Source organism: Haliotis asinina, chromosome 4 (genome assembly GCF_037392515.1).
Source record: "Haliotis asinina isolate JCU_RB_2024 chromosome 4, JCU_Hal_asi_v2, whole genome shotgun sequence".
NCBI classification, from domain to species: Eukaryota; Metazoa; Mollusca; class Gastropoda; order Lepetellida; family Haliotidae; genus Haliotis; species Haliotis asinina.
In genome coordinates, this window is record NC_090283.1 from 8134495 (window position 1) to 8206583 (window position 72089).

General features: G+C 39.5%; 1 protein-coding gene across 1 annotated transcript; it reads right to left on the reverse strand.

The window, feature by feature from the left end:
- Nucleotides 1–17362: 17362 nt before the first annotated feature.
- LOC137280730 (uncharacterized) lies at nucleotides 17363–19319 on the reverse strand. Its single transcript, XM_067811951.1, has 4 exons — nucleotides 19173–19319; nucleotides 19061–19067; nucleotides 18911–19007; nucleotides 17363–17501 (listed from the first exon to the last, which is right to left on the reverse strand). The coding sequence occupies exons 1-4, from the start codon at nucleotides 19317–19319 to the stop codon at nucleotides 17363–17365; spliced, it is 390 nt and encodes a 129-aa protein (XP_067668052.1).
- Nucleotides 19320–72089: the final 52770 nt, after the last annotated feature.

Genomic DNA, 72089 nt, shown 5'->3' on the forward strand with positions numbered 1-72089 from the left:
CCGGGCAAAGCAGTTATTAGCATTGCCAAGCAGACCCCAAAGAAAAAGTCGAGAAAACGGCCACCGCCCGAGGAGAACGACATATGTGTCTGGAGAAAACGTAATCATAGATACACCAAGAGGGATGTCTTCAACATAGCCTACCTACAGTTAAAGTTATGGCGTAGTGTTGCTCATTGTTATATCATACAATGAACTGTTCGTCCCTCGGAAGGCAGGCTATAAATACATTAACAGTACAAAGCCGACATTCACAAAGCCGAGGAATAGTCCAGGCTTGACATTACCCAGTCTACCGGGTAGATATACGGTGGTGAACAGAAACTGTCCAAGTGAAACTTAGGTAAGCAGTCTTACACCATCTTTTCTGTTTCCATCTGTAACCGACGAAACTGGCAAATATATCACTTATGATACTAGTCTTCTCAAACGTCTACAATAAAACTAGCCGGTTGTGATGTTATAGGAAAAACACGTACACGAACGCGGATGTGTCCCGAAATATTGCGTAGTGCATGCCATGCTTTCAGATTATAAGAAGTTTAATATCAAAGACTATAAAACAAAAGTCAGTATCGGTCGTTTCCTAAATTCAGAGAAAGACTTCAGAATGATGTCACTTGTTTTCGCTCATTTGTTTTGGCTTGAAGGTTTCATGCACTGTGATTCATATAACAAAGTCTTGTTATCTAAACACAGTAAACTATTTGGCACAGTGGATAGTGTTCTCTTAGTGCAACATATGTCATATTTGGGATTTCACTTTCTTAGTAAAGTACACAGTTCTCTTAGTGATCTCCGTTTCAAACTAGATTAAACATTTTGCCTTGTTCAGTATCATGTGTTATACTGGTATAGGTGATTATTGGAAACTGTCTTTATGATTTGGGCGTTTTATCTACAATATTTGCATCAGAAAATTTAGTAAATATATTGTACTTTTTACCTTTACACATATGTTATGAGATTAAACAGGCATAACTCAATAATATTAACCCGGACAGCTTCCCCCCCGGGTTAATAGCCCTGGGGACAACTGCCTCACCCCTCCCTCCCCCACATAACAAAACACACAAACTAAATGTTATGATGTTATTTTTATTTATAGCACTATATTACAACACAACACATCATCTTTAGATTCAATACGAGTGTCAATTCATTTCACAGGACAGATTGTGGGATATGGCTCTTAAAAATTCCAAAATGTTCACTTGTCCGGGGTGCAGTTAGCCTAGACTCCCATTGACTGTGAAAGCACACACACATATATTAAGAATTGTTTTGGTCTTGGATTTTGTATAAACTTTCATCGAAACAACAATTATCTCTGATGATTTCCCAGAAACATTTCACGACTGACTCTTCTTTTCCTTCTAACACTGGAACTTTCTATCAAACATCTGCCCGTGTTCTCCACATCTAGAAACACATATACTTTATTTAGTCAGGATATTATCCAAAGGGCCATTTTGTGTTTACTGAAAAAAATTCCAATTTTGATTAACCAGTCGAGATTTTGCACCCTTTGAACGAAAATAATGTGAGTTGCATAGTATTTGATATATCAATGTCGTCTTCTTCTGAACAGGAATCTGTTTGAGTGTGGAGCTATGAGAAATGTCGTAGTTGCACGGATAAGATATTGGTGCAGATACTGTTTTTTATTTCTTTTGAAGAGTCAGACTCTCAAATTCTGCATAGAAGGCATATAGCAGGGTGATGTCTTTAGTCATTTCCTCTTCCAGCTCATCATACTCAAAGTAGATGACATCATCTACCCTTCGAGCTCAACAACAGGAAACCTATCCATCTCAACCAATCCTATATTATTTTGTGTAGCCCACAATAATGAGTGTATTTCATTTATTTACAGGTGATCTGCCAAAGGACATCGCTAAGACATGTGGATATATGTAACAATTGTATTTATAGGCTGTAAGTAACTTTCTTCATTGTCACCCTATCTGATGAAGACGCGATAATCCCTCACAGCACTCACAGCATAACATGTTCTGCATTAAATGTTACAGAAAACATAATGTTCGTATGTGTGCGTTAGGCTCACAAGTGTATTATCAGAAGAAAGTAACAGTCACTAATTAGCAGAATAAACTGTATGTGTATTGATGCATTTAACAAGGATTATATCATGGAAATGTCACTTTGAATCCCTAATGGGGACATTTAATGATGCTACTTCACACACAGTTATATATTGTTTCTGGCTTCGCACATGGTAGCCATATTTAGAATAGATCCTGGATATTCTGCGTGACGAGCAAACGCTTTTACCACTGGAGTACCCGTCTGTCCCTTGAGGCAATACATTTCCATATAAACTCAAATAAACACAGAGCGTTTAGTCAAGAAAGATCATATGAATATCTTCGTTTGTTTATTGTATAAACAAGTAACCTCCCAATTATTGACTATATAACCACAACCTAAGTATTTCCGGGAGATTTGAAATGTGATTTGATATTCTTTTACATCACGTACCCCTTTTGACTACAGACAAAAATGTATATTCCAGAATTAACGAAGTTTAGAAATCAACAAAAGAGTTTTCCACTGGAAGTACAAGATATTATAAACCTGAAGATATTTTTTAGAATTCAATTTGATCAATACGTAGCTTACGAAACCTTAAATGCCGGTTTGCCAGGGTGTGAGAACCTGACACCCCATCAAATCTGTCACGTGATACACTACACGGGTTGTATCAATGACCTTGACCTTTGATGGAATGCGGTCGCCAAAAGGCTGATCGCTTCGAAATTTTTGATTTGGCGTTTACAATTATGAATATACACAGAGTAATAAAACTGCTGACATAATTTCGTATTTTTTGTGTCAGTAGAAATGTATACAAAATAAAATGTTTCTGTATTTCATTTATTTAACAAAACCTTAAATTAAACAATGTTAGTCATAAACCGTTCCGGGTTACCTCCCCTTATGACCATTCAGGAAAACATATGAAGAAACGTAATGCGTCTCATTCTCATTCATTTATAATACCATTGTGCAGGTACTACATATGGCAGACATACAACCGTTACCACAGATGTGGCACCACTAACACATCTGCCGAAGAATGAATGGTGGTTTAAAGAGATACCCTAGAAAAGATATCTTCAGGGTAATAAATTCGTCACACTGTGTTTTGAATGGGTTTTCGGGACTGTGAGATCCTTGTACATTCCGTGTTTTAAGCTGTAATCTAACTAAACTTTAATGTCGTCATTCGTCTACCGGTATTATAATACTGCCGTAAAAAAAGCTTTTTGGTCATAGAAAACGTAAGATAACGATAGTGAAGCTGAAACAAATCAACCAAATCAGATCAGAGAGCTGCTCGTCAACGTAGAACTGCTTTCTCACACGCTACAATTCAGTATGGATTCTTGCAGCCTTCGTATGCCCGTGCGTGTCGTTGATATGATCGCGCATTGAAGCCATTCGTGAGACTAGTTTACACAGTATATTACATATCCAAGAAATGGCATAAGTGTCTGGAATATGTTTTCACTAACGATTGCACCCCCATATATTGTGTTAAATGAGGAGATATCATTGTACAATTTTAGCAGAACGCAGTGGTGTGCTAATCAACATATACAGAAAGTGAGTCAAGAGTAAGGGTGGGTTTAACTTGCCAGAACTACTTTTCTTATCCACCCTGTTCCAAGAGATATTAACATCAGATAAAGATGCACGTACTTGCGTCTATCCTGTCTCTCTTAACATCAAGACAAGGCTCCATTCCACGACGCTATTACAGCTCGTAGACTCTTAGACTTTGACAGACTTACGATCGCTTTATGGTACAGAGCCAAGGGTTGTAAGCCTCTTCGATCTGGATTCTCATGTTTTGAACACTGACAACTATTATCATCATTGAGTTTATTTACATAAGCACGGCGTTTATGGCATACTGCCATTATGTGAACTGTATTTGTTCTTGTCATGATATTGCAATTCCTCTGCATTAATTATTAAATGTAGTTAATCTTTATATTATCTTCTTTATTCTTAAACAGTTTATCGTTTAATGCGTGTCTTCACGCTGATTTCTTTTACTTTCTGATTTCTTGCGGAACTGTAATAACAATCATGTATGTGTCTAAAACGGTATGTTTTCTGTCCTATGATTAAAATGTCCTCACCTTCAACATGTTTAGATCTGTCTGCACAAGGTGAAGGGGAATGTGAGCCTGGAAAATATGGGGATGCTTGTAACAAAAATTGTTCTCAAAACTGTTTCCCTCTTCCAAATGGAAAAGTGCTCTGTGAGAAAGAAACCGGAAAATGCTTCGAAGGTTGCAAAGTGGGTGTGTACGGTGACCGGTGTGATGAACTGTGCAGCAAAAATTGCCTAGGAAACACCTGCGATCAGCACAGTGGACACTGCACGCTAGGATGTATAGGCAATCACATCGGCGTCTTCTGTGAGATTCCCAATAGGATTACCATCGTCCACCAAGGTTAAACAAGTTTAACATATTGAATCATTGAAACGTGAGAAAGTTGAACATATAATGTGAACGATGACAAATGTGAAATTCCATTTCCAATATCATCTTGATATACTTAATTCAAAAGCTGTACTATATGATTATAGATGTACACTGTCCAGAGTGTTATGTATAAAATGTTACTAAGATGCGTGGAACTGCTTACCCGCTATCTTTCCTTCTGTTTGTAACACAACGTTCTCATTAATGTCTTTATATATCATTGTGCAGGTACTACCTATAGCACTCATGTGGCAACGACGGGCAGTTCCCGGACCATCTATCTAGTTGTTGTAACAGTACTTCTCTCAAGCCTTGTCTTTGTGGGCTCTTTGATATTCTGCATATGGTAAGTTCTCACAAACTCTTTGTTCTTTTCATTTGCTGTTTATCGCTTGTTAGCAGTACTCTAGTTTTATGACAGTAGCCTGTAACTGACTCAACATCAGACAGATAAATGTTACTAAAAGACCTTCCTTGTATTACCATTTTTTATGAATGAGTTGGTATCAAACGAGCGAAAACGAGCTTGATAAGAAAATGTTATTTCACAGAAGCTAGTTTAGAATATATACATTCTGAATATTACTCTCACTCACTGCTGTGATAGAGACTGTCTACTCAGGTTTCCGCGAATCAAGCAAGGTCTAATATCACTGTGACAGTGGCATTAGCATTGTGACGTCATAACTGTAAACCACTATGATGTGATAAGTATAGGAATATGGCACTAGTGTAATATTGCCGTTACAGTATTACAGTTTCTCCCACAGGCGAGTAATAATAATTGACAGTCGACTAGAACATTCATATCATTGACATCGATCCACACAATAGGAACGGAGTGATAGCATCTGCCATATTTACCATCCCACCCCATTAATCGAGACAAAATGCAGACCTCAACTAAAATCATACTCCCACTTCATTTCACTCACAATAATTGATGATGTGCAGTTTCTTGTGACACACCCCAGAAGTACCCGTGAGGATCCGGGGTGGAATAGGCCTTCAGCAACCCATGCTTGCCATAAAAGGTGACTATGCTTGTTGTAAGTGGGCACAAATGGGATCAGTGGTCAGGCTCGCTGACTTGGTTGACACATGTCATCAATTCCCAACTGCAGAGATCGATGCTCATGTCATATGGACCAGTCAATCCTGTGTTTAACATCGCGATTTACGCATCTGGGATACGATGACATGTGTCAACAAAGTCAGCAAGCCTGGTCACCGGATCCCGTTAGTCGCCTGTTACGAAAAGGATTGGTTACCCAAGATCAACCCTAACCCGGATCTCCACAGAGACATCGAATGTAGTATCGTAGATGCTTTATACCAGAACGATATAATGATCAGATTATCAATATGATTCATATCACCATGTCTACAAGCTTACCACTTACAAATTACACAGCCAAAGCTGATACACATTTTTGCTGAACTAGTTTACAAAACCTAATGTGAGTCATCTGGAGGTTAAGAGGTGTTGGAAAAGAAGTGTCCTGAAAGGGTTTACACTTGCAAATGTTAATCGTTAATCTTGGTTTACGTTTTTATTTACAGGCACATAAAGAAGGCAATGAAAGGTTAGTAAATCTCTTCTTTACTCATTTAGTTGCTTTACCAATCCCGATTCCAAGAATATCTTACACATCTGTTAGCTTGTCATCGCAGCGTGTCTTTACGTCTCCGAGTAGAAACTTGAGGGATTTTCTGCTTCGAATCGGTATCACATGCTAGCGGTAAGATGCCAGTGGAATTGACAATTTCATCAGGGACGGCGCCCGGTTGGTTTACTGTGATGAGACTACGGAGAGGGATCTTGTTTGTGACCCATTTTCTCATGTGTATTCCTGTGTACTTGAATGTTGCCATGATGGTATGACCTTAATATACATTCAGTCATTCTACCAACTGATATCACAGTCGGAAAGCCAGTCCTTGATACTATATATAGATAGGACTAATTTTATGACTACATTGTTTTCGTTTATGCATCAAAGTAGTCATGACCCATAAACTCAGAACAGATAAACATGAAGATGCTGATTCAGTACACGTTACATCTCATTTCCTTTCAGAAAAACGTGGCTCTGAAGATGACCTGTGTTCCGCAGGTAGGTCAAACAGGTCTTCTAGCTCTTTTCAAAACTGTTCCATCTAGGTTATAACAAACATCATCGTTCTGGGATAAGACTGAACATCCATCGTCGCTCTAGAGCAATGCCGCCTACCACCAAATGCAGTGTAGCAAAAGCAACATCCAACATTGCACATAAACACCACCGTCAGTATTTCCAAACTCGAAAATACCTTACCATTTAACGAGGTCAGTCCCAGTTCTATCTGCTGGAATTTAGATATTTATTAATAGAATTTCGTGGCCTTACTCTTAACGGATGTGGTTGCTCACCAGTATCTGCGGAGTACATGTGAGAATGGTTTGATGGTCCATATTGCACATAACGACTGCTGTCTAAGTCCATGATCACACCTAACTGCTTCTCAAAATGTGTTCACCACAATCACAGGTCTGGTCTCAATCAATGTTTCTCCCTGCATAGTTATAGTATGGGCAGGAAATATTGAGAATGTACTATAGGAATATTTTTATTTTGATTTCTAACATAAACAACCATGACCAGCTATCAAACGTTTGGGTTCATTCAAGGGAGACAACTATGTTAATCCTTTTTCATTAGTTTGTGAAGTGTTATCTCCCTTTGTCCACTTGCTAGCAGACGACATTTTAAGTGATCCTGAGTGTGGATGATTTAGAGAAGAGGAAGTTGATTGTAGAGCATTATAACAAGGACATCAGATCAGCTAAAGTGATTTCAAGTAGAACAGGCATCCCTTTGTCCACTGTTTATCGTCTGTTGCAAATGGATAGGGCATTGAGCACCAGGGAGGCGCGGGTAGGTCCAGAAAATTGACTGTCGGTGATATTAGTCGGCTTGGTATTCTTGTAAAAGTGTGAGTTTAGAAAACCTAAGGCTGGATATGACTGATAGCGGAACTGTGGCTGTTTGTAAAGAGACAATTAGGAGTGAGGTGCATGCAAATGGAGAGGAATTTCATCACCGTTCATCAAACCTGAATTAAAGGAATGAAGTTTTAACTGTTGCTTACAGCATATAATTTTTAACCAGAACAATGTGGATTTTCTCAGATGAAAGTTCTGTGTGGCTGTTTCTGCATAGACCACGAATTTCTAACTTTTCTATCAGTAGTATGCCCCACCCCACTGAAGCCTGCATTGCAGCCCATAGTAACTGTTCACCTGTCTTTGAATCTGGACTTATTTTCTTTTGATATTCACAAATCAGTACACGAGTACTGTACGAAAAATATTAAAAAGAAACAAAAACAAAAGGAATCCAATCCGTAAATTCTTTATAATTTCTGATCATACTGTACTGTGTTTAAGGCACAGTTTGATCAGATACCGCCGCAACACAGCTGAGTTATTGCCGAGTGGTGAGCTAAACCACGTCACGTGGAGCGTGTCTTTATATTTTACTGACGCTTCTTGTAGATGTATCACGCGACAACGGTGCGAGAGTTCGACAGGTTAAACATTGTGTGAATCAGTATGGTTTTCACACTGCGCGTGGCAATATGCTAGCAATACCAGGACAATGTGAATACAAGAAATGGGATTAACACATTAAATTCGGTAATGATTTGTGCCACTGACATTATATCCAGAACACCCGATACTAGAGTACCACATAACGACTAGCCCCTATCTTACATTTATTTATAAACACCCCCATCACAATATCTTACTCTCTTTGTTGCCCAGTCATGGTGGAATTTCTGTTGGCACAAAGGGGATTTTGCTGTTTTCTGTGTGATACTACTTGTCAATGCTCTGGTCTTATATATTTGATTAGATCTTACATCCGCGACCTAATGTAGAAGAAGAGAAGTGGGACGTCCAAGCAGGTGTTAATAGATTACATTAAAAAAAACAATCTGTACTTATTTGTGTTGTCAGTCATTAAAAATACATGCAAACAATTTTTACACTCTGAGTCGAAATGAGGGGGAAGGGCGGTTTTGTTAGGGGAGCACAATTCGAATGCCATGGGACACAGTTCATCCAAACTGGGTTCATGTATTTACCCAGGATTGAAGTGGTGCCTTTAGCTACTTAGAAGCTGACCCTTCCCATGTTTCCATGACAACAAGTTTGAGTCTGTTAATAGTATGTGGCGTAAAATGTATGAAAATGGCAAAGTCAGAGGGTATACGTTGCCGACAGGTGTGCAATTAGTTTTACATTAACGGTCAAATCTACGCCCCAGGCCTGTGGGCACGAGGGGATTGGATTGTTTCTGAGGAATTGTAATGGTCTTACGCATGGAATCTGTGACAACCTTGATAAACAAGACATTTTGGCACTAATCGATACGTTGACAGACGAAATGATTCAAATTGACTTGAGTAGCCATAAACATTTTGCTCATCATTGTGGCCATGCAAATAGACGCTCTAAGCGCAATAGTTTTGTACGCTAGAGAATGTTTGGCAAAAGATATATCTGTTGTCAGAAATGGCCTTAATATACTGAGTCAAAACAGAAACTTCACAAAATGTCATTTTTTAAAAAATAATGAATAGATTTTCTGTGATGATACATCTATGTAACCGACATGGGATCCCTGTCTTTCGACTCTAGAAAAACGTTAGCAAAAAACACTCAAACCCACCCATTCGCCGTGCAAATGACGTTAGTGCCAAATCATGGTTTGCACGTGCAGTCGATTACGTGATCTTCACATAGAAGTTTTGCATTGGCCTCAAGAATTAAAAGAAAACAGTTTTAAACCACAGTTCTAAAGGTACTTTAAATACCAACGTGAACGTGCCGTTGGCATGTTGCAAGAGGGAAGATCAGTTATTGACGTCGCAAGAGCAATGGAATGCAGCCGTCGTACTGTGTATGATTTGCGAGGTCGTCTACAACAAACTGGCACCACTTCTGATCGCCCAAGGTCAGGTCGTCCACGTTTGAATTCTCGAGCAGAAGACCGTCAAATCGACCTATGGTCTAGCAGAAAATGTTTCAGGTACGGTGCTGTGTAACTTTACTTTAAAACTATAAGTGCTATCCGTTTCCAATTTGGTATGAAGCTTTATAATTCTTCTACCATTGAGGATTTTAATCGTCATAATTTATCAGTCGATAATAGGAAGGTTGTGTGTAAGAGATGTCATTATTTCAAGTCACAACAACACCTCACATGTCAAGGGTGTTGAGCTACTTACCGGAACAGCGACCCGGTCATGCATATAGGCAGATCACATGTCACATTCTTACATTATGCTCGGCAGGTCATGTCACGTGACTTAAAGCACGTGCATTTCACGAAGTGCACACACATTTACACACAGAAAAATGTCCACATCGATTTTGTCGGCTGACGCCAAAGACTTTATTAGAAAAATCTGTAATTATTTCAAACGAGAAAGTGAAAGAATTATAAAGCCTCATACCAAATTGGAAACGGATAGCACTTACAGTTTTACAGTAAAGTTACCAAACACCTTGACGACAGATGCAGTAAGCTGTAGACGGTGCATCCTTTACCACGTCCTTGACAGGAGATACAGTAAGCTTCAGGTGTTGTATCCACTGTGTATTTCCCATCCTGGACGACAGATCCAGTAAGTTGTAGGCGTTTTATCAATTCCTTGACACTCAGACGCATACAGCTGCAGGCGTTGTATACACTCAGTATTGCACGTCCTTGACGACAAATGCAGGGAGCTCCAGGTGCTGTATCCATTCACTATTGCTCGTCCTTGATGACAGATGCAGTAGACTCCTGGGGATGTATGCATTTAGTATTTTACATCCTTAACAACAGATGCAATAAGCTCCAAACTACCTTCCATGCAGTATTTTACGTCGTTGCCGACAGCTTCAGAAAGACCCAGAAACTGTGCATGTGTGACATATTTGTTTGGCCTCGACCTAACTATTAGACAGTGAGAGACCAAAGTACACCACATGAATATATTTTGACTTTTATTGACCAATCCTGTCCCACACAAAAATAGGTGAACGAAAAACACCCCAATAATACCAAAGCAAAAGAGCTAACATAATGCTCAATAAATTGAAAGCCAAACTCTATCACACAAGACGTTTATTACGTACACACGACGTTTCTGGTTTAATATACTTACCCTCCATCAAGTATATTAGTCCAGAAACATCTTCATACTTCCGAGATGTCATATCATAATAACGTCACAGCTGGCACCTTAGAGGTCGGAGTGTCGCTTGTCAGGACGTTTCCAGACTTGTAATCAGATGTGTCTGCTGTTAAGAACGAAATCTGTGGGAAAGTTTGATAAACGCCCTATTTCACAATTTAGAACAATTTAAGAAACGGGTGTGAAGTGAGCAGGGCAGATAGCGACTACAGTATGGATGGCGCAGCAGGTACCTGTTTCACACAGACACGAGGGTCAGACACATGTAAAGTCTTCTAATAATGGTGTAAATATTTGCCACAGTTGGAGACATTATGTATGTGTGGGTAATGTGTATATTACTGTACGTATTACACAATACAAGTCTGTGTAAACAGTCTGTCTGTATGGAAGTATGGATTGGACCATCACGATTCATGAAAGCACTAAATGTTGTTACTGAAGGAAAGACAGTAAAATTGGTTTCATTGCTTGAGGAACTATTGATATAAATGTTCAGTTCTAAACAACAAGCACTGTCCGTGTAAAATGTGGTCTCAAACGTTGTCACTGATGAGCTCGAGGTTACAACAAACGATTAGGTGACACATATTTTCGAAAACAAATGTCCTCAACTGACCTCATTATTTCGAAAATGCGACAGTAATGTAACAAGTGCGTAGGGACAAGGGAGAGGGGAAGCACGGACGTCAGGGACCGCCTCGAGATATGGCACAGGAGGTTGATGGAGACGTGTGTTGCAGTAGGCAGACACACACATAACTGTTTTAGAATTGTTCCATTAAATTCTAATTTTGTCTATGACCAACTTGTAAAAAACATCAGCTAGTTCTGGTGATGCATGTACACCCTCTATTTTGCTGACAGTCGTACTGCATGTTTAGATGATGTATCAAGTGTTTTACATCATCAGTGTAAGATGTGAACAATGCAGTTGTAAGATAAATATACGACTCGTGTACAGAGTTTACTTTGTGTTACAGCACCACTGACTCGCGTATAGATATAGGCAGTCCACGAACTTCATGCCGCCTGCAGGATTGTGAAACTGTCAGAGGTGAAGCGGATCCTGGAAACCGGTCAGGCTGACGCCAACTGTAGAGGTGTATATATTTTCCTGAAGTCCCTAGAGGACTTACACCTTTAAACGATTTTATTGTTTAAAACCAGCGGGACTTCATTCATGTTTTCAATACATTCTGACTCAAACTTTCTTGTACACGAGAATAAGGAAAATAAGCACATGTACTCAGTTAAGTTTGCTTCGTCATTTTTATATGTACTTTGGTGTAAATACTTGGAAATAACAGTTATAGAAAAAACAAAAAGCACAATGATGCAAACGGTAGTGCAATACGTCTGCTTGAAATCACTTGTAGCCTATGAACGTCTACGTTATTGGAGACATCATCCTTCTGTTGTCGATGTAAACAAACATTATATCTTCGTTATGTCCAATAAAATAATGACAAAGAGAAGGCAGCATACTGACGAAAAATGTAGATAGTGTCCAGGCACTGAACACTTTCAATACATTTGATATATATCACCCATTCTGCACAATGGAAGAGAAGAGGCTTGCTGGGGATGTTTTTGCCTTTATCAACGTGTGTTGATATAATTGATATCAGCAGACACGAGGGTGACATTATATTTATTCTCGGCTGGGTAAAGTCTACATATACTTTCAGTATCCGTTGGGGTCAAATACGTATAGCGATGCGAATTAGAGAGGTAATTTGTAAATTAAAGGAACTACTTTCATACTTTAACAAACATGCATCAAGGCATCCGGATAAACGACCGTGCTTACGCTACTGTCGGGGCTTTGATCCCAGAAAATCCTTGCCTAGTTATGATAGATGGAGTAGATTACAAAGCGAAGATAAATATTGATAGACGTACGAATATACCATCATCAGTTCCCCTACCGACTGTTAGTGTTAGCGAGAGAACAACACAGGAATCCACGTACACAATGTCACGCAAACATTAAAGTGTACTTGTTGTTCAAACTGTTACCTTGTGACGTAAGGTATTTTATTACCACACATAGCTCGGGCGTCACAGACAGTTTCATGATTTATGGCATTTAAAATATGAAGCCAAAATGATACTGTATGATAAGTAGGTCACCATATCGTATGTTTATGGATGGTTGATTCCCTGCAATAGGAACAAACAATGTGTATGTAGTCACGCTAAATTATACAATGAATAATAAACGTTACTTTCTTCTACTCTGACAAATAGGTACCATAGCCATAGCTATTCTGTATTAAGTCTATTGTTGTAACGCTTCCTTTTTTAATGTTCCGACCTTTGCCACAACCGTTAGGGCTATTTGATACGTAGCGTCGTTTAGTGTATTTCTCAATAACTTTGTATTGTGGTTTAGAATTGTTTATTTGATAATGTTTAACTTTACATTGTTTTGTGGCTATTGTGGATTATATAAAGTGTGTCGTACATTGCGTTATTAGCACCATGCTGTTGGTGCTGCATGAACGCCTATAAGGTTGTATGTGAGATATTTTATCTATTGTATTACGTTTTGAATACTATGCTGTTTTGTAAATGTGTACTAAGTAGATTGTATAAAGACCCTCTGTTCTGTAATAAACTCCTTGTTTATTTACTCAGGTGTTGTGTTGTGTGTGGGTTGACATAGTCATACCTCTTGCCAAGCGAGCCAATTCCCCGAACTGGCGATTTAATATATGCCTGAAAATAAGAGAAAATACTGCATTATAAAATCTAATTATTTTTCTGCTTTCATTTCAAATAGTGTTCGTTTTCACACCCAATCAGGATTTCCTGACAAGCCCCCATCTGTTATTTTGTTCTAAAGTGTCTGTGGAATAAAATGATGTGTGTCTGTGGAATAAAGTACACGTGATTTAAAAGGCATCCCATGGCCATCCTTCATGAAACCCAATTTTATAAATACTATCCGGTTAGCCAAGAGCGTGTATTGGAGGTGTATTAGCCCGTACCTCACAACCGAAAAAACAACAAAATGTACATTCACAGAAACATTAGACATAAAAGTGTTGCACAAATCATCAGTTAAATGTCTGCCTCCCATACACGGTAACAACAATGAGGGCAACCGCGGCCAGGAGAAACAACGAGCACGCAAGAGATTCATCTCAAAACGATAACCTCAGATAACTGATGGGACTGAATCTAGATCACCTGAATCGACAGTTATCACTGCTCTCGGCCATCGTTTCGCTTTGCATTGCTACCGCGTGTATGTCTGTGTGCGTGCGCGTGTGAGTGTGCGCGCGTGCGTCTATGAGTTTTGAGCTGCCGATTTTGTGTCCCACATTCAGATATATACTCTTCAAAAAGGTAGGGGAACCTGAACTTTGAAGTCTGGTAGAAAGAAAACCCATTGAGGAACGTTACAATGACATTCATCTTGTGCACGCAGCATCATTTCACGTTATCACCACCGCAAACACAGTGCACGAGAAGCACATGCACTACACTTCCATGGGGTGTCATTATGACTCTGGCAGGTCGATAAATTACTGTACACTATTTTCTCCGATAAGTTTCTGTGCACGGTCAGGGTTTTCAGGATCAAATTACACACTAATGACTGAAAATTGTAAGCCTGAAATTTTCATGTCATACTGCAGTCACCTAACAAGGGGGATAACTGAACAAACAGCTTTGCATTGAACGATATGAATCCGGTCATGCATTCTCAAAACATCCATTATTATTGTATCAGCATTGATTCAGTCCCCTATAATCATCTCTAATGGGTGTACATGTTTCTATTGTAGTCATATTCGGGCTATCTCAGGATGCTAAACACCCACCCTTCCCCTACGACTGTGAAATGTGGTCGTTTTCTACATTGAGCATATTTCATCAAAAGACAGAGTCACCTGAATGTTTTTGGATGTACTTCACCTTGTATCGGTAACTATTTTCAGTGTGAGATATTGAATACATCTCTTAATTAATTGCGCTCATCACACTATATATATTACCTGATGTAAGTTAAAGTGTCTTTAATATGCAACAAGTATTTAGTGAAGACGCACACTGAAGGTATACGAAGAGCCATACTGACTGCACGGCGACAAGGATGAGAATGTTACAATGTTATTGGGTCTTCTTTTTTTGGTTCTGAGCTTCCTGAACATATTTAGATAAGACGTATTCACAGTTAGGCCTTCGAAAATCAGCCCGTTAACAGTAATGTGTTCTCAAAAAGTCAAATAAAATATATTTGATGCTGAGCTCAATTAAATTCGATTTTCATTATTTTTATATTTCTAAGTACAAGTGAATACAACAGTTCTCAGTTCTTAAACAATACATCATATCTATTTATTCCTTTATGTCAAAAACACACAAGAACTGAAACGTACGTTGTCCTCTGTCTATTCAACGGTAGATCAGGAAAACTGTCAGAGACGATCTCGGGGAAGTAACTCAACAGGTGCGTTCTCATTCTGATGAAGTGTCGTAAAATAATATAATATGTCCTTTGATTGACGTTTTGCTACTGCGGTCACAGGTAAGATTCATGGCTCTGAGCGCTATGTGTCTGAGCTACAGCATTCATGACAACGATGGGTAAAGACAGTTTTGTCCAGTGCCTAGTATTCTCATATAATGTTTAACCTTCCTTGATAAACATTCCACGGTATGTTAATAAACATGTCTGGGTCAACGCCTCCAGTAAAAGAAGACATGCGTCAACTGGGCCTGCATCGAGTCTGACTACACAGTCCATACTTCCAGAACACCTGGACACGAACAAACGAACACCTGTACTTTCACATATATTCCCTCACTATATATGCCTCACAACACACAGGGTATGACGTCATGAGATGTTCATGTCGTACTCTGTAAAATACTATGCTAGATATACTAGATATCGTTTTATTCGTTTTCAGGCCATCGGCCCATGTACATCTGTGAACATTAACATTGTGATATAGCATTAGTGACAATGATTATGCACTGCGGAGAGACAAACAATGTTTGACATATTTTGCTACATTGAGTATGGTTTGATGATCTTTACTACATACTAGTTGCTTATATGAGTAAGCAGTGGGGTTATCGGAAAATAGAGATGGTATATATCTAGCCCTTACCAAATTATACATTGGGCACACAAATAAGAAGTGCATAACATCTTCAACTATCTTATCATTACAATACTTACAGAAACACAATCGTTTATCGATACCATACCTTCGCCCATTGGTTGTTTGAATAGGCAACTCATCTAATCGAAGCAAACAAAAGCATCTCCTCAACTCCCAGTTTCTAATATTCATGACATAATATTCTGTATCAAAGCATGATTTTAACTGGAGATAATGTTTTAACCTGTAAAATGTACTTATGTTATCAAACATTACTTGCAAATTACACTCACATATGCGTTGCTTAAACAGCATTAAAAACCTATCCTTATCGCCAATATCCTGAAACCACCACACATCACCAAATCCAAAGCTGAAAAGTAGCTGCCTTAGACCACTCACCCATGTTGTCCTGCCAGATTCATCGAGTTGTTTCATTAAAAGATAACACTGCCTGGGATATCTGCTATTATCCATCCTCAAAAGTTTGCACCAATACTTAACACATTTAACATGATAATCCATATGCAATCGATGTCTACCACTCTCTGCCAAAACAGCATTACTAGAATTATATTTGCGAACGCCCAGCACAAACTTACAGAAATTAGAATGTAATGATTCTAACACTGGATATCTCTGAAATTCCCAGACTTCAGCACCATATAGCAACACAGGCTTAATTTTAATGTCGAATAGTTTAAATGCAAGCTAAATCCAGTTTGTGCTTCTGGGATCTTCTCATACAAATGGGCAAACTGAGCTGTAAAACACTATGACAACAATATGGGAGACACTTATTTTTTTTCATTTGTTCTAAAATCAGCAGTCTTGTGAAGTTTTTTCCAGTTCCAGTTTTTTTTCTCACAGAAGCAACCTGCTTCCGCACATATAGCTCACTCCCTGAAGCAAAAGATGACAAGGAAATGATAAATATATAATGTATTGAAATGGTATCAATGAGACATACACATGAATATAAGTTTCAGCTAGTAACTGATGCTGTGTTCACAGTAAGTAGTGTTATCCAAACTAAATTTAGTAAGCTTTCGGTTGTTTCATGGGTTGGCAGTTCACCTTGTGAAGAAAACCTACGGGAGTTCACATGGTTTCTGAAACTCAGAGTTCGGACTCATTCTGCCGCTCATACAAATGTAGAAGGTAACTTGAATAATAATAGAGTAAATCGTACTTGATGGGTATTTGTAAAACACATTTCCAGGAGACACCAACAATGCTAGCGGGAGTGCTGACAGATTGCTGTTACCATCTCGCTAATACTGCAGGCTAACTACGAACATAGAAAGATGTTTCGCTGATAAACTTCAAACAGAATATTGGGCTGAAATCTTGTATGGATCCTACTCGTAAGCTCGGATTCTGCACATCGTGTAACGCTAAGCAATTGGAATACAGTTATGGATCTGACGTTTTGAGAAATAAACATATCAGCATCTAAACAGATCGCATCTGAGAACTGACTTACATCAAGTAATGGCAGTTGTCCAAGAAGGAGTTGTAATATAATCTGGTCATATTCCCAGTCAGCACCGGAGTCGCTCCAGACAACGAACACTCTAATGTATTACTCAGGTGGTTTTGGATGCAAACAGGTTCTTCGCTGAAAACAGTTAGAGTTTATGTCAATGTGTAGTCTGTGAAACTCTTCAAGTCGAGATAACACAATTAACCTTCCTTCAAGTGGATATTACAGAATTTACCTTACTGTGTAAAAATCATTGTGTCGACCCCTTGAATACCGAAGACAAAAGAGATGATATGAAGTATACGCAAGACAAGACAAAATCCCACACCGCCTCCTTCCCCTCTCAACGTAATCTATCCTCTAAGTGTTCAAATGACACCTACGGGTATACAGGGTAGTCCATTCTTCTAGCATAATGTCACATTCTAGCACGACATTTTGAGATACTCGATTCTGATTGGTTGACTGCTGCACGTGACGTCCTTAAACCTAAATCAAAGGACCGCTAATTACACGTCGACCGCTTCACCTGCGTATGAATACATAGCACTCGCTGACCTTTTTGTTTGTAAACAAACATGTCGTTTGAATTAGACATAGGTGATTTTCACCCTGGTACCTTCTACGAGATATTCGGAGAAGAGAAATTTGATCTAAAACCGGAATGGTTCGGTGACGACCTACTGGAATCAAGCGGTACAAATGAAATTCTTCAACAACAGAATTTCTCCCGGTGTTTCATCACTCGTAACACAAATAAATACACAAGACGAACCTCACAATATCCATATATGCGGGGATGGAATTTTGTTCAGTGACGGCCGTTTGTTCGGTAATACCCGACACACCGCTCTACAAAACAATCGTACAAGACTGTACTGTATACGGCTGCAACTCCAAAACAAAGCACAAAACAGTATGAATTAAAATGAAAATGAAATTTATTATTATAAACAAATCTCTGTTACATGTGATCGTAGTAAGCAGTACACAAACCATTGTATTCGGTCCACCACTGTAACCCTCTTATCACATGCAGGTGTTGAGGCTAGAGAAATTGTCAAAATAAAAGGTCACAAAAACCATCAAAGTTTATCATCCTACAACATCGATTCATCGGCAGCACAGAAACGCCATTACTCAGCCATTCTTCACACCGACAATGAAAACACTCGGCCGATCCCTAACCTGATGCCTTTGGTCCCCGCTGCATCGTCAGTTGTTGCGTTCGGCTTTAAATGACATTTACCGGGCTTAAATCAACAGATAAAGGACTGCAAAAATGAAAGCAGAATGCCCTTATCACCTAATTACTAGCATAAAAACGCGCATCGATGACAAAAGAACATGCCCACAGATAAACATAAAAACAAATATATTCATTTATTCAGCAAGCTTTCATTTTCTCACTTCCATATAATAATATTCTAAACACTTTCATCAAGGTATCAAAATAATGTATATATTTTTTAAACGATGCTACAGATAAACCCGTAATGGAAGTCGAGTTTAAGAAAAATTTGTGAAGAATCTCAGCATCTCACCGACATTTGGCCTCATAATCTCTGGAACTGATATGACGCCAACGTCTCGTCTCTGACGCTACACCACTCGTCCAGCACCCGTCTGATTGTATGAACGCTTCAAGAGCCAAGAAACAATTGAAGTATAACTTTGCAAGTAATGTTGGAAACACTGGCACTAAGACATTAGTTATTTTTAAATGTAGCTTAGAGGTACAGGTAATCACTGCATGTTTCTTTAGAAATATGGTTTACGACGCCCTGTTTTCAATTGCTGTCTAACCTTGGCGCATACATACTTGTACACATTTGTGTATATCAGCACATCAATGTTGAGGTTGCTGCGACAAATATACCCCGCTTCTTGCATGCGCCGATGGTTTGCTGCCAGTCTGCCATGCCCGTAATTCCATGTAATAAACAAACACATACGTCAAATAACGTTCGCATCGACTTTATTTCCTGTCTTTGGGTAACCGAATGGTTGGACTAATTTTGGACCTGCATTGTTTGGACCAGCATTGGATTCCACCATTGATAAAAATGGTTATGTGGAAGTATCAAATAAGTTTGAATAATGGTTTGCTCGTGTGGATGTACACCACAGTGGTCCTTTTTGTTTGTGGGAGGTAATTCCAGCTAACAGTTTCAAGTCGCAACAACGTTATGCGTGCATCTATACAACGATGTTCTGTGGACTCACAAATACGTTGTCACAACGTTGTAAGTGACGTTGCACACTGACGTGATATTAACTTTGAGTGAGTGAATGCGTGGGTTTACATTTGCCCGCACTGAGCAATATACCAGCTACATGGCGGCGGTCTATAAATAATCAGGTCTTTACCAGACAACCCAGGTATTAACAGTATGAACATCAATCTATGTAACTTGGACACGATGACACGTGCGAACTACGTCAGCGAGTCTAACTACCGATCCCGTTAGTCGCCTCACACACCACAAGCACGGCTTACTAAAGATCATTTTAATCAGGGCATTGTCAGTAAGAATGGAAATTACGTTACTAAGACTTCAATATATTTAGGAGATGGTAATCATATAACATAATAAGTACATAATGCACTGCAGTCAACGTTAACGTTTCAGAAACGATGAAACATAGCGTGTATCAGGGGATACATGACGCTTTGACAGGTACATATGTATTTGCTTTAACGTTATGAAAACAATGTTGTAAAATTACGTAATACTACAACACTTTGTCATGACATCACCAGTCTATAATTAAACTATGTGTGTCAGCTAGGAGGTTTCCCTGGATTTACGTGTTGGGGAAATCGGCCACGTCACAACTTTAAACTTCAATATTATGTAATAATGTCGCATTTACTCCGATTATAACAGGGGGAGGTGATAGCGTAAAGCAGTTCCCGGAACAGAACGCCCGTCCCGTCCATGTACAGTGGGTGGATGGACATAGGAGGAATACCGGGAATGTTGGACCGACTCAAATTAGTACCCGCCTTGTTTGTCTATAGTGTATTTACATATTGTGCTTTGTGCGATTCCGACTTTATGTGGAGCGTTTCAGTGCTTTTATTTTCAATGAAATAAACTAAATCTTCTTCTTCAGGATCACATTTCAAGTGGACAATCAGACTGGAGAGGCACTCGTGGTGGGTGCTGGGTCACGCTAAGAGCTCGCCAACACCCCCGTAGTGGACCCGGGGGAATATTTGGTCCATCAACCCGTTTGCCGTGGGTTGCGGCCCTGTGTCGGTGGAGGAGGGGATCCTGGTGGTTGAGGGCAGTGGGAGCAGGACCAGTGTTCCTATTGCTCAACACACCACCTTGGGCCCGGTTCAACCAATCGGCTGGTCACGTCAAGCCCTGTGCATGATTTGTATCCATTTCATCGCACGAATTTAATTTTGGACTTGGTTTAATTTCGATCTTGACTCTATAGCTCATCAAAAACTTTTCTCATTTTGAATTATGTTGTTGTGATCTTTGCCTAGAGTCTTATGCCCAGAAGGCGGTGGCTCATGGGCCAATCTGGTGGACTAATTATTTTTAATTCCTCTGCTGGAGTATATCATCTGAGTATCCTTGGTGCTGCAAGTTGGAGACCCACTTGTTTTTAGCATTGTCCTTGTGATACTCCGTGGTGGGTGGGGAGCTCGGATGATGAAATACAAAACAAATAACCATGGCTTATGAAACTCCTCTGAAGAAAACCAAACGTCAGCTTGAAGTAGATCCTGTTGACAATGACCTGAGATTGCCCACACCAATCGATTACTGGCCACGTTTTCTAGTTATTGAGACGGAAGATAACACTCCATTGAAATTAAACCCTTTTGCTGTGTCTAAGGGAATCCAGGGTATTGCTGGAGATGTAAAGACTATCAGGAAATTACGGTCTGGTGCATTGTTGGTTGAGTGTGCCAAAAAGCAGCAATCAAACAATCTGTTGAACACCAAAACATTTGTTTGGCATTCCCGTCACCATCACAGCCCACAAAACACTCAACACGAGTAAATGAATTGTAAGAGACCATGATCGATTACTCGCTGACATGTCGGAATTAGACATCGCGTCTGAGATGAGAGATCAGGGTGTACTCTATGTGAAACGTTTTTCAACTCGTAAAAACAATGAAACCTTTAAAACCAACACATATCTGTTTTCTTTTTCTTTACCTTCTGCTCCAAAATCTGTCAAGGCAGGCTACTGCAATCTAACTGTTGACACATACATTCCCAATCCTCTCAGGTGCTTCAAATGCCAAAAGTTTGGCCATGGAGTAAACTCGTGCACCTTGTCTGTTGTATGTCCTCACTGTAGTGAAAAGACCCACACAACAGAAGATTGTAACAGTACTGTTAAAAAATGTGTCAACTGTACAGGGACTCACCCATCTTACTCTAAGGACTGTCCTGTTTGGAAACACCAAATGGCAATTAATACAATAAAGTTCACTCAAAACATCAGCTTTGCTGATGCAAAAAGACAAGTTCTAAGCTCGGGACAAACAGAAAGCTATGCTTCCATTGCGAAAAGAACTCCTGAAACAACATCAAGCACAGTTACTGTATCTGTCAGCTGTCAGACAGACTTAACTTGGGTCACAACGGATAATCCCAACCTTCTCTCACCCACTACAGCTACTCAAAAGGAGAATCACTTCCTGGTCCATCTCAAAGACAATCAGAAACATCACCCGATCTTGAATCATCTTCACAATCGTCAACAAAGTCTCAACAAAGTCTCACTAAAACTAAAAGTAAAAAGCCAGATTCTGCAAAAAAAACTCAGTGGCAGAGCCCCAAAAGGGTCAGAAAATAAAATTCAATTATTCAATAAATATGGATCACTTGAAGACATGGACGTATCTGAAAACGTCCATTCTAGGGCACATAGCTTGTCGCCCTCCAAAAGAGTGCGGGGTAGATCCCCAATAAATCCCCCCAAAAGATAGTTTACTCCAATAATATTGTACAGTGGAACTGTAGAGGATTGAGGACTAATTTACATGAATTACAGTTATTAGTCCAGGATTTTACACCTTCAGCGATGTGTCTCCAAGAGACATATTTAAAACAAACAGATACATTTGACCTTCGTCATTATAATGTATATCATTCTTTTTCACCTCCGGGTGATAGAGCCACTGGCGGGTCATCCGTTCTAGTCAGACAAAACGTTATTCAAAGCCCTGTTTCACTAAATACTAATATGCAGGCTGTTGCTGTGAGACTTACTTTACATGTAGCGTTTACGCTATGCTCGCTGTATATTTCGCCGTCTTCAACGTTTGCCAAAACTGACCTTCAAGCTCTATATGACCAACTCCCGAAGCCCTGTATTATAATGGGAGATTTAAATGGGCACAACCCACTCTGGGGTAGTGTAACAACAAACACTAAAGGGAAATTGTTAGAGGACTTTTGTTCTGACAATGATTTATGTATTTATAATGATGGTTCCAACACATATTTACACCCTGGTACAGGGACCTATTCTGCTCTTGACTTGTCATTGACAAATTCAGTACTACTAAATGAATTCGAATGGTCAGTCCGCGATGACCTCTGTGGAAGTGACCATTTTTCCTACTATATTAAAAGCTGTAACTCCATCTGATGTTCCTCCATCATCAAGGCGAAATTTAAAAAGGCTAACTGGGCTTTATATGAAACACTGTGTGCTGAGAAACTTAAACCCGAACGTTGTATTGACGTTCCTGATGCTATTAAATGCTTTTCTGATCAACTGAACTCCATAGCTGATGAGTGTATACCAAATTCCTCTGCAGTTCCACACATAAGAAAACCATGGTTCAACGATGAGTGCAAACAAGCTAGGAAGGCAAGGAAAAAGGCAGAACATTATTTCCGTCGCCATCCCATGGTGCATAATTTAAATAAATTTAAAATTTTAAATGCTAAAGCACGGCGTACTTTTAAACAGAACAAACGCCAATCTTGGCAAAATTATGTGTCCAAAATAAATTCTCGGACACCCATGTCCAAGGTATGGAACATGATCCAGAAAATTAAAGGTAAAGGCACTAAATCTACTGTCCATCATCTTAAACATGGAGATCAATTACTTACTGATAAATTAGATATTGTGAATAAACTGGGTGAAACTCTCGCTAAACACTCTTCCTCCTCGAATTATACACCTAAATTTCAGCAATATCAAAAACAACAAGAAAAGAAAACTATTAATTTCAATTCTGATAATGGGGAAGATTATAATGGAACTTTTTCTATTCATGAACTCCATACTGCTCTTGATCAAGCTCATGACACTGCTGCAGGAGCTGATAACATCCATTATCAGCTCCTGAAGCACTTACCAGAATCCTGTTTAGAGACGCTCTTGTCAATTTTTGATGATATTTGGACTTCCGGGAAATTTCCTTCTTCATGGCGTGATGTTATAGTAGTACCCATACCTAAACCTGGACGTGATCATACGGATCCATCCAATTATCGTCCGATTTCATTAACTAGCTGTGTTTGCAAGACCATGGAACGCATGATAAATAATCGACTTGTTTGGTACTTGGAAACAAATAACCTTATAACAGATATACAATGTGGTTTCCGTAAAAACAGAAGTACTGTTTATCATTTAGTGCGTTTAGAATCATTTGTGAAAAACGCGCTGATTAATAAACAATATGCTGTGTCTATCTTTTTTGATCTTGAGAAGGCATATGACACAACCTGGAAGTATGGCATTCTGAGAGATTTACATGATTTCGGTTTGCGAGGTCGTTTGCCTGAATTCATAGGCAAATTTTTAAATAACAGACAATTTCAAGTCCGAGTGGGTTCTACCCTGTCTGATCATTACAATCAGGATCAGGGTGTTCCACAAGGCAGTATTTTGTCAGTCACACTTTTTAGTATAAAGTTTAACAGTTTATCAAAAGTTTTAAACGATTCAATTGATGGATCGTTATTTATGGATGATTTTAATATTCCTTGTCGTGGTAAAAATATGCATACCATTGAACGGCAATTGCAGTTGTGTTTAAACAAGATTAATAAATGGTGTCTTGAAAACGGCTTTAAATTTTCCAAATCGAAAACTAACTGTATACATTTTTGTCGTAAATATAAACCACATAAAGACCCTGAACTATCTCTAGATGGCACACCAATTAAAGTTGTGAAGGAAGCTAAGTTCTTGGGTCTCATTTTTGACTCACACTGAACGTTTTTATCACATATTAAATCACTTAAAACTAAATGCCTGAAAGCACTTGACTTGTTGAAAGTGGTTTCAAATTCAAAATGGGGAGGGGATCAAGCTACCCTTCTCCATCTATATCGATCTCTCGTGCGTTCGAAACTCGAGTATGGCTCCATTGTCTATGGTGGAGCCTGCAAAAGCAACTTAAAACTATTAGATTCAGTCCATCATCAAGGTCTGAGACTTTGTCTTGGCTCCTTTAGAACTTCACCTGTTGACAGCCTGTATGTCGAGGTTGATGAACCATCTCTTGAGCAGCGACGTATAAAATTAGCTTTACAGTATGTAACAAAAAACTATATTCAAATGAGTCCAGCCCTGCATATAACTGTGTTTTCAATCCCCTGTATGAGGATTTATACAATAAGAAATCTTCTCTTGTTCCGCCTCTTGCTTTAAGAATAAAACCACTTATTTCTGCTGCCAGCATTGAGCTGGAAAACATAGCTCCTTCCCGTCTTCTTTCTTCTCCTCCTTGGCAGTTGGTTAGGCCACAAGTTGACCTAACATTAACAACTTTTAAAAAATCAGAAACGAATGAATTACAGTATAAACAAGAATATAATCAACTGAAACATAAATATAGCAATTATAAATCCTTATTTACAGATGGGTCCAAGGACGGTGGCGCAGTGGCTTGTGCCACTGCCATTGGATCCAGAACAATATCTTCTCGATTACCCGATAACAGTTCTATTTTTACAGCAGAAGCTAACGCCATATTAACAGCTCTCAAATATGTTCAAAGACACCCTAAACGTAAACAATATATAATCTATTCCGACTCTCTTTCTTGCCTTCAGGCTATTAAAAATATTTCTTGTAAACATCCACTTTTAATAGGAATTATTGAATTGTATAATGATCTTGCTACTGGCCAATACGACATCGTCTTTTGTTGGTTACCCAGCCACGTGGGTATTTCCGGTAACGCAATGGCCGATTTTGCTGCCAAGGCAGCACTCAACAAATCTGTGACACCACTTCTTATTCCATACTCTGATTATAAAGCCAGCATTAGAACTTACATCCGTGATCTGATGCAGAAGAAGTGGGACACCCAAGTGGGCATAAATATATTACATGCAATAAAACCCTATATTGGTTACACCTACTTGGGTTGTCAGTCCAGATTTGAAGAGGTCATCATGCGGCGATGTCGTATTGGCCACACCAGATATACACATGAATACCTTTTGAAAGGTGAGGATCCTCCGTTCTGCATCCCTTGTGATGAAAGAATCACAGTCAAGCATATCTTGCTTGACTGTGTTGAGTATTCCATCACAAGGGATCAGTATTTTAATCCACATACTATGAAGGATCTTTTTAACAGTGTTAGTCATCATTTAATTATTGCATTTTTAAAGGAATTAAATTTGTTAACCGAACTGTAAATAGATAAATATTTTAAAATTGGAAGATTAAATTAGTAACTCAAATCGTTTGTGGCTGTACCCTCAAAGGGGGTTGAAGTACCGTAAAATAATTGTCCCCCTGAGAGGGTACATAAGTCCAAAAACATTTGACGTAAATTTCAGTTTTCCAGCTTTTTAATCGTAGAATAAGTGTGTTTTTACTTTATGCCTAGATTTGTCTAAATTGCTAACAGCTGAGGTGATGATGTAAATCCAGCTAGGGTCCATGCAGGAAGCAAATGTACTGTAAGTCCCCATGGTCCTTAGTATGGTGATCTACCTTCAGTTGTTGGCAACCTATAGCTCATTTTTATATTGTACTGTCCTCTATAGATACATTGTTTTAGGTCTATTCACTAGTTTTATATTCTATTCTGTGATATTCTAGTCAGTTTTACTGTCCTTCGTTGACAGGGTTTTACAATGTCCGTGCTAGTGATTCATTTGTATTTTTATAATTCATCGTTCTCGTCACGCTATGGCTGCAATACTGCCGATGTGACGTTAAATACTAACTCACTCACTCACTCAGACTGGAGATGCTTCAAAGACCAAAGGCACATCTTTAGGTTCATAATACTCTAAACTGTCAAAGACCATTGAAAAGCCCTTAAATATCAGATTTATTTGTTATGATTTGAGAAAACGTCTTTTCAATACAACGTTAAATGTAGAGAGTGTAGATATCAAGTATGACCACCTAAGGGGCTATACATTTTATTCCTTTCACAAAACAACGGACATTACACATCACTTTATGGATACGAGTGTGTATTCCACCTTTATGACAGCGGTTTGTAAAATAATCGAGTCTGGACCAGACAATCCAGTGATCAACAGCACAATCATCTATCTGAGCAATTGGGATACAATGACATTTGTCAACCAAGTAAGAGATAAACCAGCTCAGTGAAATTCAGTTCTAACCTGGATCTTCACGGGTCTTTATGGATAAAAAAATCTTGCTTATTGTCTGGTGTTTAAGATCAAGTACAACCCGGATCGTTCATGGTATTGCAGTTATAATGGTCACTTATAGTAAATCTGAGCCGTGAAGGTCTGGAGTAGAATAGGCTGTTAGCAACCCATGCTTGCCATAAAGGGCAACTATGCTTGTCGTAAGAGGCGCCTAACGGGATCAGGTCGTCAGCTCGCTGACTGACATGTCATCGGTTTTAATTTGTGCAGATCGATGCCCATGCTGTTGATCACTGGATTGTCCCGTCCTGAGTCGCTTATTTACAGACCGCCGCCATATAGCTAGAACATTGCTGAGTGCGGCGTAAAACTGAACTCACTCACTTATAGTAAATTTGTCTGCCTGTGCTCACGAACCAGTACTCCAAGTTTTGTCATTTTGAAAAGTAACATATACTCATACAGAAAACTTAGGGAACTTTCAATGTGGATAGGAAGTACAAGCTTTAACAAACTTTTCAAACACATACATCCCACGAACGCACCATCATTTCCCTCTATCATTGCCAATAAACACAACGCATGGGTTGTATGTGTACAGTACAGCACAGTAGACCGTTGTACACAGAAGCGTGCATGGGGTGTTATTCTCTATTTAAACGATATTCAAGGAGGTCGATAATCACTCTATATAAGTAGACCATTAATTTTAATTTGCATTATCACACAGTTTTCAGTGATTCTATATACCCGGGTACTTATTATTTTCTTTTGTTTTCTTTTGGTTTGCTTATGGTGAGTGAATGACAAACTAAGTACTCGAAGCACGTGACAAAAGAGCACTGCACCGGGACAACACTGTTCATAAGCTCCTCTCAACGTTCTGCCTACTCTGTACGCATTTTCCTCGAGTAAGCCCAGTGGTGTTTGGCGTTTTCAATATCTGTGCGCAAAATTTAGCGATGACGATGATGATAATTTGTAGATTTTAGGAGCGCTTTTCGACATAATGTGTTGTACGCACATACAGCCATCCAGCTTAAAGCAGGAACCAGTTTATTAGGCCCCATTTTCAATATATTATGCATTTCGCTATCAGCTTGATTAATCGGACAAAATGGAATGTAAATAAGCATTTATGTACACATATTATTTTGACATCCAGTAAATGGTATCATTGGACATGAAAGGAGTCTATTAAGCTATCTTCCTTCACATACTGAATGGGCAATCATTTTTATTAGTTCCTTAGCTTGTGGAACGGGGATACACTGTACCCCATGAAAGACAGACATCGACGAAAATACACAATGAAATATGGAGAATAATATAGAAAATTTGGGCTAACGGACACTGTTCTGGTACTTGTATTTCAGTCACATTCACACGAACTATATTTGTTCACTAAGACCTTTCATGGATTAATGTTCTTTGATCTTTTCACAGAACGTTTCGGGTTCATTCCAGATCCTTGCATCAGGTGAGGACTATTTTCTTCAGTTCACCTGATGTAGGGATCTGGGAAGACAACGAAATTTAGTATTCCTGGTTGAAGTACTGAAAAATGTTTTCTCCGTGAATGATCAAAGCATTGACGACCCTTCTTTGATCAAACCTGAAATCACAGCAGTTAGAGCATATTTGAACATCGGCTCCTTCGCCAAAGGCAGTAGTGATAACATATTTACGCCGGTCAAATATAAGGATTGGGTGAAAGTTTTTGACTACATAAAAAACAGCCTTGTCGCATATACCGATGTATACGACCACTTCATTAACTTGAAACGCAGGATTGCCGGCAATATAGCGAAAGTGTTCCTATGGGAAAACGATAAGTGATTGGCTCAAGGAAGTTTCTGAGGGCACAATACTTTTTTCAAATGAAAATATCATCATTGGATTTAGAGGGGGAAAATAACAATCCCCTAAATGCAATATGTTTGATTGCAAAACAATCAGTTTATAGACGTAGGAGAAAATCAAATCCAAAACACATTTTCAGCGTATACAAAGAGAATGTGTATATTATTATGATGCGACAAAGCTTCTTGACTTCTTGACAAAGCTTGAAAATGCCTTGTTTGACAGGTAACATTATACACTGAATGATTAGGGTGAATTCTTCAGTCAGATGAAATAACTGCTGAATTAGATTGCATAAAAGTTGTCCAGGAGTATATGCTGCTACACGAACTCTGTACATTGATATGCCATATGATGTCTTCCACTCTGTATGATAGTGTACTTTCCTAAGCCATATGATGCATTCCATGCTTGAAGAATTGTGTACATTGTGAGATGTAAACATGAGTCCCTTTAATCAGTGCGATACCTGTGCATCACACTTGACACGGTGAGCCAATCATAGGAGATTACTATAAACGGCGCGTCCGTGCTGAATGTGTGCATCAGTCTCGTCTTGTCTTCTGTCTTGTCCAGTCGTAGTGAATAAATGTTTTGTGTGTCGGCTGTCGCCTCGATTGTTATCCCTTACAGCATTGTAACACAATATAATTTACTCCACACTGTAAGTTCTCTTTGCCACATGATGTACTCCACACTGTCAGAACTGTATATATGCTTTCGCCATGTGATGCATTCTTTACTTTAAGAACTGTGTACACGGCTAGCCTACATTTAGATTTCAAAACTGCAAGAACTGTGTACATTGCTATACCCTGTGATGTATTGTATACCGTAAGTAGTGTATTAGTTGTTATACCACGTGTGCATTCCAAACTGTAGGGCATAGATACATTCCTATACTATGTAATATACTCCATGCTGTAAAAACTGTGTGCATAATTATGACATGTGATGTATTGCATACTGTAGGAAGTGTATATTGACGAACCATTACTCCAAGCTTTGTCATTTTGAAAAGTAACATATACTCATACAGAAAACTTAGGGAACTTTCAATTTGAATAGGAAGTACAAGCTTTAACAAACTTTTCAAAGACATACATCCCACGAACGCACCATCATTTCTCTTTATCATTGCCCATAAACACAACGCATGGGTTGTATGTGTACAGTACAACATAGTAGACTGTTGTACACAGAAGCGTGCATGGGGTGTTATTCTCTATTTAAACGATATTCAAGGAGGTCAATAATCACGCTTTATACGTAGACCATTAATTTTAATTTGCATTATCACACAGTTTTCAGTGATTCTTTATACCAGGGTATTTATTATTTTCTTTTGTTTTGTTTTGCTTATCGTAATGCACGTGCACATTTCACGTCATATACCAATCCTCTTTCAAGAGCGATTACTGTACAAACAACTCTGGTCACAATCACAGTCAAACCTGCACGAGTCGTGTTTCATTTTCAACGTTAACGGTACTGTGTATCTATATATACTTATGTACACGTAAACATCTGCTGGGAAATAATGGGCAATGTTAAAAAAACGTATGCCTTATACGTTACCAGTTGCCGACAAACCTATATTAACCGTATTTCATACACACTTACAAACAACATTATGTATCTATAGATACGTATGCACATGTAAACATTTGACGGGAAGTAATCGGTAAACTGGACTAGTCGTAGATCATATACAATGCAAACATGTATCAACATAGGCTTGTGTACATGCAAAACATTTACCAAAAAACAATAAAAAAGTACATTTTTTTTCTGACATCGTATCATCAAAGGCATGTGACAGAAATATATGGAGGTTGAGATGTTCAAATCCAGTAGCATACTAAACGTTAACGAATGTCTATTTGAGTGGCAACGATGAAATATTTATGACAGTCCTAAGCTTAGCATGCCTGGCAACGGATTTCGGCAACAGACGATTGTTAATGTTTTATTTTATGTTTCAGCCGTGGCAAGGCTCAGACACAAGAGTGAATGGGCATTCCTTACAAGTGACATAATAGACAAGCGTACAAAGAAAGTGAGTGAGTGAGTGAGTGAGTGACAAATTAAGTACTCGAAGCAAGTGACAAAAAAACACTGCACCGGGACAACACTGTTCCTAAGCTCCTCTCAACGTTCTGACTACTCTGTACTCATTTTCCTCGAGTAAGCCCAGTGGTGTTTGGCGTTTTCAATATTTATGCGCAAAATTTAGCGATGACGATGATAATAATTTGTAGATTTTAGGAGTGCTTTTCGACATAATGTGTAGTACGCACATACAGCCGTCCAGCTTAAAGCAGGCACCAGTTTATGAAAGCCCCATTTTCAATATATTATGCATTTCGCTATCAGCTTGATTAATCGGACAAAATGGAATATAAATAAGCATTTATGTACACATATTATTTTGGCATCCAGTAAATGATATCATTGGACATGAAAGGAGTCTATTAAGCTATTTTCCTTCACATACTGAATGGGCAATCATTTTTATTAGTTCCTTAGCTTGTGGAACGGGGATACACTGTACCCCATGAAAGACAGACAAAATCGACGAAAATACACAATGAAATATGGATAATAATAAAGAAAATTTGGGCTAACGGAAACTGTTCTGGTACTTGTATTTCAGCCACATTCACACGAACTATATTTGTTTACTAGGACCTTTCATGGATTAATGTTCTTTGATCTTTTCACACAACGTTTCGGGTTCATCCCAGATCCCTGCATCAGGTGAGGACTATCTTCGTCAGTTCACCTGATGTAGGGATCTGGGAAGACAACGAAATTTAGTATTCCTGGTTGAAGTACTGAAAAATGTTTTCTCCGTGAATGATCAAAGCATGAAATCCTGGATTCTCCATTGTGAATTTTTTGCGCTAAGCTACCCAAAACAATTACTCACTTACTGTGTGATTGTGACCATGCCAAAGGAATATGGGAAAACGATAAGGGATTGGTTTAAGGAAATTTCTGAGGGTACAATACTTTTTTCAAATGAAAATATCATCATTGGATTTAGAGGGGGAAAATAATAATCCCCTAAATGCAATATGTTTGATTGCAAAACAATCAGTTTATAGACGTAGGAGAAAATCAAATCCAAAACACATTTTCAGCGTATACAAAGAGAATGTGTATATTGTTATGATGCAACAAAGCTTCTTGACTTCTTGACAAAGCTTGAAGATGCCTTGTTTGACAGGTAACATTATACACTGAATGATTAGGGTGAATTCTTCAGTCCGATTAAATGACTGCTGAATTAGATTGCATAAAAGTTGTCCAGGACTATATGCTGCTACAAGAACTCTGAACATTGCTATGCCATATGATGTCTTCCACTCTGTATGATAGTGTACTTTCCTAAGCCATATGATGCATTCCATGCTTGAAGAATTGTGTACATTGTGAGATGTAAACATGAGTCCCTTTAATTAGAGCGATACCTGTGCATCACACGTGACACGGTGAGCCAATCATAGGAGATTACTGTAAGCGGCGCGTCCGTGCTGAATGTGTGCACCAGTCTCGTCTTGTCTTCTGTCTTGTCCAGTCGTAGTGAATAAATGTTTTGTGTGTCGGCCGTCGCCTCGATTGTTATCCCTTACAACATTGTAACGCCATATAATTTACTCCACTCTCTAAGTTCTGTGTACATTGCTCCTCCATACGATATTGCATACTGTAAGAACTGAGTACATCGCTTTGCCACATGATGTACTCCACACTGTCAGAACTGTATACATTCTTTCGTGACGTGATGTATTCTTTACTTTAAGAACTGTGTACAGGGCTATCCTACATCTAGATTTCAAAACTGCAAGAACTGTGTACATTGCTATAACCTGTGATGTATTGTATACCGTAAGTAGTGTATTAGTTGTTATACCACGTGTGCATTCCAAACTGTAGGGCATAGATACATTCCTATACTATGTAATATACTCTATGCTGTAAAAACTGTGTGCATTATTATGACATGTGATGTATTCCATACTGTAAGAAGTGTATATTGCTAACCCATGTGTCATTTTCCATACTGCCGTGTGATGTATTCTATACCATAAGAACTGTGTATATTGCTAGGCCACACCACGCATTCAGAACTGTAAGAACTGTGTACACTACTTCAATATGTGATGTATTCTATACTGTAAGTATTGTATCACCTTTCTCTTCAGTATATGGCGCCGTGGTAGTCACGTGAGTCATGCTATATGAATCTTCTGTGTAGCCGCTTTTGCTGTAGAAGTCAAAGAGGCTTGTTTAATAGATGGTACCCTGATATGACCCTTTGTTCAGCCTAAGGTACCGTGGTAGTAAGTAGACCACATCTATCGTGGTAGTCACTAGAGGCTTGCTATCTGTCCCACTTTGTGTAGCCACTGGTATCGGAGTAGTCACTAGAGGCTTCCTATCTTGCCCCTATGTGTAGCCACTGGTATCACATTAGTCACTAGAGGCTTGCTATCTGGCCCCTCTGTGCAGCCACTGGCATCACAGTAGTCACTAGAGGCTTGCTATCTGGCCCCTCTGTGTAACCACTGGCATCACATTAGTCACCAGAGGCTTGCTGTCTGACCCCTCTGTGTAGCCACTGGTATCGGAGTAGTCACTAGAGGCTTGCTATCTGGCCCCTCTGTGTAGCCACTGGTATCACAGTAGTCACTAGAGGCTTGCTATCTGGCCTCTCTGTGTAGTCAATGATGGCGTGGAGGTCATGGGAAGCGCGTTTTTGGGCGCCCTACTTATCTTGTGGTGCCATGTAGTCACTGAGAGATGGTTTAGTGACCTCTACATCGTCACTGAGTCGATGTGAATGATCAAAACACTTGATACGGGGTCCTCTGCACATCCAATTGTAAATTTGCCGTCGGTAATATTCTTCACATATTCAGAAACAACTATATAGGTAACTAAGGACTCTGAAATACTAACTTGTCATGCATTCTTACCACAGTTTAGTTTTACGCCGCTTTTTAGCAATATTCCAGCAATATCATGGTTGGGGACACCAGAAAATAGTCTTTACACATTGCGCCCATATGGTTAATCGAACCCGGGTCTTCAACGTGACGAGAGAACGCTTTAACTACTAGGCTACCCCACTGCCCTGCACAAACAAAATTAATTTGAAAAATAACATATAAACTGTGAGATCTAAATGTTTAATGGGAAAATACCTTACCTTATATTTATTGGCAAGTGTTTTATCAAACCGATTTTAATCTGCTGACGAATGAATACAAATGGCACATATCTTGAAATGACATTTAGCATTTGCCACCCCGTGACAGTACAATCAGTCATCAGTTAGCATAGGTCTTCAATAAGGTAAACATAATAATATAATTTAAACAAAATACCAAATTTGCATCTTTTCCGAGATAACATTTATCGATTCTTGTATTCCGTTGTGTGTGCATTAATTCCGTTCAAGTACTGGATTTGTATAGTGACAGCGTGACAAGGTAACTAATGATGGATCGGTCAAGTTACAGTGAGGTTTTTGAGCATCTTGTGGAAGATAAGACCTACACCTATCGTGGAATACAAGTTCGAGACAACTTTCATAATGCCTATATTCAAGACAAACATCGAGCTGAGTATAACTCTCAGTTAAAGAAAATCTGGAGCTTCGAGCTAAATGATTGAAACAAGGTCAAAGCCACCAATACATTTGCTGTGCCAGTAGTCTCCTATTCCTTTGGATTAGTTGATTGAACAAGGGAGCATATCCAGAGTATTGACCACTTGATCTCGATCATGTTTGATAACGGAGTACACCACCCTCGCTCCTCTATTAATCGTTTATATGTGCCATTCAGTTTTGAGGGTCGGGGTTTGATTAATGTGGGACCTCTTCATGTTAGAATTCTATCGTGTATTGTTGCACATATGTATTTATCGGATGATCCTCTGGTGATCGAGGTCAAGACTCACGATGAAAGCTAAGAGTTCCCCCGCTATTTTAAACTTGTCACGGTTGCTAGACAGAATCTGAAATTTGAGGTTGATTTTGTTGATGGCACTGCACTGCTGGATGATCCAACGACGGGAGTAAGCCATGTGAACTCATGTACCATGTCTGCCCAGAATCGGACCTTTGTTCAGAAGCTTTCTGTGAAGCCATTGCATCGCGTGTACATGCAGTGTGTGGAACAGCATGGCAGTAAAAACTAATTCCTTCGCCTGAGTGAAGTCGGCTGGTCTCAAATGTGAAACTGAGGGCTTCCTTTTGCTGGTCAGGACCACTCACTTCGCACTCGCAATCGCCAACTTCTGATTCTAAAAAGAAAATAATTCCATGAAATGATCATTCGATCAATTTACAGAGACTGTCCAACATCTTGTCAGTGGATGCCCCTCCTTGTCACAAACAGCATATCTTCAGATCAGGAGAGTTCCCGGGTTCCCCTCCGGGACTACAGCTCTTCTGACACTCTGGTTAACGCTCTTGGAAAGTTCTTGGTGGGTTCGACTGGGTTCCTGGGAGAAGTCCCATGCGCAGGTCTTGGTTGCGTGTAGAGAGGACAAGAGCTCTGAGCTGATGATGAACCTTACCATCCTGTCTGTGCCACGATCATCCGAACCCTCTGTGCTGCATTATCCTGTAAAACATAATGTGCAGGGACTATATCCATGAACTGTGTGCATGTACATAAACGATGTTGGTGGACTGTGGGTATGTATATAAACAATGTTGTTGGACTGGGTGCTTGTATAGAAACGATTTTCGTGGACTGTATGTAGCTCGGTGCAGTTAAATGCATTATATCCAATACTCTACTGTTTTTCAGCCCAGCAAACGCGAACATCAGTGCTGATAGCTCTCATTAGGTCCGTTTTCTGTTGATTAGTCGCATATGCAATTGTAATGATTTGTCTTCAAGATGATATTAATTACTTGAATTCAAAGCTTCTTCGTGGTAGTATGACAATCTACGGCATGCTATAGTGAGTGAGCAAAACAGTATGTGTAGTTTTACGCCGCACTCAGGAATGTTACAGCTATATTTCTGCGGTATGTAAATGGCCGAGTCTGGGCCAAACAATCCTGTGACCGACGGCGTGAGAATCGATCTGGGACCCGATGACATGGGTCTACCAAGTCAGTGAGCCTCAGCACCCGATCCCGTTAGTCGATCTTACGACAAGCGTGGGTCATTGAAGGACAATATTCCTACCCGGACCTTCACGGGTTGGCATGATGTTACTGAACTATGCATTGGCAAACACTTCCAGTCAGATTATTCGGATACCTTGGAACTGAAGCTAAATATATCAATGACACGTAGAATGCCACACGACATCTGACAGGACTGATGAACCCAAACCTTACAGTTGATCACAAAGATTAAATGTTTTTGTCTTGTCTTGTCTGACCGTTATCCACGCGAATGTGCAAGTGATAAGGACACGTTTTCTGATGGAATCTATAAGTTTAATTTTTCTAAAAACGGGCATATTGACACAAACGTGATGTGTTTATGGTGTTATTCAACGTGTTTTTATCTCTTATGTCACATTGTTGTCCAGTATAAGTTGGAAAGTAGCTCGACTACAGTTTTAAACTGAGAAGTGAGGCAACATGTGAAAGTAAACGATATTGTGAATGCACGATAGTCTCCCTTGCACCGTACAAAGTAATCATGAGAATGTGCCGTACAGTGACAGTGTTGACTGACAAACGCCGCACCTCGCATGTGAGGAGTCTATGTCCTCTTACTGCAAGTGCAGTGGAGTGCAACTTGACGGAGTAGTCTCCCTTGCTTCATTCACCATGTTGTGTTATGTTATGATATTGGATATTTATATAGTGCACATATCCATGCAACTAGTGCTTGCTCAAGGCGCTGATATTTGATATTTGACCAACAGTTTCAACATGCACTGACAGTGTTCCTGTGACTGGTCAGCTGCTCTTCAAGGTACACTAACAGTGCACTGTCAGCAGTTGGTGTGTTATGCCAAACCTTGAACCAATCGTTATATACTCGTACTACAGTGTTCGCGTTAAAGCAGGAACCTGCGTTTTTCACGCAAACGGTATTTCTTTCAAACAATCGAACCCGGGCCTATGCATGCCGAGCGAACGCTTGAACCACTGTACGAACCCACCATTCCTCAGATATAAAGCTCTATGGAAATAATGGTACATTTAGAAATAAGTAACACTTATGAATGGACAGTGAATCATCTGTTTCATGTACCCTCTGACTACAATGCACCTTGAACAGCGGCACCAAACACCATTCATTTCCACCACATGCTTGTTATAGTATTGTTGTAGTATAGAATTAATCGTGTGTGAAAGGAATCTAACGGATCCAACATACTGTAATCTTTGAAAATGTGTGCCTGTTGTGATTTCTTATCAGTGTATACTCAACGTACGTAAGCAGACACATTTTTGACACGACATACACAGGTATAAAGGATACTGTGTTTATACAGGAGTTATTTTATCTTTTTGTAACATCCCGGCGAGACAAACCTAATCTTGAAGCTAAATCTTTATAGAAACCAGTTCAATGCTGAGGGCAGGACAAGAATGAACGTTCCGAATGTGTCAACACTTCGTCGTCATCAACATTGAAAGCCCATGGTAAAAGATATTAGCCGGAGGTGAAAGATGTTGTCACAAAGTGTGTGATCACAAAGGATGGCTGGTTCGCAAACGATCGTCATTATCAACAGTATTAAGCAAGCAGGTGTCCTCAAGAAAGCAGTTTGTATTAGTAATGTCTGTCATTGAAACATATAACAAACGACCGGTAACCTGCTGCATAATATGCACAGCGCAGTGAACTAGGTCTCTACTACTACAGGCAACGTAACCTCATGACCGAAACTGCAGCAGATCTCGCCCCTTAAAGAAAAATGTATGGAAGGGTAGTAGGGCCACGGTGAATTCCTTTTTGGCCTGTCACTATCCCCTAATTCCTACGTAGGGGTTATTAAAACATACGTAGGACATATTATGCCACACGTAGGGCTTACTGTCTAATACGTAGCACATAGAACTCCTGCGCAGGACATACTATCTCCTACGTCGGACTTAACTGTATCCATTTTAATGTTCAGATTATGAAGTATGGTTATTAAGTTGAGGAATGTTTGGTTAACAGTAGAAACGCAAGTCCCTGAATAACACTTTACAGAGAGCAGTAAAGTACAATATTCGGTCCAACACATGACAGTCATGTGCAGCAATTTGTTGAACTCATGACTTTAACGGTATATGTAAATATGACTCTAGACTCTAAGGGTGAATAAAACACCATGACTGTGGACTCTAACAGTGACTGAAACAGTGAAAGAGGAGATTGTTTGCGTGTCTGGGGATCCAAGTCGAACATTCCAGATTAATGCATATTAACATATAAGTCCTATGGAGGAGGCACTAAATTCTACGTAAGAGATATTAAGTACTACTTAGGAACTTAGCAGATAGTAAGTTCTGCGTAGGTAATAGTATGTCCTACATAACAGATACTAATTCACCCGTATGACATAAGAAGGCCTACGTACGAGACATTCAATCCTACGTAGGTGATATTAAGCACTAGGTAAGAGATTGTAATTCCTGCGTAGAGATAACACTTCCTACATAGGAGATACTAACTAATCAGTCGTACGTAGGGAATATTGTGTCCTACACTGGAGATCTTCTACGTAGTCGATCAGACTAAAATAATTTCACAGTGGCCCTAATACGCTTCCGTAAGAATGTTCATATCACACGATGACTGACCAAAAAGATGCATGCACAAAGTGCAACACATTGACACAGCATACACTTCCCAGTCCCAACGGAAATGAAATGCAGTATTATGAGAGATGATACTGGTTGTATTGTCAGCTTTGGTAATTCTGGTGTCTCTATTTCAGGAAAATGAAAATGATCACGACATGATTTGTAATTGAATACTTGTTATGGTTGGCTTGTTGTTTAAACGGCACACTCAGCAGTATCCCAGCTGTATGTCTGGACCCGACAATCCACTGATCAACAGCATGAACATCTACGCTATTGGTATAAGATGGCATGTGTCAAAAAAAAGTTCGCGAGACTGACCACCCGATCCCGTTAGTTTCCTCTTTAGGCCAATTCTAGCTCGGACGTCCATACATTTGGTTATATTTACTCAATAAAATACAACATACTGTGTTGTTTGAACTGAAGTGTTTGTTGGGATTTCTTGCTAGTGCATTTATATATTTACTATACGACATAAACAGATACATTGAATGCAACGTTTGTATAGGAGTTCTTTTAATTGTTTGTAACACATTGGCAAAACAACGTTATTTATTAATCCTAATTTGTATAGACACCAGTTCAATACAGAGGACAATACAAGAATGAACGTTCCCGAATGTTTCAACACTGTGTCATCATCATAATTGAAAGCCTCTGGTGAAATATGTTGTCACAAAGTTTGTGATCACAAAGAACGGCTGGGCGGCAAACGATCAATAAATCATTTCCTGTTGACAATAACACGAGAACAGGTTTCCATGAGAATGCAGTTTGTTTAGTCATGTCTGTCACAGGTGCGGTCCGTAGCTCCATTAGCACATGCTACCAAGGGCAGTACAACCGCATGAGAGAAAGTGCATTATGTTATAAGCTTTAAACTGTCAGACCACATCACTTGAGCGGGAATGTTCAATTGAAAGGATAACTTACTAATGATGTATGATATATGCGTGTACACAATTCCTGAATAGGATAAACATTCATAAATAAAGTACAACACATTGATACAACCCACACGTCCCTGTCGTGACATTTACATCTGAACTCTCTTCAGAAAATCCAAAGGAAGTTTAATGTAATTCTATGAGAGATGAAACTGGTTTCAGTTTTAGCCTTGTTAATAATTCTGGAGTCTCTGTTTAGGGAAAATGCAGATGAACATGACGTATCATTTGTAAGCGAATACATTTCATGCTCGCTTCACTGTTTAAGTACCGCACTCAGCAATAACCCAACTATGTGCCAGGATTCGATTCCACTGATCAACAGCATGAACAACTATACAACTGGGATACAACGACATGTGTCAACAAGTTCGGGAGCTTGACATGTGATACCTCTAGTGTCTTCTTACGACATGTTGCTGAAGATCTGCTGAAGAGCTCCGAGAATTTTCTGTTTACTTAGTAACGTCATGGTCAGTTGTAGTATTAAGTTTGATTTAGTAATGCGAAATTAGGAGTTATCTGATTAATATGCGGCTCATTTCTGAAGCGTCAAAATATCGATGTTGTGATGGGTAGTTTCTGTCACGTGTCTTAGTGGATAACGCTCCTCCATGATCAAGGCCATTCATTTCCTGTTTAGGTGATACATATCGCTTCATGTGTGGAGTTGACTATGAACTGACTATGAAATTTGAAAGTTAAATGGTGTCGACACAAGATATGAAACCCTAATTCGCACTGTCTTAGCAATTTCTGCAGCACTTGTAAATTATCAAAATACGAATTTTCACAGACATGTGAACACAAAATGTGTCAATGCACATCTGAGGGACATTGACATGTTCAGTTTGAAACAGAACTTTCGTAGGGTCTGAACAACAACTCTAGTATCATTTGGCGGTTGTAGAAATGTTACAATATCGTGGACATATATTCTTATATACTTGTTTCAGCAACTCCATGTCCGAGTAATACGTGCACATATTGTGTGGGAATGTCACTTGTTGGTCACACAGTATGAGGTACAGAGAAATGAAGGGACACTGTTAGTCTCCCCACCACATCAAGTCAGATGCTTCGCACGCCCTTTGGTTGGAGGTGTATCTTTGTGTGCCTTATAAATACGATCCACGCCGATGTGGTATTTCAAACCATCCTCTGCGAATCCAGTGGTTAAAAAAGCGCTCTGCATTGACAATTTCGAATGGAAGTCAAATGATTTGTTACGAACAGTCCAAACAATTTCAAAAGGTTGATTGTATTCCAGTTAAATCTAGCTACAAACACGATAAACAACTAGCATAATACCTTGACCTTGAGTTTTCCTGCTACCCATATAATATGATTTAAAATTAGTGGTGGCCGGACATTTGACTGCAACGAAGCATGCATGCAGATGGTAGTCTGAAATAGACATTTGTGTCCTTATGTGACGGATACAATTTCCCCATGTAACGTCAGTTAACCTGATGACAGCTATAGAAGGAAATACACATTGTTCGGCCGACGACATGGACAAATAACTCCACTGGCACGGTCACCATGTTGCACGTTTCAGTAGAACGAGTTTCTTTTTGCATGTATTATAATGTAGTTTCCCCTTAATTGATACGTTTCCTGAATTTAGAAACTTAAATATCAAAACACACTTTTGTGAACTGTATTGGACACTGCCATGAAATTATTCTTGGCGTCATGAATAATAGTGAGGACATGTGCAAGTAGTTCACTGTTACTTGACATTTGATGCTGAAAATGAAAGTTAAAAGCACTTTCAAATGCCACAAGTATGTCCTCGTTTAGTGGAAATGAAAGTGAATTTACAATCACCATCAACATAATATGCGTGTTGACGTTTACACTGGACAGATGAACCTGATGAAGAATGATAAATATGAAATATGTATAATGCTGCACGACTTTATAATAAAACATTAACCACACAAGCTTGTTCTTTCCGACTTAAATGGTCGGATACAACACACAACGTATGGCTATAAAATAATAATGACAAGGATACAGAAGGTTGCAGAGTTGGGGAGTCTACATAGTTCTCCCTGGGCAGCGTGAAGAGGGGGCAAGGGCCCTGAGCTGATGATAAGCTTTACCACTCTGACAGTGCAAGGATTAAACCACCCAACCCCTCTCTGCTGAAGGTTTCATCTTAGTGTGTAAAACATACCCCATCAAGGACAACATCGTGCCAAGGTAGCATTATATAGAGATGTTTGTTTTGTATGCTTTGAAATGGAGTCATAAAGTGCGTGAGTTCAGTTTTACACATATTCATCGCACCAGGGTACACCAGAAATAGGCTTCACACTCTAAGTCCAGGTCATAAGCGCCAGACAATGTGGTAAATGTCGAGCTTCACGAGCGAGCGCTTTAACCACTGGGCTACCCCACCGCCCCGGAGTCATAAGAATGAGTGAGTGAGTTTAGTTTTACGCCGCTTTTAGCAATACACCAGCAATATCACGACAGTAGACACCAGGGCTTCACACATTCTACCCATGAGGGGAATCAAACTCGGGTTTTCAGTGACGAGCAAACGCTTTCACCAGCACTTCTCACTGATTACTCCCCTACCAGAACTCTCATATCTCAAGACCAATGTCTCCTCTCACTTCCCAAAGTTCTTTTTGCTCCTTTTGGCGAGAGGTCTTTCCAGTACGCTGGCCCTACTCTGTGGAATTTTATCCCCCTCCACATAAAGCAGCCCTCTACGTTGGAAACATTCACCAAAATAATGTTCAACACGACACGAATGAACATTATTTATGTCATCTTCATTGTTGACGCTCTATGAAAGTACGTCGATGTTAGAGGAACTCACGTATTCCTTCTGTCGTGTATTAATTTGTGAAAAAATGTAAATCTCATTACAGATCGTGAGTGCTGGACTGAAAACATCTTTACAAAAACAAAACACTGGTTATCAATATTTCAGGAAAGAGAAAGAGAAACATGGCACCGACAGGAAAGATGTAGTGTGTACTTGAATACTCGTCCTTCAGCTTTTGCAATGAACGTAGCTTTGTATACTAATGAGCACAGGAGTTTCCACGAGATTTCAATTTTTCGTTTGTATTAGCTTGTACAGATAAATGCTCTAGTGAGTCAGGCAATGTCTGATATACAGTCCCTGAAGCAAATATATCCATAATAAGAAAAGAAAATGTGCCCAGTCTACATTTCCCCAGCTTCAGGGAAATGAAGAAAGTCTCAGGGTTTATTCTATATTATATCTTATTTCACTATATGAGCTGTTTTTCTGGATGGTCGCTATCGATGCAACAGTTGAATATTTCTATCAAAGACAAATCGAAATATGTACTAACCTTTCGATATTACCCAGAGAGAAGTTACATATAACCATTCTCCAAACATATATAGACCTCACGTGTCAAGGTAGCGATGACATAATAATTCAGATGATAAAGTATTATAGAAAACTCGCAATTCACCACACATTCATGCATAATGCAATGAAGTCACTCTTGTGCAGTTACGGACAAAGAGCAACTGCAGGTGCTGTCGACATTTTAGACATTGTATAGTACGCGTATGCCGTGTCCCTGTGAACTGGGACAGGCCGCGATGTAGCATTTTAATTATGAGATAGAAACAAATCTTCTCTTATCAACCTTAAAACAACCATTCCTCACATCTGCAAAATCGTACTTTGCACCCATTTGAGAATATTCCTCAAAAAGAAAACCGTGCATTCAACTGTGATTCATATTCCAATTTAATTGAAATGTAAATGCAGACATGGTTTCGATGTTTAAATGCAGGTTGTTATTTCAGGAAGTATAAACGAATTTATACCAACGCGGTACTCTGTATGCTTGAGCTAGCAAAAGCTTCAGCTTCCATGGGTGGTGAAAAAGAGTCTAGACTTGCTTTCCAAGCTCATTGCATATTACAGTTCTCAAGAGAAAAGTGAACACTTTTCACGTTGATTTTTTAAAAAGTTATTCAAGTTAGTAAAATCCTTTTAGACTGAAACGGTTTGCCCATACGCTGACTAATCATGTGTTCCAAACGCAGTATGTTAGCTGTGTAGAGGCACGTAAATTTAGGGAAAATGAGCAAACGTGCATCTCGGAGATGCTCTTCGAGAACTGGTACAAAAAGGCAACGAATCGGTTGCCATACATCTCCGCCGACAGAAAAGCACGGGAGTAATGGAAACTATATCAGAGCAAAAAAGAGCGGGTGATAGGTATGAGGCAGGTGGGCGTGGTGAACAGGAACATCGTCGTCGTAGGTTACAGAGACTGAGGACTGCACGCTGCTGCTGTCTGGCACCGAATTGGCAGTGAATGGTTTTCACAGTCTACAGTCTATTCACATTGTTCGATAATGAGTGTATGTTTTGCATTGATTTTAGCGATCATTAATAAGGGTGTTCACTTTCTGTTATCCAATGGTTTAATACTTTCTGCTACAAGGAATAGTGAAGAGAAAGCTGCTAGGAATGTGTTATATAGGTATGTATATTATTGTGCTGGACAGAAAAACACCTGGTGGCATTAATAATGTTTGAACTATATTCCGTGAGCGGCATACACTTATATTTATATAATCAAGCGTCAGCTCCAAGGCACACGGGTTGGTGTGTAGAAGACGAAAAGATGTACATGAATATAAACAGCTGTGCATTTGAAATTGAAATACAACAACCCTTCCACGACTAGCGTATAGCGTACAATTGTAACTTTAATGGAATCATCATTGTGAAACATCATTCAGTAGCTCTAGTTCTTGGTTTGTACGGAAACACAGCATCACACTGTCAACTCAAACGTTGATCATTGCTTTGTTCATTTTGGTGACTGGAATGTGATAGTTTGGACATAGTCATATATGGACCTGTTATCTCATCAGGGATGACCAGCGGATGGATCGCCTGTGAGTAAGGTATCAGCAATCTTTAGTAACCCATTCTGGTGGTAAGAGCCGACTACCTGGACTGGGTGTAAGGCTTGATGATCCCCCAAACTGCTGGTCTCCGTGAGATCTAATTTGTGTTGTAATATCGTTATATGCCTCTGATTTTCCAACAGTATGTTCTTCTCCTAAATTCCGGTCTTCTGAATGGGTAATGACCATAGGTGAACCACTCTTTGGCCTGTCTGCAGTACTGCCAGCCTGTCGTAGACGTTTGAGAAGTCTGACGATGGTGTATTTGAGGCATCCCATGGTCTTAGCCATGCTGCTGTGTTGCTCCCATCGGCAGCACACTAATGGCTCTCCCCTGCTCTGCTGTTCCTGGTTGTCAAGCCATTAACATGACGTAAGAAGATATACCTGACCAGCTACTATGTCCTAATTTGATACAAATAACTTTCTGCACAAGTTCCTCTTTACGCGTGTAAATTCAGTTGCTTTTAACAAAATACGAAATGCAAGTGCAAGTCTTTACAGCGCATAGACATGTTGTCTTCGAGTGATGTGTTTTTAGCTATGTTCATACTGATTGACAATTAATCTAACAATTTACAATCATTTTTATTTTGATGGTGTTTCTATTGGTGGTTCTTTAAGTGTTTATCGCGTCTAACATAGCACACCATTTTACCTTTCTCTACAGGTATACACTATATAACAGGTAAGGCCTAGTTACACGATGTATAACACTGCCCCATAACAACACAGCACACGTCACTTCAAACGTCGTATGTTCTCGAATTATTCCCGGGTGACGATAGACCGCTCTGACCATCATTTGCACCTTGACGATGTTTGGTGCGCATAATATATATATACTAGCTTTCTGGCAAATGGCTGTACGTCGACGTCATTCGTCCATCTGCTAAAAAACAGCAGCGAGATCCAAGTATCAATAACTTCTGTGACATAAATGGTTGGAGGCAGCAGATAATAAAACAAATCTATGTTTTGAAAGCGAAGAGAATATACGTCATGGGTGAAAACGATATTTTTTGCAAACTTACATGTGCACTCATAGACCAACCATACTGATATCTTGGAACATAATCAACCACACTGAGATCTCTGACCACCAACATTATCAAAATACTACCTACATGCATTCCAGACAAGTTGTAAACAGATGCCTTGAATGGGATATCTATACAAAAGGCTTTCAATTTCTTGTCACGAAATTGCTTACGGATCAAACCAGTTGAAACCAGTTCAATAGCAATTATGGGACAACCTTTACTCGAATACAAACCTCCAGTCTGACATCCATGTTTAAACATGGAACGTTCCTGAATGTTTCAACACCACGCCCCGTCAGCTGAAAATCTGTGGTAAACTATATTGTCAGAAAGTTTGTAATCCCAATGCTGGTGTTTGTTTAACGCGTCAGTTTCTTGGTATGCTTTGCGCAATAGAGTTGGCCCTACTTCTAAGCGAAATATATTGAGTGAGTGCACGCTGCGTAATATTAGGCTACACAATGTCAGTGCACATAACTAAATGTTAACATCACACGATGATACTGATGCAGAGTCTGCCGACTGACTGTAGTGACATATCCGAGTACAAAGTTCTTGAATAGGGATAAAATTCGTATACAAAGTTCAAAACAGTGATAAATCAAATGTTTATAATCACATGTAATTATTCTATTCTGGAATGTCAAACCTGAGTTTCTATTTCAGGAAAATAAAAATGAGCCCTAAATGCTTTGTAATTGCACATATATTATGACTTGCTTGTTGATTAAACGCCGCATTCAGCATTATTCCAGTGATATGACGGCAGTGCGTGAATCTGAGCCAGACAACCCAATCAGCAGCATAAGCATCTACCCTTAGACTCCTCTTACGACATGATTTGCTAATCGGATCTCCATGCATTGTTTACTTGTTAAATCACGCTCATTTTCCTTAAAAGATATTCTATAGCTCCGACAACACCTCAAACCTAAGCGCATTCAACACGGGTGGACAAGATGGATAATTATAAAAATGAAAACAGTACAAACTAAAAAAAAATTTCACCTAGACAGGTGCTCCTTCTAGTGACGCCATGTTTTGATGTGTGAGTTTCACGCCGCGACCGACAAATCACGGAACGGAGCCGAGTAATCTCCTAAGATGGCCGAGCGTGGTTCAAGTATTACCGACACTGCTTCCGACAGGGGCGTTGTGTTTGTGTTATTACCACCAAACTACCGATATCGCTGCAATTGTTTCGCGAGTGGGTTGCGTTTGTTTACATTTGAGATGTAATTCCTTCACATTTGCCGTAATTCCTTCACTTACTTAGGGGGGCCTGATATAGTCATACAGAATTAAATGTTATATCAACTATTTTTTTATAAATAATGCCGCAATACTGCTAACGAACCTTTAATCAATATCTGTATATTCACTTAGTCTTTGTGCGAGTAAATGCAAGTCACTGACGATGTGGGTATGTGACCGTTATATCAATAGTATACCATACATTCAGGTTGATATATCTCCAGGAACACAATAGTAATACGTAGATGTGAAAGGTGTCAGTTGAGCTTCTTTGTGTGCAGTATTGATACTGTGTATATTTGCTTTTAAATGCAATATAGAAATGATGTCACTATATTCACCATGCAGGGCAGATTACCGTATTGCATAAGTGTCCTCACTGAACACTATCGTCACTACTTGACAACGACTGGCAAACATGTTTTGTCCTCTATGAATAACCTGTAAACACCATTTTGGCAGCTGCACATGTGACAGCTTGTGAGGAGAACAATTGTTCTGCGGATTACTAACTTGAAGTGGTGAGACAATGTCCTTAACATTCTTTGATCACGGTCATTTACTGAACGTACAACCAATTTCCGTTTGAAATCTGCATGCCAATTTTCCAACCACTGAAGCATGCAAACTTCGGCTTTGTTCGGCATATCATGCCATATTTTATGCTCTCTCGTCAAACGTCACTTTTTTGGCTTCAGTCCCACAAAACAAAGGTATATCCATTAAAGTAACCTAGATTTCTAAATAAAAGGGTTGGTGTATCATTACTCAACTGCTCAATTTCAGTTTGCTCGCCAAGGAAAGATCAGACTATAGAGAGGCAGCCCAGCTGACTAATTGGCTTCTAATGGCTTATAACATCACTCTAATAGTTCATCTGCTCAAACAAGACATATGTCACTTCCTTCGAAATTGGATCCAGGTTCGTGGTCAGGTATCAGATGTAGATATGGTCATATGTCAAGTCTTGTGATTTCGGATTGTCATACATTCTACAATTCCATCCACCACTCCAAGCTATCAAAAGGCACTTGGTCAGTTCACCACTATATCTTTTCATTTGTTCCGGAACTTACTGTAGTACAGCTTGAATCCGTGGTAATACTCATTTAAAACATACATTGCAGGGTATAGCAAACTGCTGATGGCCTCCACCCCTACAGGCAGCTTCCAAAAGAGTATCAATATCAGTGACAAGGACTGTTCTGTATGAAAAAGTGAAAAGAAAGTATAGATTTTGGTTAAAAACATGTTGATGAATATGACAAAAAACACTTAGTAGTTATGTAGTTAGCCACTCGTTTGTAAATATTGCAGCAAACGAGAGAGAACTCAAGTGTTAAATTGGAGTCATTTAACTTTTCAGAATGAACCCAAAATGAATAAGAGGTCACCGTACTCAAAAGCAAACTGCAACCAAAAGTATTAGTAGGCTGATACTGTCAAACGAATATGCAGATATTCTGTAAACACGGTATGTTCGACTTCATGTCGCTAGGTATTCAATGATCACTGCAAACCCTGTCCGCATTCAGGTTCACTGAGTGCGCGCAACGTTTGAAGAATCTAGGTGGATAGGAAAGGCACAAATCATAGGCAGGGTATGACAGCTGTCAACATACGAATGGATATAAAACACTACTAGACACGATATCTGTCGGATATATTTGTCGTTTGAGGTAAGGAGCGTTTCACTTAATACACTTCAATAGTTATTTTTGAACCAGTGATAATATGGCGTACCCCAGCCCAACATTCTCACCCTGTTGCTACACGGTTTGAGTATATCATTCTTAGTGATAGTTGTGATACTGTTTAAGGCTTTAACACACATTAGAAAGACGCTCTGCATCAATGTCTATTGTGGGTCCAGTTGCTTAGTGGTATTGTGATAGTATCGGAAACAAAATGCTTATTGATTTTGTGCGTTTTAGGTTGCTATTGTGCCGTTCAGTCCCTGCTGTAGAGACTGATCTCCCAATTCATCAGACCATGGCTGGCTGTTACTTTTTGCTGGAGAACTATGGTGAGTCAATAAGGATCACATCATTTTAGTAAGAATTTGAGTCATCTGCTGACATAAAACTGCCGGCACATTTACACTAGGTAGGCTGTGCGAGACATTAGTCTTGACCACAAATCTCACTTGTGAACAGGGGGTTTCTACATCTAAACAGTGGCCGTAATTCAAAATTAGAATCTGCATTTTCTGGTCAGTCGATAACTCGTATTACCGTAATGTTGGGATGTAACTGTACACATGTTAACTAAATTGTGTGAATGGCGGTTGCTACTAGTTACAAGTGATTCTTACACGCATGCAAAAAGGGGCGGTAGGCCAGCATGATTCGCTCATCATCGGGCTATATTCTCCAAATGGGTACACATGTGTAGCCCATTTCTGGTGTCCCCGCCATAACAATGCTGGAATATCGCTAAAAACTGCGCAAATCCAATCTCACTTACTCACTCAAGTTCCACAGCGAATAATACATTTATCAGAGATTTCTTATGAGTTTTGTAAGTTTGTTCTGGCTCCTAACTGCTTGTTTTCCTCTCTATATAGTGTTTGCTACTGACAAAGTTCGCAGTTTCTCCCCCATACCACAGTTTTCTGTCTGGATGATATTATTTGCATTAGGGTAAGAATCGATTCTGTTTCCGTCCAAACAGAAATGATTATTCTAAGTCAATCCGACATCAGGCATGGGTCCTCACAATACGTCTGAATTAGGGAAATAATTGTCATATTTTCGTATTTTCATCTACCTGGAAAGTGAATGTGATTAGCATACAATTGGTGCTCGTATAAACAAATTAAGAGCATTTCTATATATAGTTTAAAAAGTGCACGCCGACATTACGTAGCATTGGAAGTGTGTAAATAAACGATCCTGGTCCAGAATATCAGTGACTAACATCATAACAACTAAGAAGCTAAACACATCACTGTAACCTTGTGTTCCTTTGACCAGAAAAAAATCATATTAATGGATTCTGAAGCTCCGTCACTGAATCGACCTCCCTGAGCGAGTACTTCATTTACTTAAGTCTTTGAAGAATTCATGGTCGACACAACTTCAGATGCAATCGTAAGGGTAGGAGCAGATCTCAAGCTCTTTTCCAGTTAATCGTAGATATTGCAGGGGGACTCATTTAGTCCTTTGCCTTTTAATCTGTTTTCAAATCCACTGGAATTCCGCTCAATAAAGGGAAGATTTACCACCATGGAACTCTTCATCTAAGATCCCCCACACCGCTTCCTCTTCTCCTTGACATGCATAACATGGAGGATCTTGAGGGAGATCAGACCTGCACTGTTTTGGAATGGAAGTTCTAGACAAGTTCAAGACTGCAGAATAAATGCCAGTCAATTCGGGAGGTCTGGGGTTTCACTGAATTGGATGCTTTTCATGTTTGGATTATATTGTGTACTTTTGTATATATTTTTTCTGATACTGCATGTCAAGACATAATGACAGATTAGAATCCCACAGTTAGTGTAAGCGCTCAAAGATATATTGACACAATCTCAAAGCTGAAGAGTGTTAATGGTGATGTACTGCTGAATACTACAGCGATGGGAGTAGCCCGGTGAAGTCATTCGTCAGGTCGCCTAGTGTCGGTCAGTTACAAAGAGGCTTTCTGAGAAACCACTGCTTCAGAGTGTGGAAGAGAATAGAACGCCATCCCCAGGATGAACTCTGCTGGTTGTAAATGTTTAACACGGGCTCCAGGCTTCCTTTTTGCTGCTTCGAACAAGTCACGCCCCCATCCCACTCGCCCAAATATGATTCTTAATGAAAATGTTAACACAAAATGTCGACTTTAGAATAAATCCCTTCTCTTTGATACCTTGTGGATATCCTTCCTTTGGACAAACAGCATATCTTAACAACGTGGCTCCTTGCTTTTATTCCTGTGGCTTTGACCCCAAGTTCCATTCATGGCACAGCCCTGAACATATGCAGGGCAACGTGGAACAATTATGCATTTAGGCTTCTTTGGAACAGGTCTGAGACAAATTCCTACTAACAACGATCTTGAATGTATTTATGCTATTGGATGTTCAGCAGTGTGATTGGCAATATTTACATGAATATACAGAATATGCGGCCCTTTGAAATGTCCCACTTAATAAGAAGTACCCTCGCATCAGATCAAGGTTTTCTAACGGTGGTGCAGTCCTTCGGACTCCCTGGATAATGAGAAGGAATACTTGGTCATTCTCAATATTCTTTGTGGGTTAGACAAGACAGGTCTTCTGGGAGAAGTCCAAATCCCTGTCTGGGCTGCGTGTAGAGGGAGCTGGGGCACCTAAGGTGATGATGAGCCTAAACAGCCTGGTTCATATTACATTTTAATGTAAACCATGATTATGAGGAGATGCACAACGGAAAATGACCAATAATGAAGAGATTACATCTTTTTGCAGGATACCATCGGAAGGACACCTCACTACTAAACATGTGGATGTTCGGTATAGTTGTCCTTGTATGCAGTAAGTACCCTTCTACCATTTGTGTAGTACAGATAAGTATTTTCATGACAATCTTGTATCATACAGAAGCATTTGTGTTTCTATGTAGTATTATCCGCTAATGTCATACAATTTCAGGTTAAGACACACATCAGCTTCGTTTATGGATCAATGTACTTGTTTTTAATACCCCAAACCAGATATTTCCTCGTCACGTGAAACGCATTTCGAACATCCTAACAACTGTGGGACAAAACAGAAGAATAAAGAAAAAAGTTCATTTGTATATTTCAGGTTTGACTGCATATAGTGAAGAAAGATGCCCACCCGGAACTTATGGGGAATATTGTGCTCTAAACTGTTCTCAAAACTGTTATATTCTTCCAAATGCATCGCTAACCTGCAATAAAGAAACCGGAAAATGTTCAGAGGGATGCAAAGCGGACGTGTATGGAGACCTGTGTAATGAACCTTGTAGCAAGAATTGCAAAGATAGCATATGTAATCAGCACAATGGGCACTGCACTCACGGCTGTATAGAAGAACATCTCAAAGGGGACTTTTGTGAGACCATCCAAGGTAGTATAATGTAACATCAAAGTATTATATCAGAAACATTGTTTAACTACTGAAGACTAGCGTGCAGAAAGATAAATGTCAACGTTGTGTATTTAATCTTGTGTTTATCATTAAGCAGGTACTACCAATGATGGTAACACAACCATAACTACCAGTATAGAACCGACACACAAATCAGCTTCAGAGCCTGTTGCTATCAACCGCATCATTGCAGTCGTGGTCGTCATAGTACTTCTGTTAGCAGGCTCTGTCTGCGCAGTGATTATTTTAAGAAGGTAGGTTAGCGCTGATGGGTCATCTGATCACTGCTCGGTGTTTAATGGTGCTCTCTTCAGGAATTGCTTTTAGCACAATGAGGTCAGCCATATTACGAGGCTTTAACCATGTCAGTGAGTCTGATCACGGAGTCAAATCAGATTCACTGAAACACTCCCGATTAATTTTACTTCCAGTGATATTTGCTATAACTCGTGTCTTCAGTGAAGGTTTGTGAAACTGATGAGGGAAATAATACTAATACTTTTCATAGAAGAATGATATTTCATTTGTTATTTTTAGGAGCAGGAATCGTGCAAAACATATAGCACATAAATTCACTGATTCATGATCAAAGATATAGCATTCGAGAATATTCTAAGTGTTAGAAACATTATTTCTAATAACTACTTATACGTTACTAATCATGTTTACCATGGTTCGATATACAAGACTAAAGCTGGATTTCCCTGCACTTGTATTTATAGAAAAAATGACTCAGTTTTAAGTAACAGAAGTTCTAGCAATATATGTCGGTAATTGTGTGGCTAATTTAATGCATCCGTATAACTACAAAACAATACCATTGATCATGCTTACATTGCGAGAAAAAAAATTCAATCAAGATCACTAATCGGGCGTCTATTTTCTTCATTTCAGATGCAAGACGAAGGGTATGTTTTGTTTAAGTAACAAATGATAATGTTTATTTGTGTTTCATTGAAATTCACCGTTGGACTTTGTTTGTTATTTCTGCATATATCAAACGTAATGCCTAAATATCGCTGGTTGAGGCGTGAAAGAAGTTAATATCCTTAACATCGTAGTCAGGTAGCTGAAACCTTGTCACACTATCCCTGACTGAGGTATACACTTGAGAGTTAAAACCCTGCAACATTAATATTCTCGTGAGCATCAGTAAACTGCATTATGCATAAACTGGACAATAATGTAATAACTCTTGTTTTCAGGGCAACATGATCTCGAAGCTGAGCTTGAACCACTTCAAGGTATGACAAATGGCGATACACTGGGAATTATTATCACGAACCACGTATCGCTGCTATCGTCAACGAGACGGACCATTGACTATTCAACACATATTTCATCACCCATCTACTGTGTGTTTATTGTACTAGAACAAACGACAGACATTTCGACGCTATCAGCATTAACAACAACGACTGCAACTGCAACAAAAATGCAAAATAAATAAAGAAAAATAAAAAAAGTTAATGAAATAAAGTAAAAATACAAAAAATAAAAACAAACAAACAAACAAAGAAAACCACAAAACAAGACAAACAAAAACAGAAGAACATTTGTCAGACAGCTCGAGTACAGCAGAATGTGGTCGGTTAGTCATGGTCAGTGCCAGTAATGTGAAACATATAACCGGTATGACATAGTTTCCTTTCTAAGTAGCAAATAAATTATCTCTGCTGAAGATATTTTAATGCAGCTGAATGCGTGTGTGATTCCCATGTGTTGTTTCAGATAGAAATCGGAACGCCAGTCCCGGAGAAGACACCATTCTACATACTGCCTGCAGAAATGGTACCCTTTCCAATGTCAGACACATTTTATCTCAAGACCCGGTGGCCATGAACAGCAAAGGAAGGTCTGGTTGGACACCAGCCATGATAGCAGCTAAACATGGACGCCGAGATCTAGTTGAATTCCTTGTGAATAAAGGATGTGACCTATCATTGCCAGACAATGAAGGCAACACCATCCTTCACGTAGCTTCTGTTGAAGGTAACATGAAGATTGTGAGATATGTCCTGTCGAAGAAAGTAGTTGATGTCAACAGTTTGGGACACTGGAACAGAACACCAGTGATGGCCGCTGCACGGTATGGACATACGAAAGTGTTTAAATTACTCACGAAGAAAGGAAGCAATATGACAAACGTTGACGATGACGGTAACAACATTCTACACATTGCCTGTATTGGGGGAAATGTGAAAATCGTGAAGTTTATCCTTACCACCGGTAACATTGACATAAATAGCAGGGGGAATAACGACATGACACCATTGATGTTTGCGGTAAACTTTGGACATATTCAAGTGTTTGATTTACTGGCTGGTAACAAATGTATCTTGCCAATAGTAGAAAGAAACGGAAGGAACATCATGCACCTGGCCTGTGTTGAAGGAAATGTGGACATGGTGGAACATATCTTAGGACAAAAAAATGTTCCTATTAACAATAAGGACAGAACGGGAAGAACGCCTTTGATGCTTGCAGCAGAGGGTGGGCATACGGACGTATTGAAGGTGCTTATGGATAACGAATGTGACTTAAACGGTGAGAATGAAGCGGGGAACAACATTCTTCATATAAGTTGTGCTTTAGGACGCGCTGACATTGTAAAGACTATCCTCAAAGATAGCCGTATCGATGTAAATAGTAGAGGACATAATGAAATGACGCCTTTAATGTTTGCTGTGAAGAACGGTCATTTTCTGATAGCTATTTTGCTTTTTAGTAAGGAGTGCCAGGTATCACTTAAAGACGGAGTGGGAAACACGGTCCTTCATATGGCTTGCACAGGGGGAAATCCAGACATCGTAGAGTATGTTCTCTCAAACCACATATGGGATGTCAATAGTAGAGGACAGTTTGGGAGAACACCGCTGATGATGGCATCAGCAGGTGGACACAGGAAAGTGTTTGATTTACTTGTGAATAGAGGAGCTGACCTATACCTCTTTGATGATGATGGATTTAACATCCTTCATCTGACCTGCATGGGTGGACACTCACATATGCTGGAACATGTACAAAACATGATGGGGCGATCAGATGTTTGATCAGCTGTGTGATACTTACGTGTTCTGCCACCTGCATCTCATGGCACATGCAACAACCCACAGAAGAATGGGCAGCCTCGAGTATGCCAAGTGCGTGCTTAATCTAAGGCGTACGGCGTGGCATGGAAATTGTTCATCTCTCAAGGATCATTGGCGTGATCACATGCAACTACTCGCACATTGTGCAGACGTATAGGTAATTAATCATATGAACACCCCCTACTCCACTACACACATAAACACAAGGTTTATTATGGCATTCGCCTATAATGTCTCCAATTTTCTTTTGCAATATCCATAGCAACATGTACAATGCCTTCTGAATAAAAACAGTGTGTTTAGCAATTTGGATATTCTTTGTACGATATTAATCCATTAATCTCTTTTTAAATACTGTTTTTGAAATAACGTTTTGCCATAGAGCAATAATGAACATTGTTAGGGTCAATAATTTGTCGTGACAAAAGGTATGAGAAATTCTCTCAGAGCCAGCAAAATATAACACAGACAAGTCTAAAATAGTCAATATTATTTACTGAGCAAACAAGATACAATGATTCACAATAAATGTTTCTAGCACAATGCAACTGAGTCAAATCTAAAGTAATGGGTCACAAATATAATATCAACTCACCAAAGTCCTGGTTTTCAGTGAGAAATAGTTCTACCAAATGTTTCGCAGCAAGCGGTGTTGAATGTAGGTTGAAGGTCGACGAAGAGGCAGACAGATGTAGATAGGCCGAATGATGTGTGTAAGACCGCGTGTTAATCCGTGTGTACGTTTTCAACACAACAGTCAGTCTTACGTATATACACAATCACTGATCCTTGAGCATTCCAGCGAAGTATCGATTGCGAAGCAGTCAAAAACACATACTCATATGCAGAAGAGCTTCTAAAGGGAGGCAAACCTAAAGTATACCTCAAAAACGCGTTCCGCTAAAATACTATTACGGTGATATGAAATGGGACCCATAATAACTATCACTGCAAACTCAATAGTGTTACGGTTGAAAATTTACCGTGACAAAAGGTGTACGAAATCCCCTGTAAACCAGCAAAACAGAACAAAGACAAGTCTGAAACATTCAAATATTGTATTATTAAGCAAAGAGAGCAAGTTATACAAAGTCACAGGTCATTTTCACAATACCGATTTCAAATACAATACAAACGAGACAAAATCTAAGGCAATGGGTCACAAAAATATATAGCAAACTCACCAAAGTCTTGATTTACACAGAGTGAGAAACAGTTATGCAGCGGTTATGTAGATCAGGCGTTGATGGATATTGATGATGTATACTCCAGTAAATATGTCCGTGTCCATCCCAACACGGCAACTAGCATTATTTTATACATTCAGTCATAGTTTCAAGAACTTTTGAGCACTTACGACCATCACCACTAACGTTGAATGCTCTAGAATAGTAGTCTCGTGTTTATGTTTTTCAAAGGGAGGTAACACTAAAGTACGGATTTAGAGGGGTGCTGCATAAATAATTCTCTGTGGGAAATGTGATCTATAATAACTAACACTAAAACCTTAAATATTGTGACCCAATTACAACTACCGCAATAATAATTAATAACAAATCAAATCACGGAAAATACACTCTCGTAACAACAGCATATACAAAGTACTGAAAACACGCTCTCGTAAAAACATAATTGAATGTAGTTTTAAATACATTTGTATATCTTTTTTTGAAATTGCATAATGTGTTTCTAAATCCTAATAGGATGCAGGGTCCTGGGTCTTCAGGAGTTTTCGGGTATCATTTTTTAATAAAAGTGACATTTTTCGTGTAAATTCTTATGAAAGTCCCTCTAATAAGATTTATACATGAATAAGAATGCAATTGTAGCCAGAATATGATAGATTTTATCAGTTCATTTAACCAAAAATAATCAATTTGTCACATTGTTCATAGTGCATCCATCATATTCACAACTGTCATCTTCAGACCTATACTTGTTAAATATAGAAACAGCAGCTCAGTCATTGTGTTTGATGGCAATATTGTGTCCAAGTTATTAAACTGGTGCTAAGAAGAAAGTATAGAGTGTGTTTGACCAAACTTGAAAGGAAAAGAAAATCATCTATAAATGAACATGTTTTTCATTTTGACAGAGTTACAACTCTACCACAAATGCACTCACTGTTTGCCTGACAGACAGACAAATGATATCACAGTCTGAACTTGTACACAAATCAACAAGGCTTTTTCCCCCGTGACAAATTTCATGAAATACCATTCCTAAAGGAGGCATTATTCCAGTTGTTGAGCGTTCACATGGAGGAGGTAAGTTTTCTGAGTTGTCGATCCTGGTAATCCCATAAGTACTCTCTGGGATTAATGTCACCCTAAAACAACGATGTGAAGATCCGGGTTACAATTGGTCCTCGTTGGAGCCGACTAACAGGATTGGGTGGTCAGGTTAACAGACTTGGTTGACACGTGTATTGGTATAAGCAATTGCGTAGATTGATCTTGATGCTGTTGATCACTGCACTGTTTTGAATTGATTCTGAATCTGGATATTTCAGCCATATAGTGACGAGAAGATGTACATTAAGTTTAACATTAGCAAGATATTGGCGAGGGTTCGCAAGCTGAGTCTAAAACAGAAGATTTCAAATATTAAGATATTCTATGAATCCTCACAACTTCGGTAGTCTGTAATGTACTGTGGTATTTATATACCTTATAGACCTCTGCAAGAGAAAACTATTTCCACAGTACTTACAAACCGTTAAATATTTATACAATGCTTAAACACTGTTCAATTACACCTCTCCTGGTTAAAATAGACTCATTAAAAAGCTGTTCAATAATCAGACCACTCTTAACAAACATAGAATGAAATATGAATATACGTTGCTCAGAAGTTCCTTTAAATTTGAATCTTTCTTTTATGGGGTTGAAATCAGTGAAAAGTGTGAAACGTGGAAAGACAGATATTTCAACAGCTGTTTTCGATGCACGGTCAACTTTAGAATTCCCAAATATGCTTGCGTGGCTAGGTAACCAACAAAAACGAAACATTCCTAAACAATATCACTGGGGAGTATTTTACAAATTAACTGCTGCGAGATGAATTCAGGGAAAGATGAAAGCAATAGCATGAGATCTGAAACAAGGGTTTGATAAAATGTTGATTTATTAACATCAAACGTAAGTCCATTTTCGAGTGTTGCACATGGATCTTTTCTTCAGGAAAGCGAACATAAATATGAAATACCTTTCAATTAAATACCTTTTAACCCGAAGCAGATAGGAGTTTAGTCTTCCTGCCACACATCAAATGGACGTGTTTACATGTTTAACTTTAACAATTTGAGACAAATAGTGTTGATGCGACAGCTACATCTACATTCCTTTCTTCATTTTGCAACAGGTATTGCCAGGTATTTTCTGAATATCCCTATAGTAGTTCTGCTTTGTGTAAGGAACCCAAACACAGGTAGGGATATCTCTACCCATACTTGTTTTCACTGATACTTTGTAAGTTAAACTATGAAGCTGGTGTCAGGTAGTAGTAGTAGTAGTAGTAGTAGTAGTAGTAGTAGTAGTAGTAGTAGTAGTAGTAGTAGTAGTAGTAGTACCAGGCGTCTCTTTACTAAATGTGTGAATACAAACGAGGGAATCACAGGCATCCATTTTATTCATGAAAATATTTCAACAAACTTACATTTGAAGTATATGTACTGCGTATGTCTACACAAGAACACCCTTGGCCACTTTACGACTGGGGTGAAAATATTGTAGTAGAAGGTCGTATTCGGCTCACGTTCAATACTGCATGGCAGATGTAGGCCGTATTGTCGGCTTAAAGCTTGTCGACGTTTTTTCGTGAGGCAATGCCATGACAGGGAGACCATACCATACAGGTGTATGGAAGGACAATGTTCCACCCATGAAAGTCGAATGTCTGTTACATGCTTCTCACGCTCTCACAGTAGCGAGGTATTATTTAAGCTGCATGCTGGACAAAAAAGCATTTTCTATGCAGCGGCGTCTATGCACATGGCTTATTCAAGGCTGCGTTACCACTGTCAGTTATATGGTTAGCAGTTATTGGCAAATCTTTTCTGTGCAGGATATGTTCTATTCAACAGAGAAAAGCATATGAACAACCATGGTTAAAATCATATAGAAAAGAATTCTCGGATATATGACATCTGTCTCTGTCGTTCCAGATAGGTAAATACTTTATAAATAATGTATTAAAGAATGCAGTTTACATTAATCGAGTATGTCCGTAAACGTTATCCACGTGAAATCAAGGGCACTTCGAACCAGCCGATGTTATTGCAGAAACAGAAACCACAAAAAATGAATGTTCGGATGGCGATATGATCTGCACTTTCCTCAATGCTAGCCATTAAACTGATTTGAGCTCGAGTTTTAAAACTGAGAGTCGTGTCGAGGTTTGCCTTTTAGTAATTTATGCCATTGTGTTTTCACATGTTCAGCCGTGATAACGAGATGTTACCTGACCCTCATTGAGTTTAATAAACGATAGTAAGTGATTTCACGATAGCACCTATATCTCAGGAGAATGTAAATATCTCCGCCAAATCCTGTATCCTCATGCGATACAGTGGTTGAAGTGAGCTAACCAGGAGAAAGAGTTATCAGTATCTGAACATAATACGATCCTCAGCAAACACATATTGCAGAATCAATTAGCGGTAATAAACTATTTTGCACATGTATTTTGCACAATATCAACACCCTTAGGAATGTTTAAAGTCAATAATTCAGTAAGCATGGCTAATTCTCATTTCCCATGCATTCGGAAGTGCATGTCTTTCTTGATAAGGTCATACTTCTACAGGTCACTTGTATTTATCAGCCGAGGTACACCGTTTATATCACGGCGAGGTGACTACATATTCTAACACTTACAAAACCATAAAGTACAAATACAAGTAAACACAAAGAACAGTATACGTTAAACATGTTTATTAGCAAAACGATCTTTGATAATTTAATTTAACGTCAAAAAAGGTGAATAGTGCGTTACGGGGTTGACTGAACTTTGTTTATGAGATCCAATGCATAACTATACAGGTGTCTATTTTAATAATGCATTTGCGAGGAAAATCACAAATCGTTCATGCACTTTGTCTCAGCTAGGTTCCTCAATGACAAGTGTGTTCGGAACATTATATGAATGATGTAAATAGAATCCGCACCAGGAGGACTGCGAAACATCAGTGTTCACTGGACATCCAACATGTTGAGATCAAAACCACCCCTTTGCTTTCCATGAAAGCATGTCCGACGAAGTCTAACCATCGCTGTAACAGAACATTTGTTTGATGTGGATATGATACGCGTCACAATGGGGTCGTAAAGTCACAGGCCATAGAGTCGATTGTTTCCACACGAGCCATTAGTTACACAGTTTGAAACAGCCAATTGTTACACTGTCAGATTAGAACGCTACCCACGGCCTTAACAGACTCTTCCATGCTGATGAGCTGAAGAATTATCACCCAAGTCAACTCCCATCATACAATGAGAATGTATTTACATGTTGTTCCACACAATGCGAGCGGAAAATGGACTGGTCACATCTATCAGTTTGATGTTGATTTACATGTGATTCAATTGAACAAAACTGAAAAAAAGAATTGGTAGTAATTCTGTATTGTAGTCACTGCTACTTCCAAAACCTAACCATTTGTTTACTCCTAGCCCCTCTATAAAAAACAGAGGAAGATTTTGAAAAGTGTCTCAGTTCATTCGGAAAGGTAAAGCTGAAATCCAACGCAATATTGTGCAATTGTCACCTAAGTCAGATGATGAGATTTTACTATACCAGAATGCTATCATCAAAATCGTATCAACTTCAGAGTCTTGTCACTTCAACAAAGAGTAAATGAAAACATGGTTGATAAACTCCTGCATTCACCCACTGATAAGAGAGTTATTCGTACTTGTCGCAACAAACATGGCGCAATGTGCAAGCTGTACAACCGAAATATCTGTTAACCGATGTAAGTGGGCATTTCAGTATTAAAAACAGGAAACATACTTGTATCTGAACTTTTAAATGTGAATGTGTTTCTCATTATTTTGAAATTTGGTGTGACTGTCGTTGAAACTGAAAATAATTAATTGCAATGTTAAATCTTATATATACAAGTACATGCAGATTCATCGTTGTATTTGCAGTGGAGTGTGTACATATGTGTATGTGAAATCGACGCTTTATGATTAAAATACTGCCGATCCGATGTTCAAGAATAACTCACTAAACAAATATCATTTACCGCACCCTATACTCATGGGTAGGAATATTTGGATCCCCGTTGATACAGATTCAACAATATGCAAGCACTGCAATATGACACTGTTGCTTTCAAACTAATGTATTAAAACGTCCTTTCAGGTTTTGAAAGTTTTCACCTAAACAAATGTAAACTGTATTCGAAACAGAAATTGCTGACAAATATTTCCCTAAAGCACAGCTGACATAAGAACACCGTGAAATAAATTAAGCAGACTCGGCGAGACTTGATTAAGGGAAATATTTGTATTGATGACAAATATTTTCAAATCATGCAATGAATTTTCATTATAATTGCAATGTAATGATTAAAGTATATATTTCTGGTGCGAGGACTGACTCTTACAAGAAATCGGCAGTTTACAGAACATCTCTGTCCGGAACAGTCCAATACTTCAGTAGCGTGTGTGACGACAAAACTCGACTCCTCACGGATGACCACAGTCGCCGGATGACGTCTGCAGGAAATCTGTGAAACAGATCCAAGAGAACATGTTCGACCTGTTGTTGATCTATCTGGTGGGGGCTTGCCCTTTCCTCAACTGTCTCTGGCAGTGACCAGTTTACTCTACTTAAAAAATATGTTACCGAACATTGACACTTGAAATGTACTTTAACTAAGTCGCTGTTTATAAACAATATTCCCGTTAGATGACAGCAATCGATAAATGATCGAGTCTGGACCACATAATCCTCTAATCAAAAGCATGAGCATCGACTTATCACCAGGTTCCGTTAGTGGGGTACATGGGCGGCTGAAGACCCGGAAAATTCTAAACCACAACGTCACTCTAATATTCCCATTTATTTGCAGATTTGTGTATCATCTAGCAGTTATAGGAAACTGTATTACTCACACAGGGCTAGCTCATGCATATTTGACTGTCAGACATTACAGCTGACACAGTAACTAGCACAATAGTAAGTGGAATTCGAAACTTCATATGCTAACTCACATGCTCTGAGTTTTGTGAGTTTAGTTTTACGCCGCATTCAACATTATTACGGCTATATAGCAGCGATCTGTAAGTAATCGAGTCTGGACCAGACAATCCAGTGATCAACAGCACGAGCATCGATCTGCACAAATGGAATCCGGTGACATGTATGTCAACCAAGTCAGCGAGCCTGACCACCCGATCCCGTTAGTCGCCTCTTTCGACAAGCATAGTCGCCTTTCACTGCAAGCATGATATTGCTGAAGGCCCACTCTATATCTCCCACTTCAATGATTGCCATGTCATCCAGTTTAGACTTTGTTAGTGTCTGAACGTCATAATAATACCCCATGGTCCCTAGTATGGTGATCTACTTTCAGTTGTTGGTGATCTATATAGCCTGTTTTTATATTGTGTTGTCTGAATAGGGATATTAGTTTTAACTTTTCACGCTAGTTTTATTTCTCATTGTGATATTCTAGTTGTTTTACTGTCCTTCGTCGACAGGTTTTTATCATATGCATAGATTCCATTTTTAAGAATGCTCTCGTCACAATATGGCTGCAATAATGCCGATGTGACGTTAAATATTAACTCACTCACTCACCCATACCATAATAAAGATATGATTGATCTGGCACGTCATAGCCTACTTGTAGTAAGCATTATTTTGCCTACACACCAGATCATCACATGTGGCATACACATAGAATGTATTCGGGACTGACAAAATGGCGAAATATACATTTGTTCGTTTGGTACAGGCACATTAAACAGGGATATTCGTATGTGTCCTGATTTCTTGTATAGTCTCACGAGTGCACAGTTTAGGTGGACATAAACTGAATTCATTAGATAGGAAAGTATTTATAATGTCAGTTGTTTCCCTTTTCGATCACTCCTTCAAACCAGTTGGGAATATTTATGAAAATACGAATATGGCCTTCACACATGAATGTAATAAAGTTTGCTGATGAATGTTTGCCGCAGATACAAACTTTGTTCCGCAACCCCAGTATACTATTCTCACAAATCCTTCTATCCTGAAAGTGTTTAATGCCATTGAAACTTGTGTCAAAACGGGTGACAATGAATTGTGCACCTCCCCGCAGAGAAAACAACAATTACGATATCTTAAGTCGTTTTACCTAAACTACCGGACACTTTAACGTCTTCGCAAGCACAGTTACTGTCATATAGTGAAATGTTTTTCAGAAAACATTCGCCAGAACACGTTCTATGGTCGGGTAACAAGGCATACGTGCTTGATAAGGAGAATTTAGTGCTGGCATGCCAAATTCTCAAACCAACCTACATGGACTTTGCTGAAAATACACTTACACAACAGTTGTATGACAACAAATGTGGAACAGTGCAACCATGCAATATCGAAAATAACATCACAGAAATGCCGAGACTTTCACAAACCGGACGTGACAGAGCCACTGGTATAGCAGAACTGGGAACCCCACAACGTCACATTGCAACAGTCTTCAATTGCAGCCAAACAACCATCAGCAACTTGTTGAGCCGTTACCAACAGACAGTCCAGGCACATGACCGTCCAAGGACGGGAAAATACATCAGAGGAACACCTTCGTTACGACACCCCATCAGCAGTATAGCTTTTACACCCTTATCTTTGAGTGACTGGCGCCATATTGTTGCACCAAGAGGTGCACCTTTTTACGAATATGACCTAGTATAGGGCTGCATTTGTGGTCCGTACAGAACACGACTTGTCATCTTTCATGGGAATTTCACTGCTTAAAGGTACAGATGAAGTCTTGAGACCAGTTGTGGTACCGTCAGTGTATCAACAGCAGAGGGGTTTGACCTTGCAGGAGGACATTGCTCGTCGGCTTACCGCCAGGCTCGTACAAGACTACCTCAAAAACGTGAACGTCAGCGTATTGCCCTTGCCAGCACGATCTCCGGATCTGGATCCGATGAAGCATCATCATGATAGACAGTTGAGACAAGGGCAATCCTTGAAATAATCAACAATAGGTCGAACATCTTCTCTTGGATCTGTTTCACGGAATTCCTGCGGACGACATCCGGCGACTGTGGTCATCCATGAGGAGTCGAGTTTTGTCGTCACACACGCTACTGAAGTATTAGACAGTTCCATAAGGTGGCTTGAAACACATCTTGTGGAGGATCTGTGATTGGGTAACATTTCATTTTCACCCTACGTCACTTGTGCTTCATATCGTGACCGAACTGCTTTTGAATGGACATTGGTGATTCTGTTTCATGTTCGGTAAATGGTTAAATGATACATACACGTGCACGCACACACACACACACACGCACACACACACACACACACACGCACACACACACGCACACACACACACACACACAAACACACACACACTTTTATGAGCATTTATGGGTATTTGTCATTGGATTAACCGCCAGGGAGAGAGAGAGAGAGAGAGAATTCATTCTCAACAGTGAACGTACACAAACACTCAGCCTGAAAACTGTCTATGACACACGTAATGTATACCCAGATGAAGACATGAGAACATCAAAACCAGCTAGCATGATCACCTGATATTATACGCACCTTACACAGGTAATAAAGCTTTGCAGTAATCACCTGAAATTACCCAGTTTGCATACCCAAAAGGTAGCATTGGAAGTACGCGCCAGGAGTAGGACCATGTTCATCCAGGTATGTGTTAAGAAATAGGAAAATAGGTTGTCATGTTTGCCGTGATTTGCACATACGTGTCCCTAAAGAAAATGCGCAGGAGCCGTGAACAGTGTCCCTCGCCGTGTCAACCCTCATGTCTCCTCGACATTCTGGATAATGGGCAGAGTTTAATCATTCGGGGGATATACCGTGACCTGACCTTAGAAAATATCCATGTTGTTGTCGATGTTGTGCTTTAGTTGCATGTTGACACTGAATGTTATTCAACTTCAAGTAGTATATATTTTACCTAGAGTCCTTGCCTGGAAACACAAGCCAATGTTCAACATACCTAACATTTAGGCACATGACATAATATCGGAATTCAAAAAACAAGATCAGAATACAAACAGGCAAGTGTAAGAGGTAACTTCGTCACAGTTCAAAATCATTTGAATAAATTTACTTTATGGTCTGTCTGAGAGTCCCTGCTCTTATGTGAAGGGCCGCCATTACGTATATATAACCAGATGAACCAACATAAACGATTTGCAATTATTTTCATTTCTTTGCACTCCACCAGCAATTTGTTTGCATGAAACACATACCAGCCAAAATGGTTCTATTTCGACTCTTGGTTTAAGACAGTTGAGGTTCTTCAATAACGGCGGGGCAGGTATTTATTCCTATCCCTGGTCTTCCCAATGGCCATTTTCAAGAGAGGCCTGTCCCTATCCCCATACATATGGTTTTCCCTACGTGCCGTATATATTTAGAGGGTTGACACCCAACCGACATAATCAACCAACAGTACAGACGTGACATGAACCCAGACAGAGGCTGAGGCTCCTGGGTACTTCACCAGAAATAACCATCCAGATATGAGATACTACAGACCACAGATAAGAGCTCAAATTAACAAAGAATAGTGCAACATCCATACCGGCAACAACCTAATGGATACAAACACCCTACACATCCACCATTATAAAAGCATATATATTGGCCACTGGATAGGACACTATGCTCACATCAACGCTGGATGTCACATTCTTCCCTGTAATCAAAATACAGGTTCTCAGTCAAAACTATATAACATGATGACATGAACAGTGGAAATATCTAGCAGACATTACCACTCTCCTGGGACAATCAGAATCTGCCAAGGTTGCAACTTCCTTAGACGCTGTACTGATACCTAATATCAAGATTCTGACACAATTTACCATTTCAGTATAAACACGTCGAGGGTCTAATGTAGGAAATATGTCCGAGACACCAATATCATCACTACACAACCTGTGCTTAAGGATATCACATGACCCAGTATGGTGTATGCTTCGACCTTGCCTAAAGGAAGTTGAGATCGTATTGAAACTGAATAAATGACCTGTGACCTTCATTTAGCGTGAGATCAGAGTGTTGCAAGGGAAATCAGACACACGTGTTGATTAATCAGTTCGTCTGGCTGCTGATCCGACAACAACGGTACATCTCCGAACATATGTAAGTTTTTGTAGTAGAAGAACACCAGTTAGCCACCAATTCATGCCATGCTTATGCAATTGTGACATTAATTACATTTGGAAACGTGTAATGATGTCAGACGTATTGCCTGTTTCATGTTCGTTTCAGAAGAGCGATGAACGTTTACGCCATACTAGGTGTCGCAGCTACGCTTGTGTCAACACAAGGTAAAGTTTCAATTCAGTTGTCATTTTGTTTCAGTTAAAGATAAATCATTTCCTTGATAGCACTCATTCGCTCATACACTTTAGATGAGACTCTTTCCGACAAATTACACTCTGTGTTTTATCAGTGTCATTTCCTATTGCCCTAGTGCTTGTTTTTGCAGTTACGATTGCCATGACTTCAACTTTTCCAAATAATGAAGAATGGAGAAGTCGTAAACACAGTGATAAACGTTAGACTCAGAATGCTAACAAAATGATGATAATATTTACAAGCCTGATAGCAAAAAGGCATAAATATTTCATAGTTATTCAAGGTACGGAAAACAATCAATGCGTTACATGTTCTGAATTGACTGGTAAGAATCGGAACCCTGTACCAGTCCGAAGGAAGATTGTACAAAATGTCCTCAAGGATGTGATGGAACATTCTGCCATCTGACATCATCTTGTGTCTCTTGATGTCAAGACCAGTACTATGGATCTCATTTCAAAAATACGTGAATGAGTGAGTTTAGTTTTACGCCTCACTCAGCAATGCTAAAGGTATATGTCTGTAAATCATCCAGTCTGGACCAGACAATCCAGTGATCAACAGCATCAGCATCGATCTGCGCAATTGGGAACTGATGACATGTGTCTACCAAGTCAGCGAGCTTCACCACCCGATTCCGTTAGGCGCCTCTTACGACAAGCTTAGTCGCCTTTTATGGGAAACAAGGGCTGCTGAAGACCTATTTTACCCCGGGTCTTCACGGGTCTAATTCAAATGTGGAAACTATATTTTCACAGTGTATCGATCACTTGATCTTCTGATTTGTGTACAGTCAGCTTTTGCATGGCAGTGCTGCTGAATGGCATAAAATACTACCTCCATTTTTAAGTAAATTCAGTGAATGGTTGGCGCTACGACAAGGGCACCACCTACTTGACCTTTTCACAAACACCTAGTGCCAACACTGATGCACTGGTATCGTTTTACAGCTACCTTCTTCTTTACACGAAACGGAATCGGTTTCTAAGGATAGTTAAGACTGGTTTTTTTTCTGTTGTACTGACGTTGCACATGTAAAACCAAACCAAGCACGTAACTAGTACATACACAGCGATTACGCAACCAGCAGAAAGAATGAACCGTGGCACAATCTATTTCGCTTCGTCTTTAGTTTACAACTGGTAAAACGTGATTTGTATGTGTACTTTGTGTTCGTCATACACATTTAAAAATACATTCTGCAATAAGAATACTGACATATGCTGTACTTCTGTAGCACCGAGGGGAGGTATCCATTCCATTATTGTACGAAACAACAAATACAAAGGGAAATCATTAAATATGAACTTTACTGGTCATCAACCTATCTTCTCCAGTAGTCAAGGGAAGTAATTAGTCTCATTGCTTTTCGTATTATAAAAACATTAAAGGACAGTGGTGCATTAGCTAAATTTTGGGAGTCACATTATGTGGAAGCCTTTAGACTAACTAAGCAGAATGTCTGAAAACACGATGCAGCCCGTGTGTCCGTGACTTCTTTATTCTATTACTGGTGTTCCCGATGTTATATTGCTGGCATATTGCTAAAAGCGGCGTAAAACCAAACTCACTTAGTCAGTCTGTTTTGTTCATATTTTATAATCAAATGTAGTCGTAATGCAAGGGCCCAGTTATAACGCCGTTTTTCCTGTTATATATTACAGCAGACAAGTGCATGGAGGGACAACATTGTGCCAACTGTTCAAGAGGAACACAGCACTGCATCACAGATTGCCTCCCTGGCTATTACGGCCTCAAATGCAATTCACAATGCAGCACAACGTGCAAAAACAGAACATGCACCCAAACACAAAATGGCATTCATAAGTGCTCTGATGGCTGTGTACCTGGTTTCCGTGGTACACGGTGCGACGAGGCCTGTACCAGTCCAAAGGGAGACTGTACAAAATGTCCTCAAGGATGTGATGGAACATTCTGCCATCTGACATCATCTTGTGTTTCTGGATGTCAAGACCAGTACTATGGATCCAACTGCAAGAATTGTTCGCCCAGATGTCGACAATGTAACAGGATAACAGGCAGATGTGATGAGTGTCATAATCCGTACTCTGGCCATGACTGTCAGTTTTCATGTGAAAACTGTTCAAGAACTGATTGTGTTCAGACATGTGCACCGGGATTGTACGGGCACAAATGCTCTTCAGGATGCAGTGAAAACTGTTTAGTTTATCCCATTGCTCACACTTCGAGAAGTAACAGTTCCAACTCTTGCTCGTCTGAATGTGAAAGATATTCAGGAGTGTGTATCAGTGGTTGTGTACATGGTTGGTTTGGTCCATCATGTACACACAAAACTGAATGTAGCTCACGTCGTATGGTTTGCAATGAAACTGGTGCATGTGTTGAAGGATGCTTATCAGGTTTCTATGGAGACGAATGTAAGCCTTGTTCTGAAAACTGTTTCAATCAGACATGTCACTCCAAGAACGGTTCGTGTGACCTTGGGTGCATCCAGGGTTATCGTGGACTGTTCTGTAAGGAGTCCTGCACTGACTGTCCTACAGGCGCCTGCCACGCACAAACTGGAGTATGTACTGAAGGTAGGTGTCTCATATGCTAACGTACAAAATTATCGTGCATGTCTTTCTATTTGTTTTTTCTGTGTTCTTATTGTCTGTATCAATGTGGTGACTTAATCCAGTTATGGTATTGAATAAATAGCAGTGAATCTCAGACATTCATATTTATTGAATGATTTCGCAACCAGTAACAATATTGATATAGATTTGTTTGTTTCAGGGGCCGATGGAAACACTACTCTTTATGTTCTTGGAATAGGACTTCCGACATCGCTTGTACTTCTTATAATTGGAACATCCATGTTTCTTTTCTGCTTTTGTCACAAAGCATCCAGGTGTGCATTTGAAATGTTTATTTGGTCCAAAACAGTATACAAAATTCACTGTACATGATCTTGTTCCATGATTGGTATCCTTCCGCTGCATGCCACCGTGTAACTAAATATTAGTAATCTTTTGTACATTTGCAGGCATCATCCAGGGGAAGAGTCGAGGCATACAGAGACACCAAGACAAGTGGATGCGGGAGGAGACTACTCAATACATCGGTACTGGGATATACCCGATTACGATCAAGTATCTCCACTGCAAGAGCAGCAAAGAAGACCGACAGCGGAAACAGATTATGATGAAGTGTCACAGTTGCAAGAGCCCCAACGAGCACTGGAGGAAGAAGATTATGATGAAGTGTCACAGTTACAAGAGCCCCAACGAGCCATGGCGGAAGAAGATTATGATGAAGTGTCTCAAGGGCAAGAACATGAACAGAGACAGCCAGGGGATGACAACAGTGATCTTATACTTCCCACTTTGGCTGATTACTTTCCAGGAGCAGTGGACACTGAAGACAAAACTGATGACGCACCATGCAGTTCAGTGGATGGATCCCGGTCTTATACGTCTTCACTGAGGGACGTTTATGCTGATGATCCAAGAACCGTGGTCACATACATTTCACCAACTGTGGACGTCTCATTGGAACTACGCCACCTAGCAACACAACACACATAAAGTGTATGCTGGGATGTTTCTGTGTCTTAGGATGTGCGTCAATTGACGTTTACATTGCATGCTTAGCTCATGGTTTCATCATCAAAGACCTTAGTAAATATTTTGACTGTTTCTAGTAGAGATGTGAAGGACGTGTACAGTGTACAGTTGTTTCGGTGATTCATATACTTTTCTATGCACGGCCGTGCAACATACGCTAATTTGGTATCACGAGTGGCTGAAAAGCATCCTTGTAGTATGGACAGTGTTATGACTGAGCAGAGACGTACGTCAGAGGTATTATTTCGCATTGCAATCAGGTACTATTATCACGGATTTGTCTTTGAATAACTGTGTCTTTTGTCTATCATTTTCTGTAAATAAACTTGTAAATCAGGTTTGTTGACTTTGTTATGTGAGAAATGAATGCAGCTGACATTGTTCGGTGGCTAAAGTGTCCGCTTGTCACACTGATGGCTCGATTACGATTCCCAAAATTACCTGGAGCCTATTTCTAGAGTCCTATGCCATGATGTTGTTGGAATTTTGTTAAAAGTTTCGCAAAACTATACTCACTAGCTCGGTCAATAAATCTATACATTGTGAAAACTCTCACTGCAGTTCATTCATTGACTTTCTAACTGATGGAAATCGTTGTATGCTAAATAGTCCTTTGGGTACACAAGAGTTTATTTACGACAAACACGGAGCATCAGTTGTAGATCATGTAAATGTGGTCCACGAACATCTGAGTTATTTTACAGACTTCAGTGTTATCACTATGTCATCCATTGTTGATGGCTTTAATATGCCCGGCAGTCTACAATACCACTCAATCTTATCTTGGTAGATGTGTATCCCTAAATATGTGAAGCTCGACGTGGGTACAGCTGTTGATTGAGACGGTAGTGGTGTTCTTATACACAAGCAGTACATTCCCAGTAGGATTACAAGTAATTTTCTACAGGATTCAAATATAACCAACATGATAAGTCAGGAAATAGTTAAACTCTGCTGAATTCGCAACAGGATATTAACGGGGCATACAATGATTTTGTCACAAATTACAATTTATGCACAAGGAATCAGATGAATGTGCTCTGGCAAAACCTTTCAGACAAAGGGATAAAAATATAAACATAATGTTAAACCTTATTGTGTCCAGAACTACACAGTCTGTGGGACAATGCTTGGTCAGCTGAGCGTCAGTGGTTGAATTTCAAGTCCCCATTTCTAGTCTCCGACTTTCCTATGTTTCCGAAAGACTTTGATAGAAAGCTTCGTAAATGCAAACGCTCTTCTCAACTGGACGAGCAACGACATTGCTTCAGATCGTGGTGACACCAACCCATGGGAAGTACCTGTAAGTGGTGTCGTGTTTACAGACAAGCTAACTGTTCTTAACACGTGGAAACGTGACTATCGTTCTCTGTTTGAGACTTATTACTCCTCTTGTTTTGATAATGCACACTCGCAACGACTTTGAGACAAGATGGACAACGGCCACGTGGTAGGACGTTTGATCTCAGCGACCTAGACAGAACGATAACATTGACGGAGGCCCGTGGTCGTCTGTGCTGAACGTGGTAAGCCCGCCGGTTCAGATAGCATATCTACCCGCTACCCGCATTAAGAAGTAGAAGTATGTGTTGATCTGTTATTAAAACTGTTTACATTTTGTTTTGAAAACAATAACTGTCCGGATATTTGGGGCACAAGCTCTACAAATCCGATCGAAAAGCCTGAAGCAGACCCATGTGACGCATTCGGTTACCGCGGTACTTCACTGCTTTCAGTCACATGTAATATCGATTCAAATATTCTTAATACTTGACTTGAATTACATCATGTATTGGTTGAGGAACAGAGTGGCCTCCGATCGAAGCGTAGCACCCAAGAACATATTAATACCCAATATTCAGTTATCAACAACAGAAGGGTAACTATAAAATCTACTTTTGTGTGCCTCATCGATGCAGTGAACTCGTTTGATAAGGACGATGGAAATTGTCTGTA

Coding starts and splice junctions, on each gene's coding strand:
- LOC137280730 (XM_067811951.1), bottom strand. CDS start 19,319: ATGTGTTTGTTTATTACATGGAATTACGGGCATGGCAGACTGGCAGCA. Junction 17,502..18,910: donor GATTATGAGGCCAAATGTCG/GTGAGATGCTGA, acceptor AACTGTTTTCAG/CGAAGAACCTGTTTGCATCC.